General features: G+C 47.0%; 1 protein-coding gene across 18 annotated transcripts; it reads right to left on the bottom strand.

Moving 5' to 3' along the window:
- Nucleotides 1-14883: 14883 nt before the first annotated feature.
- On the bottom strand, nt 14884-44341 carry PAX6 (paired box 6). Of its 18 annotated transcripts, none has more exons than XM_047776061.1 (14): nt 44189-44341; nt 37278-37467; nt 33296-33372; nt 32878-32938; nt 29064-29194; nt 28220-28261; nt 27910-28125; nt 26991-27156; nt 20953-21111; nt 20362-20444; nt 19986-20136; nt 19773-19888; nt 16677-16827; nt 14884-15712 (listed from the first exon to the last, which is right to left on the bottom strand). In XM_047776061.1, exons 4-14 carry the CDS (start codon nt 32885-32887, stop codon nt 15627-15629), a joined length of 1311 nt encoding a protein of 436 aa, XP_047632017.1. In that variant the 5' UTR covers nt 32888-32938; nt 33296-33372; nt 37278-37467; nt 44189-44341; the 3' UTR covers nt 14884-15626. The 18 variants fall into 18 exon arrangements, with proteins under 18 accessions (XP_047632017.1, XP_047632028.1, XP_047632018.1 ...); XM_047776072.1 differs by having other exon boundaries at nt 28111-28125; XM_047776062.1 differs by lacking the exon at nt 44189-44341 and adding an exon at nt 43038-43055.
- Between the last annotated feature and the right edge of the window lie 26776 nt (nt 44342-71117).

Genomic DNA, 71117 nt, shown 5'->3' with positions numbered 1-71117 from the left:
TGGTGTAGGTCGCAGACATGGCTCGGATCCCCCATGGCTGTGGCTGTGGCGTAGGCTGGCAGCTGCAGCTCCAGTTCAACCCCTAGCCTGGGAACCTCCATATGCCACAGGTGTGGCCCTGAAGAGACAAAAAGACGAAAAATAAAAAATAAAAAAATAAATTTAGTGTCAGGGTTCCACTCCAGAACATGGGGACATAGGAAGAACTGGCCTATCGCCCATCTCCTTTCTCTCCCCAGCCCTGCCTCCTTGCCACACATAGTGAGTGATGTGATCATGCCTGGGGACACCCCACCTGCACATCCAAACTGTCCACACCCACAAACAGCCAGCCTTTGGCTCCTCCTGGGGCTCCAAGGTATGCACACAGACAATACAGCTCACCCATGGGGTACAAACCTAAGGAAGAGACCTTTGCAGCCTTTGTGTCCATTTGCACAGCGAGTGCTGAGGTTCTGAGTACCCAGACCATGTCCTATAAAGAAGGGCACAGGCTCGAAATGGGCACATCCCCTTCACCCTATTAATTCCTCAGGCCATGAGGCAAGGGCCCTCTTGCTGGAGTCAAAGAGCGATGCCAAGGGAAAAGGGAAGTAAATGGCGCCGCCCCCTCCTCTAAGGATCTGACCTTGAACTTAGCTTCATCTGTTCAAGATGAAGTAAACAGAACTTAATCACTCAGCCTCATCTATTGGCAAGAGAAGCTGGGAAACGTGGCCTTTATTCTCGGAGGCCACATGTCCCACTAATGTTCAGAGGTTCTTTTACTCGCCACAGAGGAAGAGAACAGACATTGGGAGTAAGCTAGCAATCTCTGCCACAGACACATGGCTTTTCACAAATCACACTTTTGTTTAGACAAGTGAGTTCTTCACAATCTGCTTTCAGAGAGGTGAGTTTGGAGGCAAGACAATCCTGTCAGTTATAATTGACGGTCAAAATAATTGCACACCTGAGCATTTTTCCATGGGCAGCCGGTGTGCAATGTTCCAACTCTGAAATTTTGTCTAATTTTCAGCTCAGTCGGGAAGAACCAAAAGAATTTTTTCAATTCAAAGGATATGGTAGGATTATGACATTCAGTAAAACAATTTTAATCTGAAACCCTGAAAATGAATTGGGTTTTAAACAAACAAACAACACTGAAACCTAAAACCTGACCATGTTTTGGCAGAATCTTTTCCAGAAATACTCCACCACTATCAAATGCACACTTACCAATGCAAAAAGAGCAAAAATATGGTTCTGGCAAGATTTCCACTGCTTTATTCATATGTATGATTAACACAAAAGTTACCAAAATTAGGCAAATGCATATTCCATATTGTAAAATGTGAGCCAGATGTAGAATAATTACGATATAACATTGCAGTGGAATGCAATGTTGTGGCGCAGCAGAAACAAATCTGACTAGGAACCTTGAGGACATGGGTTTGATCCCTGGCCTTGTTCAGTGGGTTAAGGATCCAGCATTGCCGTGAGCTGTGGCGTGGGTTGCAGACGTGGCGTGGCTGTGGCATAGGCCCGCACCTACAGCTCCAATTGGACCCTTAGCCTGGGAACCTCCATATGCCCCAGGTGCGACCCTTAAAAAGACAAAAAACCAAAAACAAAACAATATAACATTGCAGTATAATTCTAGAATGGTTATGGGAGTTCCTGTTATGGCTCAGCAGGTTATAAACCCTACTAGTATCCGTGAGGATGTGGGTCCGATCCCTGGCCTTGCTCAGTGGGCTAAGGATCCAGCATTGCTGTGAGCTGTGGCATAGGTCTCAGACACAGCTCAGACCCCACATTGCTGTGGCTGTGGTTTGGCAGCTGCAGCTCTGATTCAACCCCCAGCCCGGGAATTTCCATTTGCCACAGGTGCAGCCCTTAAAAAAAAGAAAAAAAAAAAGAATGATTATGGAATAATAGGAATAATGTAAAAGTATAATAATTGCGTAATGGCATATAGCATTGATTTTTTTGGCAAGTTGAAATAACACTCTGAAATCTTGTGAAGAAATAATAGTGATGAGAAATACATCAAAGCCTGCTTTATCTATTTCATTCCTTCTCTCCTCCTCCTAGTGCCCCCAGAAGGAAATCAGTCTTTCCGCAAAGGAAATGCACATCTTTTCATGACATGAAAGAGACACTGAGCACTACTTTAACCCCTGACTTCTGGGCTGGTGCAGGCATCAGGTGTGCATTTTCCTGGTCAGGAACTAAGAAGGGAGCCCATGACACCAGCAGGAGCTCACACACTGAGGGAATGCTTCTAGAGTGTTATCCTTTTGCTGTGACCCTCCGCAAATGTTTAGCTGACCACTGATTGTCTCCCAGAATCCATTTGCTCTTTCTTCCATAGTAATAGGCTTACTGAACATTTTAACACATTCTGAAGCATTTCCCATCCTCCCTCGCCTCCAGGACGGCCATGTCTGTTCAGGACGTGAGTGGAAGTGATGTGTCCAACTTCCAAGTCTTGTCTTCTTGGCCCCTTCTTCCCACCAGCTGAGAAGAGCAAAAACTCAGCCTTGGAGCCGGAAGTAGAAGCCACTTGTTGAGGATGGCAGACCTGTCCTTCCAGCTCAGAACTGCCTACTTCTGGACTATAAAGTGGGGGAGATATGAACATCTGTCTTTCTTAAGCCATTTTTTTTGGAACGAGTCAGGATGTCTCTGTATTAGAGTTATTTAGCCTATACTCTCATTCATTCCCTACCGTTCAGAGCAGTGCCTCATAACATGGAATATGGCTGCAGAAACCAGCAAATCACGCTTTAGGTGAGGGCACCACAGAGCTCTTAAAAGAATCTGGAATGGAGTTCCTGTCGTGGAACGAATCTGACTAGTATCCATGAGAACGCAGGTTCGATCCCTGGCCTCGCTGAGTGGGTTAAGGATCCTGCATTGCCATGAGCTGTGCTATAGGTCAGACGCAGCTCAGACTCTAAGTTGCAGTGGCTGTGGTGTAGGCCAGCAGCTGTAGCTCTGATTGGACCCCTAGCCTGGGAACCTCCATATGCTGCAGGTTCAGCCCTAAAATAAAAAATAAAAAAATAAACTAAATGCTGAGACTTAGCAATGAGACCTGGCTAAATCCAATATCCTGGTACTGGTGCTTATAATAATATATTTTTCATTAAATTTGTAGAGCCATTTCCTAGCCTTAATAAGCTCACTTTTTTTTTTTTTATCTTGTCCCATGTGTATTGTTATGAGTCACCTCAAATGCCTCTTGGAGCAAGAAGTATAAATAAATTAATACCTCTAATAATTCAGAAAATGCTTCATATCTCATTTGATTCTGATATCAGTCCTGTGAGGGAAGGATTATTCACCTATAATGGCTAAGGACACTGAAACTAAGCGAGCGAAGTGACTTACTTGAGGTCACACTAAAAGCGAGTGGCAGAGAGAGGTATCAAACTGTTGCTGGCTGCCTCTCTGAAGGGACTAATGTAGAACCTACATGTCCAAGGGGTTTACAAGTTTTAATTTAAATTGACTATGGGAGTTCCTGTTGTGGCTCAGTGGAAATGAATCCGACTAGGAACCATGAGGTTGTGGGTTCCATCCCTGGCCTCTCTCAGTGGGTTAAGGATCCAGCGTTGCTGTGAGCTGTGGTGTAGGTTGCAGACGTGGCTCAAATCTGGCATTGCCATGGCTCTGGTGTAGGCTGGCAGCTGTAGCTCTGATTCGACCCCTAGCCTGGGAACCTCCATATGCTGCAGATGCAGCCCTAAAAACACAAAAGACAAAAAATAAATGAGATTAAAAAAATAATAAATTGGCTATGTTTTGGAGTTCTCTTGTGGCACAGTGGGTTAAGGATCCGACATTGTCATTGCAGCAGCTCGGGTCTCTGCTGTGGTGGGGGTTTGATCCCTGGCCTGGGAATCTCTGAATACTGGAGGCACAGGCAAGAAAGAGAGAGAGAGAGGGAGGGGCGGGAGGGAGGAAGGAAGCAAGGAAGGAAGGAAAAGAGAGAGAAAGAAAGGAAGGAGAAAAAGAATTGGCTATGTTCAGCTATGTTTTAAAGAAATAAGAAAAAATCTATTAGGAAGTACTTTGAAAGGTTAACCCCTCTTTCTGTGATTGTAATGGAAAGTGCGACTTTTCAGGAAATATCATGAGTTTTAAAAGGATTAAAACAAATACTCCTTCGCTAAGGGTTAAAATGTCCTCTAGCAATTGTTTTTGTTGAAAAACAGCCAGGACCTGGTGGTTTCGTCTTGGCAAAATGTGAAAACTATCAATTTTTTGGTGGTGGTATTTGTTGTTTGTTTTTTATTCCTCAATGAATTTATCACATCTGTAGGAAACCTATAAATTGATTAAACTTATACTAATGGGTATTTACCTGCAGTTTGTCTCAAATCCAGATGGAATTTAGATACATTTTCTGGCCCCTTCTGTCTGGGAACTGTGCATGCCGGTCACAGGTCTGGCGGGCTAGGAAAAGAGGAATTGGGAAGAGAACTGTGGAGCCAGAAAACCCAATCCTGTGTGTCTGTAGGATGAGTGTAGCCGCTGACTCAAGAAGGAACAAAATATAGATGGTGGCTCAGCCCAACCTAGAAACAGAGAGAGAGAGGCAGAAGGGGGAATAATCTCTGTCGGGCTCACCTTGGCACCCTTGGAGCCTCAGAGCAAAGCACTTCTGCTGTTGCTTTTTTATCATGACCCAGGGCTTCCCATGGGCCTAAGGGTGCCTTGGGGAGGAGCTCCCCTAATCTGCCAGTGCACTTTGCCAGCTTTGCTATTCCCCCCACCCCTTGTAGCAGTGAAGAAAAAGGACCCATTAGTCCAGTGGGATGGATCACTGCAAAGCACCCCAACCTCTGCAGAACCCTGGGAGTTGTCACACCCTTCCCAGATCCCTTTGCCTACAGAGAAATCATCATTTTAGACAAGGCATTCATGGAAAAAATAGGCAGGCAGCCAGCCAGATAAGCATCTCCTGCCTCAGCAGCACCATCCTTTCTTCCCAGAATCTAGGCAAAGAAAATCAGGCGGAAAAAATTTTAGCTCAGATATGTAAGGTATGTTGTTGGCCCTGGCCTCAGAAGCCCAGGTATAGAATGAGAAAGAAGAATACCTTGATTTGGTTTACAAGATTGGATATATACAAGATTTTTTGTATAGTTTGATTTTTATTGAAATCATTACTCAAGGTCTAAAAATGTATATATACCCCCACAGCCGTGCAGCTTTAGTCTAAAGGAGGTCACCCATGCTAGGCAGAGTATCTCACAGCAGATTTTTTCAGAAGACAGATCTGGGGTACAGCAGCATCTGAGCATTTACATGTCAAGTGTGTAAATGCTTTGGAAGCCTCAAAGGGAAAGTGCCTGACACACCTGGCAAGCCTGGAACCTGATCTCTCCTTCTTCCTCCCTGCTTCACATCGCACTGACATGGTGCACAGGAGGAGGCTTAGAAAGGGAGAAAACAAAACCCACTGCTTGAGAACGTAGGCTGCATGGTAAGCTCACTTCAGTAATAATCAGCCAAAGCTTGCAAAATCACACACGGATTCACATGTTTCCAAGAGCCATCCTTGGGCTTTTTTCAAAGGACGTGGGTACGCAACCAGCTTTCACACTGTAACATTTGCTTAGAAGCATTGAATCACATCACCCCAAATTTTTGTGCTCAGAAGGTACACACGAACAGTATTTGACTTTTCTTCAAAGCCACTCAAGCTGAAAGATTTCCAAGCATGTCACACGTCACATTTAGCTACTTCTGCTATGAAGGGCTTCCAGCCAACTGGCTCACACTCATTGCCTAGAGAAGCAGAGGAAGAGAAATTTTTAGCAAATAGGTAAGCTCCTGAAATAGATTGTATGTCTCTGGTTCGGAATAAACTAGACTAGTTCCCTCCTTAAGGTTGTCGGAGCAGTGCGACCCTTCCACCAAATGCATCTTAAAGATATATTGAGGGCATTCCCATCGTGGCTCAGCAGTTAACAAATCTGACTCGCATCCATAAGGATGCAGGTTCAGTCCCTGGCCTCAGTGGGTTAAGGATCTGGCGTTGGCATGAGCTGTGATGTAGGTCACAGACACAGCTTGGATCCTGCATTGCTGTGACTGTGGTGTAGGCCAGCAGCTGTAGCTCCAATTCGACCCCTAGCCTGGGAAACTCCATATGCTGCACGTGCAGCCCTAAAAAGCAAAAAAAAAAAAAAAAAAAAAAGATGTATCTTACCGATAAGCAAATCACGTCAGAATCCAGTTCATTATTTAACACCTTCCTAACTCCACAAAGCTTTTTCCTGCCCTCCCCACCCCCCACCATGGTTCTGCTTTGTCTCTGCCTTTCTTGCAGACTTAACTTGGACTGCTTACTCTGAGGGCTACCTGGGTGCTTGTCTCATGCCTTTTACTGGAGCTGTAAGGCAACCCAGAGTGTGGAGGGCGCTCTGTTCACGTCTCTTTTTAGAAAGCCTTGTTTCCAGTAGATTCTAAATATTTGTTGACTCCAGTTGAGTTCCTACCCAGCCTAATCACCATTTGACCTCATCTTTGTGAGGTCCCAACCAAAAGTATTCACATACAGGCACACATGCACACTTCTTTTAACGGTAACTTCTACTTCTTTTGTTTTGGTTTTTTTTTTTTGGTTTTTTTTTTTTTTTGTCTTTTTAGGGCTGCAGGTGAAGCATATGCAAGTTCCCAGGCTAGGGGTCGAATCAGAGCTGTAACTGCTGACCTACACCACAGCCACAGCAATGCCAGATCCAAGCTGCACTGGCAACCTACACCACAGCTCACGGTAACACCGGATCCTTAACCCACTGAGCAAGGCCACAGGTAGGACCTGTGTCCTCATGGATACTAGTCAGATTCATTTCCGCTGAGCCATGGCAGGAACTCCAACTCCATCGGTGACTTCTTTAAGTTTCAGAGGGTCTTCAGATCATGCGTGTACCCTAGTCATTATTCCTTTGCTCATTAGCAATAACTACAAGATCTTAAATGTTAACTCAGGTGTATCATTGTCTCTTTCCCTCCTGCTCCCTCACATGGACATTGATAGAGGTAACACAGAAAAGACATTCGTAACCTCAGACTTTAGAGTCCTGCTTATCTTTTAGATTCCTGAGCCTTTCACACTTTGATTTCTACTTGAAAGCCTTTCTGAAGCTAGGGTATGAAGAAATAAAGAATTGTTTAAAACCAAGGAACAAATAGGTCTTTGAGTTCTTCTTTATTATGCAGTAAATAGACATTTAATGACTTAAATGACGAGCTGGGTGCTAAGGATACAAATAATACTGCATTTATATTACTGAGTGGATAGTATAGCTTTTCTGGACCTTTCTGACATCTTTGTTGATCACGTATCTGTATAATACTGTCTTTCATCCTAGATGTATTTGTACCAGCAAACTGAAATCAAGGAAGAATATTTTCATAAGTTATTTTAAATTTTTTAAAATATTCTGATCCTCTGCACACAGCTTGTGTTTACATGACAATAAACAAGCCTTTTAGCAGGAAAGAAACTAGCCAGAACATATGCTGGCAGATCACAATATTTTGACAAAAAAATTAAAAAATGGTTTTTCCATTTTTCACTTGGGATTTTTTTTTTTTTTCATAGTGAAGGGAGTTTCCAAATAAAGGGCTCTAGATCGTTGTCACCAGGTCAGTTCACCTCCTCAAAGGCTTTGCTTAGTCATCGGGGGCTGACCCTATCCTGCCCTCCTTACCTCTTGCTGCCCACATCCACTCTGCCTCACATGACAAACATGTTCCTTTGAGATCTTTTTTGTTGTCATTGTTGTTGTCCTTTTAGGGCCGCACCCGCTACATATGGATGTTCCCAGGCTAGGGGTCGAATTGGAGCTACAGCTGCCGGCCTACACCACAGCCACAGCAATGCCAGATCCAAGCCATGTCTGTAGCCTACACCACAGCTTATGGCAGCACAGGATCCTGAACCCACTGAGCGAGGCCAGGGATCGAACCTGCAGCCTCATGGATACTAGTCGGGTTTTTAACCCGCTGAAACACAACAGGAGTTCAGATTTTTGTGAAACAAATCATGTGGTCTGGGAGCCCTGATATTACAGGAACTCGATAGAGGTCCTTTTGAAAACCAAAAAAAGTTCTTTTGAAAACCAAAAAAAGTTCTTTTGAAATATGAATATTTCTCCCTCTAATTATAGCAGTTGTTTTGTAACCATGGCCAGTTACTAATTCTCTTTAAATCAACCCATATCTTCAGAAAAAAGTTAAGATAGGGAAATGTTCGAAACTACAACATACTTTTGGAAACATGACCCAATATCATGCATAAAAGCAAACTTACCAAGACTTGTAGCTGATGTTATGACTGAGTTAACGGAGCATGTGAAAAAAAAAATGACCCTTTGTATCATTTTTTTTCATTTTGTCAACATGACATGTGTCTATGAAAATTGTAAGTTCCTTAAAGAAGGTATAACCTTGAAATTAAAATCATCAGGTCAACATAATAGATGAAGGGAAACAAGTCTTTGTGGGAATCCATAATTGCTGAAAAGCTACATTCAGTTGAATGACACCATCTTGGAGCTCTAGCAAAAAAGTGAAAAAAACCGGAATAACAACCCTTCCATTATTATGTGATATTTTTCAATTATGCTTTTATTGTGCATTTACATGTTTTCATTTCTACCTAAATAAGAAAAATCTGAGTACATTTAGGCTTCGACGCTGGAAATATGCCACTAAGATTTCTGGTCCAGTTTCTGTAATGACTACAATTTGTAAAATCTGGTAGGAATAGGAAGTGATTATATTGGGCTTCAGTCTGAAGAATTGTTTTAGCAGGAATTTTATATGCAAGACTAAATGCTGATCAACAGAGCATAATATTGTATTCTGAAGTGTGCTAGCAAAAGCAAAATTAATTATTTTTTTTTCTTCTTTCTTTCCTTCCTCTGAAATCTTCTGCCATAGCGACTGCATTTGCCTCCAGACTTGTCAGACACAGTGAGCCGCTCAGGCAAACAGGATCTGGCAGAATCCGCCAAGCTGCTGGGCCCAGGCTGTGGCATGATGGCCGGAGGCGAGAAGCACCTGGACTTCTAGTGATTCCTCCTTAGTCGTTGCAGGCAGAATTATGTGACACTCTAATTATGATTGCTAATAGCTTATGTAAATATTTTTCTTAATGATTTGACCCTCCAATCCTTGAAAAACACAGTTAGGATTGCAAAAGGAAGCCACCGTTCTTCATTATTTTAACCAACTTTTGATACAGAAATAGTACAGCAGAAATACTTTCATTTTAAAATTGTTTTAGGCTGTATCTAGAGAAAATAGATAATTTTATTTTTAAATAAAAGCAAATAAAATGTCCAAAACTCAAGATGCCTTACAGTGGTCATTGGTGTATGTGTATTTAAGGCACTCACGGTAAAGTGCATGTTAACAGTGGATAGCATATAAAACATTATGAAATTCAAAATTGTAAATGAAAAACATAGGTTCTCTTCATTTCTGAAAAAGATACCTCCCACCCAAAATGCTAAGGTTTCTTTTTTTAAGAAATGAAAAAATGTGTTTGCTAATATATGAAGACGCTAATAAAATGAATTTGTATTTATGCATCCTGTTATAAAATTGATGAGGACAAAATAATATTTGGGGATTAAGACCCCATTAAAGACAATTAGTCTGCTATAGTAGTTAATAAAGAACCTGAGTGATAGAGAGCTTAAAGAAGTTGATAATCTCTAGTATGCCTAAACAAAGTCAGCACTATGAAATTATGTCAATAAACATGATTCAGGATTGAAATTCAAACCGACAGCTACATTAATGCGAGGATACTGGGAAAGAACATGTATTGAAGCCTGGTGAGAAATTTTTACCAAACATTAGTCTGAGACAAAGCAGAACACTGAAGCTAACTGAGATTTCCATTGCATCGGGTAAACCCTTAGTTAAGTAGGAACGTTGGTGGGTGTGTACACTTATAAGCATATAAGCATGACTTTGGAGATATATAGCATTTAACCACTTTTCATATGAAACACTCGTTTTTTGAATCATATTGCCATATTCTCAAAGCTTTTGGCAAATAGTAGACAAAAAGCAAGAGTAAAAAAGTAACTTGCATATTTAAGTAGAGAGTCTCAATTTTTAAAAAGCTGCTTAACATCTGTTAGGAGAAACTGAATTTCCAAAATATATTTTCAAATATGTTAGACTATTTTGAAGCAGTTATAGCTAGCATTTTTAAGCAGTTTGCTTTTAATATACCACAAATTATACTTTATTTGTTCTTGACAACATTGCAGAAAACAAAGGCTGGGTTTTTAAAACTGTCTAACCAATATGATGAATGTCAGTCACTTAAAAAAAAAAACCCACTGTAGCATAAACACATACTGTATACAGCTTTTATTCAGAATTAGAATAATTGAATCAATGACAGTGATTTGCCAGGATGTCAAATCTCTCCATCATATCCTGTCACTACCAGTTTATTTTTTGTGATCGAAATCAAAAAGACAACTATTTTGTCACCTGCTATTTCATTAGTACTAAAAATCAGGTTTCTTCTATTTTTTTAGAACGTCTGGTTTATTTTTTTCACTTCTTTTAATTCGAAAGACAAATTCTTCCCCATTTTCTTTTCAAAATAAAGTTTAGAATTGATCTGTCAGTTAAAATTAAAGGGCTTTTATATTAAGCAAAGGTGCTTTTAAAATTTAAAGCAACTTCAAAAATCAATTTAGTCCATAGATAATAAATAATACGCAGATACTTCACAAAAGCTTTGCTATGTCCTTTGAAAGCATTATGAACAATCTGAATAAACTCAAGTGAATATTTTAGTCGGGTTATTATTTTAATAAGTCTAACCTTTTTCTTACCGTGTTGTGATTCATTTTATACAAACACGCAGCGGAACAATTACATATCATTTGACTCTGAAAAGGAAACGTGAGGTCATCAGATATGAAAACTGCTTGTCAAAAATACTTAATAGGTCATTGATTTACTACCCTTACTACCATGTTTATAAAATTAACAGCCAATTACTAGTTAATATATGCTTTGCAAATAGATAAATACTATAAAAATTGAATATGCATATTGGAACTCTTAAATATAAAAGAAACTTTTCAAACTGAGTAAAAGTACGTTTTGAACAATAATAGTACCTGGGCTTTCCAAAAATCAGATCCAAGTGCTTTGTTGTTCTGATTCACTAGGCAGGCTTTGTAAAAATAAGCTGCTGGAGAGGGATGCATATTTTTGTTTTTCTGATTAAAAACCCACCCTAAAAATGTATTTTCTTTCCTTCTGGAAATATCAATTATCCATATGCTAATAACTTACTAGATAAAAAATATCAATCCTCAATAATGCTACTGCAGGTATACAAGCCATCTTGATATATTATGAAACATACACTCTATTAACAGTTCTTTTTTTCGATTATCAACTTGTCTCAAAGATATTTAAGTAACAATGCCAAATAGTATTTGAGAGTCCTCATATCTTTTAAATGTTTCTAAAAACTTCTAAACCCTCTATGGTATTCATTTCTTACGCTAGATTTGCCTTCCTTTAACATGAGGTAAATATTTTGACTGCTAGAGTCTGCTCAGGTGCTGGAGTTCTAAGACCTTCTGAATTTCTTTTCAGTAGCCACCAATTTCCACTTTTCTCTTCCATTTATTCTTTATCTCCACCTCCGGGATCTGCAAATACTAACACTAGACAAAATAAACCTACTTCAAAAGGAAGCAACAGTCTGCAATCAATTCCCTGTCTATCTTTTTAAGAATCAGACACACAAATGCGCATACAAAGCGAAAGTGTTGGGGGGGAACCCTATTCATTTGTTTAAGCCCATTAGGAATGTCATTTCTAAAGCATCATGTTAATGCTTTCCAAAGATAGTCACCATCAACACCACCAAATTTAAGCAAGACTAACCCTAAGTACTTAGGGGGTTCGAACTTTAAAACTGAACAGTGCAATCATTTAGAACTGAGGAGGGGAGGAATTTAATACAAAATAGATGAGGTTTATTCTTGAGGTACAGAAAAGGAAAAAATTTGTGTTCGACCTTGGTGAGCCAAACATGCAGAAAAGAAAACCCTTTCTTTAAAAAAGAAAAAAAAGTCTTGTTAACATTCAGGCCCAGAGCAAAAAGACATAAGCAGAAGATGGACACCCTCCTAAGATGATAAAAACTCACAAAACAAAGCCAAATCTTAGAATACTACTGTATGAACGACCCTTGGGAAACCTAGTTATGAATTTAAAAAAAAAAAAGAAGAAGAAGAAGAAATGATTATATTATGTCAAGAAGCCAGTTGCTTTCCACTTAAGAGGAGGCACAGCTTGGGGTGGGGGTGGGGAGGAGGAGGTACAGAAATTCTGGGAATTCATTATAGTCACAACCATTTGTTTACTTGGAGTAATTAGAATGTCTCCTACTCCGATATTCAGCTCGACTTCTGTTCACCTGGTCTCCCTAAGTCAGGCAAGTTTGGAGAAAAATCATAAGCTGTTAAGTCTTGCAGTTCTGCAGAAGACACCACAAAGAGATGGCCAGCATCCCGGAAGATAGCATCAAAGCATCCCTGAAGAGTTCCCACTCATAAATATATAAATAGTCCTATCAATAAATAAATAAACGAAACATGATTTCAAGAATGAGGAAAAGGCCACCTCTGGGCACTGCTTCCACACAGTGCCTGCCATGCTGTCCCCGGGGGTGTGCCTGGAGCTCCATTCAAAAGGACAGCTCATCTTCCTAGGGCGAGGACAGAAGACAAGGCCGCCATCCCATCCTGCTGGACCACAGGCTTCTGCAGCTAAGCGGCTGTTTCTGCAGACCAAACCAGGCTGCTGAGCCACTGCGCCCTGGCAAGCCTGACCCTCAGAGGACACGCGTACGTGCCCAAGCGCACACTCTTCTCCACAGTCACCGCACTCCCCTGCTCCCATCCCCAGCTCCTGCACCCACATGCCACACCCCATTCGCCAAAGTCTCTGCTCTCTGCACAACAGAGCCGAGGGCCAGGACTGGCTGCCTGACCCTGTCCCAAATCATAGCCAGTTGGAAACCGTCCCTTCTTGCAGGGAAGAAGTGAGCCAGCCAGCAGCTGCCGCGTGCGCGCACGCGCACGCGCACACACACACACACACACACACACACACACAGAGCCCTCCTCTTGCGGTTCCCTGGGCACATGTCCCTCAGGGAATGTAGGCTGCAAAATGTCAGGAGGTAGAAATATCTGCACGGGCAACTGTCCCAACCGTGCATACATGGGCACACTTCACCCCAGAAGCGTGCACACAGGCAGGGCAGGCTGCCGGTGAAACACACAACTCGCGCGTACACAAAAACTGTAGTCAACGTGTCCCTAAATGCACAGCAACTCCGGTGGAGTAAAATTATTAATATACAGCATGCCGGAAAGATGAGCACAATTATCTGTTCACAAGTAACTCTTTAACTAGAACATAGTAGATGTTAAACTAGAAAGTTACTTTTTAAAGCCTCCAACGGATTTCTCTATTTCTGATCATTTGCCTTTGGGGAGTAAAAACAAAACAAAAAAAAGAGCAGAGTACGATTCAGTGGAGGTGTGTCTTTGTCCCCCAGAAGTTTTTGCCTGTGCGAGCATTTAATTTAGACCGCCAGACCCCTAGCCTTTGACTGAGGTTTGCAGAAGAAAACTTATCCATATTGACTTATATGTTCCACAGAACAGACAGAAATAAAAGTCTCAGACAGGCCTTTTTCATCCAACAAAGACTTATTTTTTTCAATCCTTTGCTTGGGCTCAAGCACTCCTGCCCTGCGTGCTGCCACTTTAAACATGATCAGATCTGTGCTTCATTGCAAATAACAACTGACCAACAATGGGCCCTGCTTCATAGATTTGGGAATGTTTGGCTTAAGCTGCCAATGACTGAAGGCCTTTAACTCCCACCGGCCAGTCACAGTCTGCTTTGTTGTTGTCTGTTGATGTGTCTGTGCTCATTATTCCTTGACATGCAACATCCCCCCTCCACCCTCCAACCATCCACAACCGCACAGAAAGCGAGATTCAAATGGGAACAGCTGTAGTGGTTCAATGGGAAATGATGCCTCTTGTGCAAAGGGGAGGGAGACAGAAGAGGGAGAGGGCCTATTTGAGAAAGGCAACAGCTTTCAGGGAATCTTGTATAAGAAATCTACTTTTGAATATACTTCAGTGAAATCGCTGCTGAAACAGGCTGACGATGGAAATCGGCCCAGATTGAAAACGCCAGCCCTAATTCAAAATACAATTCCTAGTTAGTAGCTTGTTGCATTTTTTAATTGTATCTAGACTTTAAGCTTTTGATTAAATGGCAAACTGGGAAACGTTACCATTTTGTATGTGTACTGTGGGTATAGATGGGCACAGACCTACACACGGCTTTAAGTGGAATTTTTTTCTAACACATTTGCGATTTGTGATCTCTCTAAGACCTATTTCTTTAAGGATAATCAGAATTTAAAGTATGTATGAAAGTAACCATTGGTTAGAATGTTCATCTAACATGGAAACAAAATTTGTAACACCACACTATAAGGTTAAAAAGAAAATAGTATAATAAAGGAAATACAAAGGCTTTGGCATGGTTTTTTTTTTTTTTTACAATCAACAATGGTTAATTTTGATATGTAGTTGTGAACAACTTCAAAACACTTAAGTTTAAAACTCTTGCAAGCACTTTTAATTGATTAGGAATGAATTCTAGATGCACAAAATGATTGGACTGTGAACAGTAATACAACTATATCTAAGAACAATTAACTTTTGCTGGCCAAAAAAGAAACTTATGATTGCATGAAAATGTGTATAAAACATCTATAGCGTATTCTTGTCAAATATAAATGAAATTAATTTTATTATAGAAATCATTCTGAGGATTTCTAGGGAAGACGAATACTTACATTTTGACATAAAACAAATTGGATTATATCGAAGACACACTCTACCTTTTAGCTATCAACTTTTTTCGTCCTTGAATTTATAGCTTACCCTTTTTTCGCACATAAACTTCATCTGTTAACAACCTTTGGAAAACCAACAGATATTTCTTACATAAATCTAGTGCATGTTGTTCCAGGTTTAATTATATGCAAAGGAATGATACAAACTTGGAACATCAGTCCATAAACTATGAACAGATGGGTAGAAGTATTCGATATATCTTGATAAAACTCTTAAATTCATGGCAAAGCTTGTTGATCATGATTTCCTTTGTTTTTTGTTGTTTTTAACACCTTCATGACCAACAGGGATCAAACATCCATCCAGTCTACGTTGTTCTTTTTTCATTATAACATACAAATGCCCATTTACAAATAATACACTAAAATGAATAAAAGTTTGGATACCAAAATGAAGATTTGTTCCAACTGATATAGCGCCTTCTGTATACAAAGGTCCTTGTTTCAAGTCCATTCCCCAGTGGTACAACACAGGACACAATTGCAGAACTGAAGTGCTTCTAACAGCCATTTTTCTTTCCTTCCTGAACGCCCAACTGTTGTATCCACAGAGTCACTGACTGAGTTAACACAATATATCCTTTCTTTTTGTTTTTTTGATTGTTTTTGTTTTTTACTGTAATCTTGGCCAATATTGAGACATATCAGGTTCACTTCCAGGAACTTGAACTGGAACTGACACACCAGGGGAAATGAGTCCTAGAAGTGGATGAAAGAAATAGCCATGTAGATATTCCCTTTGAGAGACAGGCATGGAGTATGAATTTATAAGATTAAAAAAAAAAATCTCTGGTACCTTCTAACATTTCAGCTGTATTTTTTTAATTTTCTGAAGTCTTACAAAGAAAAGCAGCACCTTCAGAAACCAGATGACATGTTTACACACACCTATTGAATCCCAAGCCTCCCGATGTCCCCCCACTCCCAGAAAAAGCAACTCCATGTGTTTGTTGTGTGGAATTTTAGCAACAAAACTATCCTGGAAAACCAAAGCAGTAGTTCTTCAGTTGCAGTGAAAGGCACAGAGGAGCTAGGAGGGAACGGAGAAGTCTTCCAATAAGCTTCAGGGGGCCTTGGAGTTCCCGTCGTGGCGCAGTGGTTAACGAATCCAATTAGGAACCATGAGGTTGCAGGTTCAATCCCTGGCCTTGCTCAGTGGGTTAAGGATCCAGCATTGCCATGAGTTCTGGTGCAGGTTGCAGACGTGGCTCGGAGCCCTCGTTGCTGTGGCACTGGCGTAGGCTGGTGGCTACAGCTCCAATTGGACCCCTAGCCTGGAAACCTCCATATGCTGCGGGAGTGGCCCCAGAAAAGGCAAACAGCCAAAAAAATAAAATAAAATAAAGCTCAGGGGCCCTCACCATTGAGCTTTGGCTAATATACTAATCTCTCCTGGGAAAAGTTACATTTTCGGGCCTTGTCTTCATATACAACGTCTGTGGCCACATTCAGGACCAACAACTTTGGTCAAGTCACTACTTAGCTTGGCTGAATTTCCCTTTTCGATCAGTTTTCCCCAGGAAAGCGAACAACAGAGCGTTAAACACACCATCACACAAGGCCAGGAGGTTCTTTATAGGTAAACTTGGAGAGAAGGGCGATCACCTGGCAAAGGAAGCTGCAAAGGCCACCTCTACGCAGCCCGCAGAGAGCAGCGGCTCACCTGTGGAAGTGGTGCCCGAGGTGCCCATCGGCTGACTGTTCATGTGTGTCTGCATGTGGGGGGGGGTGTACGTATCATAACTCCGCCCGTTCACTGAAGGGCTGGTGGGCAGCATGCAGGAGTACGAGGAGGTCTGGCTGGGGACTGGGGGCTGGGAGGAGAAAGGCAAACCCGTGGTTACTGAGAGACACATCCGCAGCCACATCCCCAGGCTCCCTCCTCCCCCAGGAACTCCGCCAGCAAGGCTGAGCATTAAACATGCCCTCAAGCAGAACACTGGAATTCCACGGGGGAAGTCGAAGACCGGCCTCCAACCAGGCCTTCCATCGGCCACTGCTCGAGTAAAGCTGTCTATGCACCGAACTCTTTAATGTACCAGCAATTCAGATATTGTCCACCTAGATGGTTGACATTATCCATAAATAAATAAGGTTTTTGTCCGTTTTCATCTCGGACCTCTGCTGGCATCTTTAGAGAAGCTATAGCATGAGGACTTCCATAAACACATATCCCCACCCCTGCAAATCCAATCTATTTAGAAATCCAGTGGCATGCTCCTCAAACCCCCAATCTCAAGCTTTGAGGCAGAGAACAGTAGGAGGAGCTCTGTCAAGTTTAGTTTGGGGACCTTGAGAGCTTTCCTTTTCATGGTTGGACTTCTGGATGTGAAGATTCTTAAAGAGGCAGATCATTAATGATCTCAGGTTAAAGAAGTCAGAAGTGTCAATAAATACTGAGCCCCATCCTGAGAATTAGCTGTGACTTTCTTACGGACCCCAAAATCAAGATTGGGTTTTATCCACAAAATTGTGTTGCTACCCTCTAAGTGCTTGGAGTCATGGTACTGAAAAGATAAACCTATATCCTAACTAAAATAAGAAATACGTAGAGCTAGGACACAACCCCTCATGAGCTCTCGTGGAGCTATGCTGGGGCAGCAAGCTTGGGATGAATTAATAGAAGCATAATGTTAGGAACAAGGGAGGTGAGAGTACTGTTCTGCCCTGCAAACTGAGAAATGTTCATCATTCCAAGATCCACTTGCTCAGAGAGCGTGACACGTAAGAGAAGGTTCAGAGTAGGACACACCCTTTGTAAAACAGTTGAAATTTTTCATCAACAGGGTAAACTGATGCCCAGAGAGAAGAGCCCTCACCCCACTCCAAAGTTCATAGAGTAACTTTCTCTGAACAGTAGAATCACTATTTTGATTTTCTTTATGCTTAATGAATGTATATATGATTTGAATGATATAGTTGTCTAATTTTTAAGTCAGTGTTTGAAATAAATTGACCCATACCAGTCTACGTGTGGAAACAACCCCAAGAGAATAGCAGCATCTATTTAATAGTTTCTAATTTTTTCTCATATACACATTTTTTTATCTTTGTAGAAACCTAGACATTGCTACAACCTACAAACTGAAGAGATACTCGGTGGCCTTATTAAATTCCGAGGATGACTGCTAACATCGGGTTCAGAGACAAGAAGGCCTTCAGGGCCCTGAGAGAATTTCAACTTGCATTTGTTTCTAATTCCAGAAATCACTTCCTTGAGGCAACCTCAACTTCTGGAAAATTCCAAGGCAGTTGTAGCAACACCAACTAATGGGCTGTTAATCCCATAATTTACATAAATTGCTCTATGGCCAATAATACCCAGATGCAATAAAAATAGACATGTGAATAATTCTTCTGAAGTTGCTTATCTAGCTACTCCTCCATTAGTCTAAAGACTGTGAAGCATTTATTTTGGTGCGATTTGGATTAGAAATCCAGCAAAAGATGTTGAGCGGAGAAGAAACCATCTGGGTTAACTGCAGATCTGTTTCCATCAGGGGCTCTCGGTGGCCCATCTCACACTATCTGGCATGTCTAATTGCTGCACAAACAGAACAGGAGTCCTGGGGAAGGCTCTGCAGAAGGCTCACCATAAGACCAAGGCTTTTTCCTTATCAAGAAGCCCCTCTCCAGCTCCCAAGTTCTTTCATCACAAAGTGTTAACCTACTGCAGGCCTAGTATATGTAGGGGCTGATAAATATTTCAGATGGAACTGAGAGTAGGGGCACACTGATATACCCAGCGACTAGCATGAACCCTTCCAGGCAGCTAGAAATGCCCCAAACTCATCACACGATTCATGGCAAAGGTGCACTAAACTTCTAGCAAATACTTAAGTGAAATTAGACAATGAAACACCATCATCATATGCTATCACTCACATGTGGAATCTAAAAAAAGGACACAATGAACTTCTTTGCAGCACGGATACTGGCTCACAGACTTTGAAAAACTTATGGTTTCCAAATGAGACAGGATGGGGGGGGGGATGCACTGGGGTTTGGGATGGAAATGCTGTAAAACTGGGTTGTGATGATTGTGGTACAATTATAAATGTAATAACATTTATTGAGTAATTTTAAAAAATAAAACTATACAGAAAACAAAAAAAAAACAAAATATAACAAAACAAAACAATTTCTAGCAAATTCTATTTCTATTCCTTTTTTTAAAAACTCTATTCTTTTTTTTTTTTTTTTGGTGTAAGATATAAAAGAAAACTTGCCTTTCCTCTGTGAAGTGTATCACACTAGGCAAATGTAAATCCCATTTCTGATCCTTTTTTTCTTCCTCACTAGATTCTCACAAACATCCTAAATAATGTCCGAAATGCACAGAAAGAGTATATACTTACAAACACATTAATATAATGTGTATTGGGTATTCTAATCCCTTACTATCTAATCATTTGACCACATCATTTTCAATTTCTGATTCAAGTTCCACTGGTTTCCAAAACCTGTCCCATTCTCACCCAACATTATCAAGCTTCCATGCTCAATGAGCAAAAGGCAGATCAACTTGACTGAACATCAGGCTTTTTAATTCGTTAAAGGCATGAGTCCATCAATTAATCAGTCGACTAAACAGCTGGATGGACCATTTGCATCTCTGACTTGACTGGTCAAGCCCATCACAGTATCAAGAGAGGCTCCCAAGGATACATACAGAGCCAATGAGGTCTGCAGGCCCCAGCCCCTTCCTCACCTCCTCTCCCAGGGGCCCGTTAGATGGGCAGCCATGGGCCTCACTTACTTGCATAGGCAGGTTATTTGCCATGGTGAAGCTGGGCATGGGTGGCAGAGCACTGTAGGTGTTGGTGAGGGCTGTGTCTGTTCGGCCCAACATGGAACCAGAGGTGAAGGAGGAAACTGCAGGGAGAAGGACACACAGACGGTCATGATGAGGCAGAGCCAAGGGCAGACAAGTTGAAACACAGGTATTGGTAGTATTCATATTTCAAATTACCAGGTGTAGTGGGTTGTGGGATTGGTTGGTAGACACTGGTACTGAAACTACTGCTGATGGGGATATGACTAGGTGTGTTGCTGGCCTGTCTTCTCTGATTCCTCAGCTTCTCTTCTCTTCTCCATTTGGCCCTTCGATTAGAAAACCATACCTGGGAATCAGAGGGAAAATGTTAGCCCTGTGCCTGCTCCCAGCTCCACCCCACCCCTCACAGGACCACTATCCTCCACCCTCAGCCCCCAGTGTGGTAAAATATTTAGCAAAAGAATCTATTGCTACTATTTATATAAACAAATGGTGTCCTTAGCAGCACCTGTGTCTCTAGAAAAGGCAAATGGCATGAATTACAAAGCATCAACGCACAGCCCCTGCGTACCTGTATTCTCGCTTCAGGTAGATCTATTTTGGCTGCTAGTCTTTCTCGGGCAAACACATCTGGATAATGGGTTCTCTCAAACTCTGAAAGAGTAAGTTGCATTTTTCTGTGTTGTGCCAGAACTATACAAAATGTGTCAACCAAACCCTCGATGGAGTTGGTTCCCGCCTCCCCACTTCTGTCACTTCCAAACAATTCCCTTTAAAATGATACTACTATTAGCATTAGGAAGAACTATCCCACCAGAACCAAGTTCTATTTTCTTTGGAATGCCATTCATTCAAGGTCTCTTCTGTGGCATGAATTAGCCAAATCATCATTTTTTTTCTTTATGAGAAGTCGGACTTTTCATCTTTGAATCACTGATACATGAAAAGAAGAAAGAACACACAGAAACACACACACACACACACACACACACACACACACACTGAAAAGATGCCCAGGAAAAAAAAAAAAAAAAAAGACAGAAAGAAAAAAGAAACCTTTTCAGGCCTCTGTGCAAAGGCCCCAGCTAAATTTAGCTCTTTGTACTGAAGATGTGGCATTTACTTTGATTTACTGCTTCTCTACTTTGAAAAACTCCATCACCTTTCTCCAGGGCCTCAATTTGCTCTTGGGTAAAGGATGTTCTATTTCTTTGCAGCTTCCGCTTCAGCTGAAGTCGCATTTGGGCCTCATCTGAGTCTTCTCCATTGGAACTGATGGAGTTGGTATTCTCTCCCCCTCCTTCCTGTTGCTGGCAGCCATCTGGAACAAAAAGAACAGGACAGGAAGAGAAATTTGGAATAACTTGGAGCCTCCGAAAGGGGCCTCATATAGCCGTAAACTCTAAGAGCAGTTTATTCTGAGTCTCACCAAAACATTCCCAAGGCAACTTGCTGGCCTTCTTTTAATAAAAGCTGTTAGCGCCATTTGTTACCTGACCACCGGGTTCTTTGTTTCTATTTTTATCGAGATGAGGCTGTATAACTGAGATACCTATAGAGTGGTGTGTCTTTAAATAACAAAACAAGTGCTAAAGTTTGCAATGAAAATGATCTTTCATAAGTAACCTCCACTCTCCAAATGCCTCCCCCAGTTCCTTCTCCTCAGAGAATTTATTTACCTGTGGCTGTGTTGGGAAAATAGAAGAGTGACGTTCAAGATTTTGGCTGATCTATAATCAGTAATTCCTAGCTAATCAATTAGATGTTGATAGGTTTGTAGAAAATGCTATTAAGAAACCAAACCAAGCTTGTAATCTTTAAAAAAAATATTTATCTAGTTTTTATTTGAATTCCGCACAGTCAATTTCATTTTAAAGGTTGTGAATTTAGAAGTGCTCGCATTGTTCTGCAGTTTTATTCAACTATTGTATGAGTGCGCTCTGCCTTGACACCTATTACGAGCACAGCTGTAATTATATCATCACCAAGAACAGGCTATAATTGCTGAAAATGGAATTTTATATTTAGATAAAAGGACTGTCCATTCTTTGTAATGTGTTGCACCAGAGAAAAGTAAGATTTCTTTTAAATTTTTAACGTGTAATTTTAAAAAAGAAATAGGAGAGAGTTCACTAACTAGCTCAATATGCTATGCTGCAGCTGAATCCTTGGCATATCATTTAAGTGGTACATTTTTAATTAGGGCATTTCCACCACTTTTAATGTAATTTCTATCATTAAACAGGGGAAAGTTTGATTGTTTTCTCTTGCTACTTGGAGGGCAAGCTAGCTGTCTCCTCTTGCACCTTGCTAGCGAGGCCACAGCCTCCCGGAAGGGAAGGACCCAGCTCTGCCTGGGCCTCCTGGGCCATTGCCTGCTGGGTCCTGAGTCTTGGGTCCTGAGACCCCCAGGGGATACCAACAGGGGCAGCCCCCTCCCTTCCTGGAAACCTGGGGGGGAGGGCTCTCTAGGGGCGCCTTGGTGGGAATCGACTTGGCCCAGGAATATCATTTATAACCTGGAGACAATAGGCAGCGCCATCAAAGAGTTCAGGGAATTGTGACAGGATCTAGTGGGATCTTTTCAGGAACTTTGAAATGTTTTAAAACCCCAACTTTCTCCCCCATTTAAACAGGCGGATTCATCGGCACTGGCCACCATATGGGCCCTTGGAGATCTATTGAGATGACCACCAACACTTGAATAGCGAGGGGCTGCTTTTCAGCGCCGCACAATGCCCCGCGAGTAAGGGAAACTATTAAACTCCTGGGGCAGGAGCGTTGGCAAACTTTCGTGGGCAGAATTTTGAGGCCACAATGAGCGCGGACAACAAAAGGATTCTCTTGAGGCGTGCAGCGGGCCACATTGTGTTACAAGAAGCCCAGTCAACAGACTTTTCAGTGAAGTGTGTTAACCCCTCTGCTCTGCTATCATTAATCACTGTCCGGAGAGCGGTCGCCTCAATGCTATTTAGGGCGCTTGGCTGGGGGGGATGGAGGGTGGATGGGGGGCCCGGGGCAGGGGGTGGGGGGACGCAGGGGCGGTGGAAGAGGACCCGAGTGTGGGGGGAAGTGAGGGGGGCAGGCGGGGAGGGTGGAGACCAGGGTCAGGGGTTGGGGGAGGGAGTGGGGGGACCAGGGGAGGAGACATGTCTAGAAGGATGCAGGAAGAAAGAGGGTTCCAACGAGACAGGCCAGAAAGGTATAAGAGGGAGAGAAAAGAATGCTGAGAGGAAAAAGAGATAAGGGGGTGGAAGGAGAGGGGGCGAGAAAGAGAAAAAGGGAGATAAGGGAGAGAGAGAGACTATTAGCAAATGGGCCCTGGCCCTCCTTTGGGTGTCTTGCTCTTCATCAGAAAAGTGGGGGTGGGGGGGGGAGGCTACTTAGCTGAGGGAGAGCAGCTCATTCACGTGTGCAGGCACCAGTGTCGGTGCTAATTTACTGCCCCGAGTTTCCGGGTGACTTTTCAAAGTGTTTTTCAGGGAATGAAATGAAGAGCCCCTTTTATTTTCAGATTCCACCAACGAGGAAGACTTTAGAAATAGACCTTTTGGGCCAACTAGAAAGGCCCATCAGTTATTGCTTTTGGAAAGCGCAAACAAAAACCTGCCATCATGCGGCGTTTTAGGGAGGGGAGTGCTGTGCAGAACACAATCCCATCTCACCGGGGTGGTCACTCACGCCTTCCAGGAGGCCCCACCCCAGTCCTTTTTTCTGGCACATTCGACCTGGACAATTAAACAAAGCTATCCCGGTCTGCCTCAGAGGACCCTGCAGAGAGCATTCGCTGTTCCAGTTTGCTTCACTGATATTTTCCTAATTTTAAAACATGGATATTTGAGCACACTCTCCCTCTCCCTTCCTCCCTCCCTCCACCACCGTCTCTGTCTCTGTCTCTGTCTCTGTCTCTGTCTCTGTCTCTGTCTCTCTCTCTCTCTCTCTCTCTCTCACGAACGCAGGGCAGGCATAGCGATGGTCTTGAGAACTAATGTTTAAGGGGAGGAAGTCAACAAGGATGAGGAGAGCTCATTTTTGAACCTCTTTGGAGAAAACAAACACGCGGCAGTGGCTTTAGAGGCCGCTCGGCAGAAACCGGAGGCTGCAGGATCCTTCCACGACCCCGGTGGAGCGAGCGTGCACCACTCAAAGTTGGCTTGCTACTTTCAAAGTGGCAACTGTTCGCAGCCAGGCGGTACTGCCGCCGCCGGAGAGGTCACTCTTAGACTGGCCGCGCAACCCTCATCCGCCCCTGCGCTTTTTTGTTTTTTTTTTTTTTTCTTTAGTGGATTTACCTTCTTCTCTTAAAGCTTTTAGCAAAATAAAACTAGAAGTCGGATCTCGAATTCCCCACATGATAAACCTAAGTGGCAGACAATTAAGATATCTTCTTTAAAAGGCGACCCCTCGGAGCGCAAAGAAGGGGCCTTCAATGGGCGCCGTCCACCTTCCAGCCTAATCCGTGAGAAGGCGAGTGAAAGCGCCTCCCATTATCCCAGCCCCAGGACCATCTGACGCTAGGGATAGGATTTGTTTCCTGGAAGAAGGAGAAGAGAGAGAGAGAAAAAAAAAAGACGCTGGGAAATAAAATCATTCCTTAGTTTCTTAGTGTCTGAATCAGTGAGGCGGAAAACAAGCAAGAAAAGATAGCAACCCGGTTGCGGCACCTTTTCAGCTCTGGAGCGCGGATCAAAACATTGTAGCATCTGTTGAAAAAGAGACTGACTAAATCCTATAGAGGGCCTGGGTATTACTGGGGGCGGGGGGGAGGGGACGAGGGAGGAGATAAGAAAAAAAGTGTCTCCGTGATCCCTAAAACCACCAAATCGCTGGAGAATTGGGGCTGGATAGAGTTGTCTGTTGTTGTCAACCCACGTCGTCACAATTTTATTCACCGCAGCATGGCATTGATCAGATGGAAACCATATTTGTCTCCCTCTGAGACCTAACCTCGCCTTATGCTTTCGGAGCAATGGACTCTTTAAAACCCCAAACCGGCTTCCCAAGCCGGGAAAGAGGGCGAGGGACGGAGGGACGTCTGAGGATTCGCGGGACATGTCAGCCGTGGCCACCCGCGCCCCGCGGACCCCCACGCCCGGGACTCGGAGCTCAGCTGGCGCAACGCGTCCTCCCCACGCAGCGGGGGTGGCGGGCGGCGCCCGGGGACTGAGCACGCGAATGGGGCTTCTGTGGGGCGGGCGGAAGGGGACTTCACGGTTGGTGAGCCGGCGTGCTCTAGCACCTCGGCGCCTGATAGTTCAAAGCTCCTAAGCTAGCGCCACCTCCCGCCCCAACCATCACCACCAGGTCCTCGCAGTTAGGATCTCCCTTCTCACGCTCACGCGCCCCGGACGAAAACCCGCCCCCATCGGGCGCCACCTCTGGTGGCAGCGGAGGGGCTGGCAAGGCTCTAAGCACCAAGCAAACCGGAGACCTCGCACGCAGAGCTCAGCCCTCCCAGGCCGGGCCTCTGGGCCCCGCGCCCTCCCCCAAGACCTCTCGGACCTGCCAGCCAGCCTCCGCTCCGGAGCAGTCACTGGGCCCTCAGATTGGGAGGGGAGACACTGGGTCCTAAATGGTTCGGGTGTCACTAGGATGTGTTTTGTGTGCGCACGTGGGAAGCCCACAGTTTCAAAGGTCAGGTGAGGGTAAGGTAGTCACTCCCCCGACCTCAGAGGCCAGAGTGGGCCGCAGCCTGCCGCCTGGGCAGAGGTAGCACCTCCTCGGGTGCAGCCCGCCGCGCACCCTGCACCCCGGGAGGCGGTGGTTCGGCGGATCCCGCGAGCAGGCGGGCGAATCGCCCAGGGGAGCCTGGCCCCGCGCGTAGGGAGGCCTCGGCCGGCCAAGCGGCTGAGCTGGGAAACACGGAGCCAGCGCTTTGCTCCCTATCTTCCCAGTGTCCGTCCTATATTGTTTTCTGCTCTTAAAACTGACATGTCTAATTGGCAATTGGTGCCGAATCGTGTCCAGAGGTCTCTTGTGGAACATTTCTACAGCTGTCTCCTTCAACTAGACGCTTATTCATGTCGCCTTAATGAGAAACAAAACGTTCTCTAATGAGCAATTACAGAGCGACAGGATTGTTCCCATAACAAATTCTTGCGAGTGACAGAAGCATCCTTTGTACCAGATATTTCGCATACTGTTACCGATTTTCCCTTCTCTAGCCCGGCTCCGTGGAGGCGCAGGGCACCCAGAGCGGGTCCGAGAGTGCCTGGACGCCGGGTCAGCGTCCCCGCACGGCAGCCCCTGGCCGGGAGCCCCCAGGCTTCGTTGGGCTCCGGGGAGTGAGACGCCACGTCCCATTATCCCGTATATTATCTCCTTGTCACGAGGACAACAAATACCGATTAATCTTCAGAGTAAACTGTTTCCTATTCTTGACCAAACTACCTCATGCGTGTAGGGGAGGGAAGAGCCCACTGACCCGACCCTTCCCCCATCTGCTCCTCTTCCTCCATCACTTCTCACAGATCCCGCCAGATCCTATCTTTCCTCCCAGCCCCAGAGTCCCTCCTGCACCCTGAGGTCCCGGCTCACAGTATCCTCACCCTACCCTTCTAGGCACTCACCACCCACAGAGATAAGGACTGACTCTCCCCACCCCCGAGGGCCCAGAGGAGCAGAGGGGGGGTAGGAGAGGAGAGGGTAGGGTCGTTTTAGGTGGGAGACCACCATGGAGAGGCAATGCCCCATCTTCACTTCTGCCCTGCATATCACTGCTCACCCTTTCATATGCACAGTACTCACAGTCACATAATTTGTCAATTACAGCAAAAAACAAAATGATACAATTATGTTTACCTTGCAGTCTGACAGTGTGTTAACTTGTCACACTTGTACAGCAAGGGGGCTCTCGGTGCATTTTAATGGCAAATTTGAATAGGACAACATGCAGCTAGCTTGTACATGCATGCACATACTCCTGCTCATAACACACACTTGAGTGTACACACACACACACACACACCAGCCACTTCATACTACTTCTAGCATATACAACCTTGAATTCCCTTGCCAACCAGATAATTTAACAAACACCACCTAGATACAGTGCTGGTCACTGTGTCCCAAGCCTTCGAAGAGTCTCTCCATTTACATTCTCCAAGCACAAAAGCCCAGAGAGGGAAAAGGTTAGGGAGAAGAGGATGGGCAAGAGACTGCATAAGTGAAGAGTTTGAGGATGGGTGTTTGAGTTTTTACCTTGAGTAGGTTGCCCTGGTACCGACGTCCCCGGATACCAACCGGGGCGGGTGCCCCAGCTTCCGGTCTGCCCGTTCAACATCCTTAGTTTATCATACATGCCGTCTGCGCCCATCTGTTGCTTTTCGCTAGCCAGGTTGCGAAGAACTCTGTTTATTGATGACACCTGCAAATCAAACCAAAATCAAACCAAATGGTAGCGTCTCCTGAAGACACATTTGTCCTATCTTTAGTTCCCATCTCAGCACACCCATGCCTTCAAGAATGACCCTTAATACATTTTAAAGCAACAAGGAACAACTACCAGCCATCCTGGGACAGTGGGTGAATTTGCAGAGACATCATGGGAAGAAAGCCAGCCATCACTTTAGGCGTGGACACCGAGTTGGGTAGAGAGTTGGAGGGCTGAAGGGGGGGGTCCTTCACTGCTGCTCATGTCTCTGGTGACCTAACTCACATGGTTGCTTTGTTGAGTTAAAGATTTCCCCACAAAATATTGAGACTTGGCTTAGAGCTTTCTTTCGTTTTGCTTTATAATGGACAGACCTGGATGTCTGATGCCTGAAGGAAGGTTCAAGCAGGTAGATTTGGAGGAAGCTAGAATCTGTTTTTTCATTTTCATTTTCCTTCTAGGTTCAAATGCCTTTCCTTGGGCGCCTCTGCCCTCTACTTGGCTGCATGCAAATGAGATGAAGAACCCCCTACACTTGACTCCCGTTTTTTTTGAGAAGGTCAAAAAAGGTCAGGGTGCTGCTCTCAAGACCCCCAGGTACAGAAGAGACAGACAGACAAGGCACAGGGAGGAGACAGAGAAAGACACAGGCAGGGAGGAGAGCAGAGGGAGGTGATGAAAGAGATGGTAAAGAGGAAAAGGAGTGGAGCTTAGGGCAGGGAGGGGGAATGGTCTCAGTGAACTTACACTTGGTATGTTATCGTTGGTACAGACCCCCTCGGACAGTAATCTGTCTCGGATTTCCCAAGCAAAGATGGACGGGCACTCCCGCTTATACTGGGCTATTTTGCTTACAACTTCTGGAGTCGCTACTCTCGGTTTACTACCACCGATTGCCCTGGGTCTGATGGAGCCAGTCTCGTAATACCTGCCCAGAATTTTACTCACACATCCGTTGGACACCTGCATAGGGGAAGTGGACAGAAAACCACATTATTAATAATTTCAAGACAAAAATAAAATTGTTTAAGTATGCGTTAAACAATGACAAGCTTACGTTTTGATTGTCCAGCACTTGGACTTTTGCATCTGCATGGGTCTATAACACAAAAATATACCTTCAATGGTACGAGAACTTACTATAGAGAGCTTTTTTTCTTAAAATTACATTTGTAGCCCTAAAAACTACAAATATGATGATACTTTCAAACAGTTTGAGCTAAAAAAAAATACTGTAAAAGTTTTAAAAAACTGTTTTTGTAAATCAACACTGCCTGAAGATGCATCAAAACGAAGTCGGATGAATTGTTTTGTGCTGACCTTGCTTAAAGGGGTGTTATGTTTTAATGAGCGAAGTGAAAAATTAAACTGAATTTTTAGGTATTGGTCCTTTAAAAATATGCCCAATTGAGGAAATATGAGTTTAAGGAGGAAGGTAACTAGCATTTGTTTGTTAAAATCAATATACCTTCTTCATGAATATGAAGAAATCACACAAATCTCTTGAACTCTGAGGTAAGCATGGGGTGAGGGAGCGGGGGATGAAATTATGCAGGTTGATACAACTCATTTTATTATAGTCCATAACCTGTTAGCACAATGAATGTTTTTACTAAATGAAAAGAGAAAGTTGTTGTTTTAATTCACACACAGAATTGTTTTTTTTTCTTTTTTTTTTTTTCCTTAAGCGGATGAATTATGTGACTGACCCAGGTTGAAAGAGATTGGGAAGGATGGTGGAAGGCAAGGGGAAAGCGCAGGGCAGGGGAGTGGGGTGGGGACTGGAGTGGGGTGAGGGTGGGGGATCCATAATTAGCAGCATTTACAGTAAGAAATGAAGAGAGGGCGTTGGGAGTGGAGGGCCGCGGGGGCGGCAAGTGGGGCGGCGCCGGGAGGATCACCTGCAGAATTCGGGAAATGTCGCACGGCCGGGCCCCGCTGTGAGCTAGCTCTACGATCTTCTGCCGGGTGGAGTCCGGCAGTGGCCGCCCGTTGACAAAGACACCACCGAGCTGATTCACTCCGCTGTGACCTGAGGAAAGGGAGAGCAGAGCAGAGCAGAGAGGAGAGAAAGAAGAGTGAAGAGGAGGAGGGAGGAGAAAGAAAAGGAAGAAGAGGATGACGGATGAGAAAAGGGAAGAAGGAAGGGGGAAAAGAGAAAGAAGAGGAGGAGGATGAAGAAAAGGAAGAGGAGGAAGAAGAAGAAAGAAGAGGAAGAAGAAAAGACAACCACAATGCATCCTCAGCTCCCTGCCAACCCGGGCCAACCTCAGTGATCAGGTCCTTGCTATCGATCAAAAATGACAACAGGACCTCACAGCCATGTGGGGCATCGGGCAGCCCAACCCAAACACAGCCGAGCTCCTGCCCAGCAGACCGCAGAAGCACCGAGCAGACACATGCCAATGAGCGAGAACACACGCACCTCGCTACCGCCTTCACTCCAGCAGAGCTCCCAGCCCACCACTGCCCTCCAGAAACACCCTAGCCAGCCTCTGAACCCATCATGTGCAAATAATTGGCTCAAAAATATTCTTCCAAAGATCTCTTCGACTGTCAAGGCAAACGGGGGGGGGGGGGGTCCTACAGAACCCACACTGAATCTCCAAGGTCTCTGCATTGTTAAAACTGTGATAGGAAACTCTACAGCTCTTCAGCTCTCCCTCAGACACTAGAGTCCAGAAACGTTTGCTGGACTCAAAACTCTGGCGAAGACACCACACAAGCACCAGGGTTTAAAAAAAAAAATGCTAGAAAAAGAAAGTAAAGTAGAGAAGAATCGGAACAGCAAGTATGTGGCTAGTGAACCCCAACCTGGGTTTCATTGCCTCCACTGCAGGCTCAGAAGTCAGAGCCCCAGATCGGCTCCAACCACAGAGGAGTCTGGTTGCTGCAGTGGGGCAGAGATCTGGGAGTCTGTTCGCACCAGCCACAGCTCACTTCCCCTGCTAGACTTGGCCCTCCCCACAGCCAAGGACAGATATTAGCAAAAATCAAAAAGCGAGAAGAAAAGGAAAAGACCACACCACAGTGTCCCCATCCCTCCTTCATCCTGTTATCTCACAACCTCACCCATTGTCTAATCTTAGAGAACAGGGAGAGGGAGTTAGCACCCCTCTGTAGCCCCCTCCCCAGAAACCACAGGCTCACAAAGCCAATTGCCAATTTCCACCTCCTTAAAAATCTCCAACCTGCAGCCCCGACTCTAGAGAGCAGCCCTTCCAGGAGAAGACGTGGCTCCCCGCTCAGCTCTCCTTTCCTCTCCTCTCCTCTCCTCTCTTCTCCTTGGAGCCTCTGATAAATTGACTCCAGGAGCCTGAGCTTCTTAGCAATAAATAAGCTCCAAATATAGAAGAGGGGGGAAAATATGATGAGCCTCTCTGACATTTGTCTTTAAAATAAAACTAGCTGCACGTCAAGTTTGAGCTTAATTTCTGGAAATAGGCGGAAGTCGCTCCGGATCATGCATGGAAGGCTAATTGAAAAGATCAGTCGGGGCGCTTGTGGCAGCCTTGTCACTTTGTGACAGTGCTCCGCTCCGGGAAATTGCATCGTCACGACAAACGGGACCGTGATAAAACGACCCTTTCCGTCCCTATTTGTAGATCACTCAGACGAGATTGAACTGCACTCGTTTCCCCTTGGAGGGGAGCCGCGTTTTCAGGGTAGCCAAAGGCCTGGAGGGGAGGGGGGGCCGTGACTGAGGGGGGGGTGCTGGAGCCTCAACTCGATGAGAAGTGACAAGCGTTTGGGGGATCTAGGCTCCGGCCGGGCCCAGCGCGAGCAGGGACATCGCGGGGACACCGCTTCTCCCACAGAGCAAGGCCTAGTTCACGCTTCCGGTTTCTCCTAAATTCCCTTTATTACTTCCCTTGCCTCGAAACGCGCTTCTACGACTGCAGCTATGAAGCCTCCCCTTTGAGCAAAGGGAGCCTTCCAAGAAAAAGAAAGGCTGTCCCAGAGAAAAAGCGAGAAAGACTTTCCAGACTTCACGCGCAGCCTGGGCAGGTCCCAATCTAGGAATGCCAAGGGCGTGTGCGGCCGCCCAGCCCTAGACCTCCCTCCTTCTCCCCAGTGGCAAAAAATAACGTGCCCGCCACCTCCGCAACGACCGGCCCGGCGGCGGCGGGTGCTTGCCCAGGGCCAGGTCTCCTCTGCCAGCATCGAAATGGCAGCGAGGAAGCGCAGCCCGAAGTTCCCTTTCAGAGGTTAAGCCTCAATCATTGTGTCCCTTCCCTAGGGACGGCTGGCGCTCTCGCCCAGTGGCGATGATTATGCGCCTAGAATTCGACCGCGAAGCATCTAATAGGAAAACATATGGTGTCAATTTGGATGCTCTGCGCCTCGCGCACACCCGGGAGCGAGCGGCACAAAGCCCTGCAGGCCGGCCCGCGACCCCGCGCCCCTCGGGGCCCGCCAGCCAGGCCGCAGCGGCAAACGCTCAGCGCCGCGCTCGCGCCCGGGCCCGCCCGCCCGCAAAGCCTGCTGCTGGGGACCCTGAGCTGCAGGGGGAGAACCCAGCAGCCGGGAAGGGTGGACAGAAGCCTGAGCCCCGCTGAGGAGAGTTCCTACCGGGCCAAGTCTCGGGGTCCGGCAGGTTCTGCACAACTAATCCGCCTTAAGGTACACCATTCTTGCGCTCTCTCCGGCGTTTGGCGCCCACCAGCCGCGGAAGCACCAGGGGGAGGCAAGCGGCTCGGGAGAGAGGGATTGGACGCTAGGGACCCTCTTCAGTCTGCAGTTCCGCAAGGGAAGGTTGCTAGAGGCCTCAGGCCTCTCTGCACTCCTTACAGCTGAGCCTTAAACCGTGTCCAGACTCCGCACCTCAACACGGACGCCTAGGTTCGCTGGGTCTCCAGGATTCTGGGCCTGGGCTCCAGATTCGCCAAGCCACATACCAGCACCCGGGAAGCGAGCAGGACAGTGGGCTGGGGCCCCAGGGACCTGGGCGGAGGCAGGATGGGAGTCACAAGAGCCGGGGAATCAAAGGTACTGTGGGCCTGGACCGACCTGGACCCACACAGTTGCAGATATATGAGGACAGGGCTTCTCCCAACTCCTTGGCGCGACACCCACTCTCTTCCCAGACCCAGTAAACCTGCCCTTACCAGCACCCTGTAACAGTCCCATGGTTGGAATGCACCACCTCCACCCCAGCAGAGGCCTGGGTACCCCGATCCCTTGCCTTCCAGGCCCCCAGCTGGGGTCTGCCTGCTGGGCAGGGGAGGGGAGGAGCTGCCCAGAGAGCGACTGGGGGAGGGGAGGGGAGCCCCCACCCCAGCCGGCTTGTGGAGAAGTTCAGTCTTGGCTAAGCCCATAGGGGCCTCCTTCTCTCTCAAGGAGCAGAAGCCTCCGCCCCGCCCTGTTGGGCCCAGCCCCTCTCTCTGGGGTCAGAGCCCGGGCAGGGGCAGGGAGGGGGGGTGTGAGTTACAGGATTTGGGGGGGATGGGGTTTCTCTACTGCAGCTTTGCAAACCCTTGCGGGTTGTTCTGAAGGGCCCAGCCCCTATTCTTCCAGGAGGGAGAACAGCAGAGCAAACGCCCTCTCCCTCCCAGGTTGTGGGGCTTGGAGCCCGGCACAAATGCTTCTGGTTCCCCTCGCCTCTTCCCCGCACTGAGCAGCCTGGCCAGCTAGGACCTCGAGAACCTCTGCGACCTCCTCTGACCTGAGAGTCCTCACCTCCCCAGCCCGAAGTCCAAGACCAGAGGCACTTACTGTTCTGCATACTGGTGCTGGCTGGGGGCCGCGGGATCCCACGAGGCTCGAATATAGGGCTCTGTTAGCAAGAATATAGACATTAATCCTAGGCCCATATCAGGTAGGTCTAAACTTCCCACAGAGGATGACCTTAAGCCAGAACAGGAGAGAGCCCCGTCTTTTAAGGAAATGAGCCACTCAATCATTTGGGGTGATCTGAGGGTCATCCAGCTGCCCTTCAGTACATGCAAAATCTACCCTTCGGACTACAAATGCTCCAATATCCCCAGTCTGTTCTCCCCAAATCTCTTAGTAGTTAACCCTTGAATCAGGAAAACTGATTATCTGATTTTGAATTTTCTCCCATCTGAACAATAAAGAAGCATTCTGACTCTTTCAGATTTTGGAACCCAAAGCAGCCAAAAGGAGAACTTGCCTGAAATCTGGGATGTCTGTCCACTCTCACAATAAAAGGTCTCACACATCTGCGCGCCCCTAGTTAAAGTCTTCCCCCTAAGATAAAACAGAAGGAGAAAAAGGTATGTCAAACTGTGGCTCAAAAGCATAGGCCCATGGACTCTCTGATCCACATTCTCAGGAAGAAAAAAAAAGAAAAATGCATCTAGGGCTCAAATTGCCATGAAACCCTAAAAGCCAGAGTTACACCCACCTTTCTGCAGTCTATCCTGCAGAAGTCCCACCTTTTGGGACTGGCTTGGGAGTTGTGGAGAACCTCACACGTTGATGCCCCATTTTGCAAAAATATATCAATAATAATAATTTTTAAAAAACAGGAAAAGGAAAGAGGAGAACAAGAGAAACCGTAGGGTAATGAGTAGAGGTGATGAATAGAGCTGTGGGGGGTGGGGGGGAGGCTTCGTGCCTCAAGTTTAGAAGGAAGGGGGAATCTCAGAACTTCAGGGTGCCTGAGAGTGCAGGCTAGGGCCAACTGGGAGGGCTTCACAGTTTTTACTCGCTCCTTCCTCAAAGAATTTCACCACCCCAGTTGCCCCCCAACCCTCTCAGAACCCAATTCTCTGGTTACCCCTCTATCCTTCACTTTCCCCCTCCAGGCTTCCCCATCAGGTCAGACCCCCTCTCTACCCACTTCCCAGCCTTTCTGGAACTTTGAAAGTGGTGAGTGCAACTCCCCCCCCCCCAAACCTCACTTATTGTGATTAACTTCTCCTTTGGTGTTTAGATCGTCCCCCCTTTTACAGTACTGTGACACATGCTGTCTATCTCGCCTCACTGCTTTAAAAAGTACGAACAGGAGGGGGTGAGCGTGGTCGACAAAGCCTACAGACAGCACAAACAATGGCTTCTATTCTCCAGCTCTCCCCAAACCCAAAGAGCAAAACCGAGTCTCGCTAACCAGCAACACAGCTTCCAACCAAAGGTACCAACAACCCAACGCACCAACTCACAAAGGGAACAGAGGGACACTTCTCTCGCTTTGTAAGTCCTGACCCAGTGCTGGTCCCACCAGGGTACTACGTCCTCCACCAACCCCTCCCTGCCTTCCCCTAAGAAGAAGGTTCTGGGGTGGGGGGGAAAATAGAAAAGTAATTTCTTGTTATAAATATCTGGAGGTAATTGTGTTACTGGTGTGAGTTGTTAGGGGCTGTAAAAAGATACAACGGCACTGTGGGGTGCTCAATTGGGAAGAGAGAGTTACAATAAAGAACCCATTCAAAAGGTTTGTGAAAAAAGAGAGAGAGAGAGAGAAAGACAGAGGTAAAATAATTAAATAGTCACAGCATCATTTCTCCTCATTTAAATAAAACTAAAATAGTCATTCTTTTTTTTTCCTCTTTGCCTATTATGATTATTAATTTTGCCCACCTACAAGCAAAGAATTCCAAGAAACACATTTTTCCTCTTCAAAACTATTCCTGGTCTAATTTATTAACTAGCTGGGAGGCAGGTTAAATCCATAAAAATAAACTTAAGAGGAGGACTTTTTCCCAGCTTCCCAAGGCAGCTTGGTAAATATTGGCGACGACAGAGGGCTACCTAGTCACCCCAGCAGGGTTGGCTCCCAAGGCCCCCCTCCAGTTTCTCAGGCACCGAGACCACAGTCACATCCAGGACAGACAGAAAACCCAACTTTGCAGGGAAAGCTCCCCTCCTCCCCCCGCAGTGAGATTCTGAAACTGCACAGTAGCAGGTAGGGAGAGAGGGGAAGTCGAACTCCTCTAGAAGGGTAAAACTTCCTAAACCCATGCTGTAACCCACACAGTACTGCAACCTAATGCTCCCGTCCTGGCGCGAACATTCTTGGAGCCATTTTTAAAAATTCACTGGCTGATTCCAGAGAGGCCTTTCCGATTAATTTTCGAAGCAGCTGGGAAGGTGGAAGCATTTCAAATTCTGGTTCTGCTCCTTTCCCACCCCCCCTCAACTAAGAAGCTATCTAATTACTTAAGTAATCGTTAACCCTTCGTGCAAAAGCAACCTGGGAAGCCAGGCACCCGACACCCGGAAGCAGTCGTGAGCCGGAGGCTGGACCCCCTCCCCTCACTTGCAGCCAAGGACACCCCCACACACCCCAGCTCAGCTCCGGGCTTCCTACGGCCCCAGCCAGCTCAGAGATCCACTCCAGAAAAGGAGTCTCCAGATACCTCAGAGTATCCCAGCCCTTGGTCCACGAGGCCACTGGACCACTGCCTCCCTATCCCTGCCTCAGCTTGTAATGCTGTTGTTTTAATTACTTAATTTTCAAAATCCATCTCTAAACTTCTTAGCTGGGGTGTAGGGGAGAGCTGGCTTTTGGTCCTCCCAGCCCCAGTCAAAGAGTAATTACCAATTAAGATGACGAAGTTTTACCCTCTAGGGCCAAATAAGATAACAACTAATCAAATTGCCTTCAAATGTTTGCAAAGGTCATCAGCTATAAAAAACTGTAATGTCAACGGTAACAACTATTATTTCTCCTCCGTAAACTCGCCAGGCTTTCAAGCTCTTTGCCTTTTATTTCATTCTCTGCTCCCTTCCCCTCCTCAAATCTTCCCAAGTTCGAGTTAAACATCCAATACGGCTTAGGGAGCTTTGGATCATATGAGGAAAAAAAGAATCCACCGTTCACTTTGTTTTTAAACTTTCTAGAAATCACTCATGGCTGGAGGGCCAGGTTTTAGCACTCAAAAAAGGAAGCATTTCCACTTGAAATTCAACTCCATTTTCCCCAATTACATTTGCTAAAATTCAGGGCTATTATGGTGCAGGGAGATTGAGAAAATCTACACAAGGAAAGAGGCAACAACTTTATGAACTTTGAAAAGACACTTTTCCTCCTGGGGTCTTAGAATCGAACAGCTCTCAAATTACTCAGACTAATTAGCTGGGAAAGGATGTGATCAGGCGAAGGGGAAAGCCAATGCTTTCATATTGATTTTTCTAAAGGCCTCACAAAGGGGGAAAAAAAAAAAGAGCTTTGCGTTAAAAAAAAAAAAAAATCCACCTTTCCACCACCTCGAAACTTGTGGGAATGGCAACACCGGGTGCAGCTTTGTCAGAGGAAGACAAGGAAAAATACCCACCAAGCTCTGGGGGCCGGAGGAGAGGGAGGACCCCAGCTTTCGCAGGGCGAGGGCGAAGGTTGGGGGAAGCCTGGGGAGCAGAGAGTTTTCAAGTTCCGAGCTCTGCGCTCAAGTTGGGGGCCCGAGCCTGGGGGCTTGGTGGAAGCGGACAATCCTCCGGCTCGGCCCGGAGCTCCCTCGGAGCGAGCGTTCGACCGCCTCGGCCTGGAGGCTTCCTTCCCGGCTCACGCTCTCTCGCTCTTTCTCTCCGCCTCCGGCGTGGGGCTGCGGTGCCAAGTGACTGCTCAGGCTGGCGGCGGGCGCGGTGGCCCTCGGCGCTCCAGCGCTAGCGGAGTCCTCGGTGCCCGGGCGAGCGCCGCACAAAGCCGGAGGGCGGGCGGCGGCGCGGCAAGCCGGCTCCCTCGGCGCTCCCTCGGCGCGCCGCTCTCTGCACGCTCGCAGGGCCCGCGGCTGGACAAAGCGGCCGGCGGCGGCCGGTCTCTGCAGCCGTTCCCCGGCCTGCGGCACCGCAGAGCCTCTTCGTCCTCTCCCGCCGCTCAGGAGCATTTGGCGACGCTGTGGCGGGGAGCCGCGGCGGCTGCGGAGCACGGAGCCTCGGTTCTTCCTGCGAGTTCAACCCGCGCTGGCGTTGGAGCTGAGCCGGCCGCCGGCCCCAAGCCCCACGCCGCTCCCGCTCGCCGGCCGTCGCCCTCCGACGCGGGCTTTCGCTGGAAGTAGAAAGTTTGGGCTCCTGCGTGGAAACTTCTCTGGCCCAACTCTCCCGGCGTAGCAGTGGGGGAGGGGACCGGCGAGAGGGAGGAAGGAAGGGGGGGAGGAAGGGGAGACCTGCCTGAATATTGCAATAAAAATGAAGCGAGAAGAAAGAAGCAGACTCACCTTTATGAGGCATCCTCCCTTGTCAAAGGTCCTGTCAAGAGTTTTGTTTGGTTGGGTTTGGGTTTTTTTTGCTGTTGTTGTTGCTTAAAGACCACAAAGGTTTGAAATGACGGTGTTTTAAAGGAGTTGCTGGCGAGAGTTTTCTCCACGGACGCTGCTGGTTTGGTGTGTGAGAGCAATTCTCAGATCCCTGGGAAGGAGACAGAGATTGACAATAAAATGGGCTGTCAGCGGCTGGAGAGTGAGAGATAAAGAGTGTGGGTGAGGGAAGTGGCTGTAGCCAGCACACCTATGCTGATTGGTGATGGCTCAAGTGTGTTAATGTGTGTGTGCCGGCGCCCGGCCTCGCCTCCACCGCTCCTCACTGGCCCATTAGCGAAGCCTGACCTCTGTCATCATCCTCCAGCAAAACACTTCCTCCTGCGCCTGAACCAGAGCGGGAAATGAGGCCGAGCCACGGTTCGCTTTTCAAACCCACTAATCACTCCGCAACATGCAAATGCACGGATCGCTCCCACACAAAATATTGCTTTATGCAAAGCAGCGCCGGGGCCTCGAGCCAGCCGATTGGATGCTCCCTCTCCCCGCCTGGTGCAATTGGTCCGTTTGTTTGAATATGAATACACTTGTTTTCGGCCCCGCCGGTGGGTCCCGGCCGCTCTCCCCGGCGCAGGGCCCCCGTGACTGGGCTCTGGGGCTGGCGCTCAAGACGTCTCTATGCTCGGAGCGCTCCGGGAATCAGAGCAGCCCGCACTGTGGCCTCGAACTTGAGGGGTTGAGTGAAAGCCGCTGTGCTGGGGGTCGCGCCCCCCACCTCCCTTAAGCTGGGCCCTGGACTCCCAGCTGATGGAGGGAGCAAGTTTTCTCAGCTCTGCGAGGCCCTTTCTTGGCAACTCCAACGCAGCAAGGCCTGCCGCCCCGCCTCCGCCCGCCCTCCCCTCCCGCCCCTACCCCATCTCTGTCTGGGAGCCGGGACGCGAAGCACAGCAGCGGCCGCGCCCTAGCCCACCTGGCTGCCGGGATGGAGAAGAAAAAAAGGAGCGTGAGAGTCACTGAGTCCGGGCAGCCACACTCACGCGGAGGCCGAGATGAAGCTTAGGCCGAGAGGAGACAGCCAAGCTGGGAAACTCGGCGAGGCTGGACGGCCTTCCCAGTACAGGCCTCTCGGGCCTGCCCATTTCCCCCACCCTTGCTCCTCAGGCCCTTTCTTCTGTCCTTTCTCCTTTGGGAAGGCGCGGTGCGCAGTGGAGCGGAGGCACAGCCGGGGCTGGAGAGGCCCGAGCAAACACGCCACTTACTTTGTGTACAGAGGGTTCTTGTGAAAAGCCCTGAAGAGTCCTCACCAAACACTCACCAACTTCTCCCACGTGCCATTTGTTGACTAAGTGCGGCTGCTTTTCCAGGCGCCCGAGAGGAGGGGACGCGAGGGGGAGATGGGGGGGGGGTGGAGGCCTGGAGTGGAATGAGACGACCAATGCTGGGAAAGAGAGAGAGAGAGACAGAATGTGCGCGCGCGCTTGAGCGCTTGCCAGCGATGTCGGTGTGTCAGCGTGTATCGCTGTGTGTCACCCGTTATCTTGTGTGGTGCGTGAGTCTCCTATCACGATTCCCTCTCCTGGGTCTGCTCATTCCACGGAGGCAGCTCCCCCTCAGCTGTTGCCAGAAAACCGGGGAGGAAAGTAAGTAAATGGCTTTTCTCTTCTGACCACACACCAGAAGTCCATTTGTTGAATGCCGGACAATTAGGACACACCTCAGTACACTCCAAAGGCTCCCCTCGGTGCCCGCAGTTAAGGTGACGGGAGGGAGCGGCTGCCTTAGTCCTGCGAAGTGCTGAGCTCTCTGGAGCTTGCAGGCCATGATGCAAGGAAAAGGAAAAGTTTGGCATGGGGCACACACCCCAGGACCCGGTAAAGGAGAATGGGATTGGAAGAGCTGAGGCAGGGTGGCTGAAAGGAAGCCACCACCGGTATGCTTGACTCCTCTGGACTTGTGGAAAGTGCTGAAAGTCAGAGCTCATCAGTAAAGTCTGAACTTAGCGCTGATGCGCTGCGGCCCCTGGGAGCTGGGACAGTGAGAATGATCGCTGCAGACTGCCTTGAGCCGCGGGCCTACTGTGGGTATCACCCTCTCTTCCTCAACCCAGACCCACTAATGCCGCGGCCAAGGAGTCTGGGAAGAGTTCAGGAGTGAGCGATGGCCTCTCCTGCCCGGGCCAGGTTGGGAATAGCACGACCCCTTCACCATCTCGGCCTGGGGACGGTCCTCCGGCGGCCCAGTACCTCCCAACCAGCGCCCGGAGAAGACCCAAGCCAAAGAGGCTAAGGGGGTGGCGCCAGGAGCCCCGGTCGGCTGCCTCCAGTGCGAGGCTTCGTAGGACCGCGACTTTCGGAGGATCCCAGGAAGTGGGGCGGCGGGCCCAGGTCCCAGACCAGCGAGAGCCTGCATTCTCTTTCTCTCCCTTTTACTTCTCAAACAATCGTTAAAGAAGCTCGAACTCAAGTCCACTAAGCCTAAGCGCGGAGGGTGGGGGAAGCCCAGAGACTGTCCGAACTCGAGGCGAATATCATTTTTACAACCTTTCAATTAGCGACCGAGTGGATTAGCACCTTCTTAAGCTTTGCCTCGGAAAGAAGCAGCCGTAATCTTATTGCTATTTCCCCTCAGGGCACTGGCTCTTTGAATCAACTCCTTCTCCCACTCCCCCAACCCCCACCTCACCTCGCAGAAAAGTTTTAACAACAAAAATCATAAGAGGCGAAAGCCGGGAGTGAATGCCACTGACGTCATTGGGTGGGGGTGGGGGTTGCGAGAAGGGTTCTTGGAAACCCCTCTGCACAAACAAGAAACAAAAAAAGACTTGGCAGCTTCCAATATGTCAATATTTGCGGGGGTGGCGGGGAGCTCAGCCCGGAGGGAGGCAGAGTTTTCAAAGTTTAAGGAGAGCGGAGTGCGGAACGAGAGTTGCAGTTCTCTCCGGGCTAGTCCCAAGGAGGGTAGGGGTGCTGTTCTACATCGCAGGTCACCTCGCGCCCTCTGCCAAGCACCTGTTCTGGGGACGACACGGCCCGTTGGGGGCCTGGAACGGAGGTGCAGCGGGCCAGGGCCAGAGGTGTGCGCAAAATTGAGACAATTCGCAGGTCGCCATTTTAATTGCGGCTTCCTACACCACCGAGGCCCACTTGCTGCCCTCCGGGGGGCGGGGGGAGGGGATCGCGCCTTCCGTTTCTGTCTCGCCTTTTCCCGCCTCTCCCCAGGTCTCTCCCACCCCCACCCGCCCCCCTCCCCTTGGCGCCCGAGAAGGCCTCCTCTTCGGCCCCTTCCCGCAGGGGCTGCCGGGTCATCCCACCCGGTAGGAGGAGGCTGTCTTTGCCGATGGAGTCACGCTGGGGGATCTCCTCTTGCCCAAGAGTGCCCAGAGCCTCTGGCCAGTATTGGTGCTTAAGTGTGAGATCAGGCAGCATCTCACCCCCAGCGGTCCTTGGCATTAGCCCGTGCCCACTCTCCAGGTTTCCAGTCTGGAGGCGGCCTCTAGCGAGGCAAAGATCTGCCCAGCTCTCGGGAGAATGTACGTACGTTCGGGTCCCAGTTTCGGAACTAAGAATCTCCCTCTCGGTGTTGTGACACCTCTGAACTGCAGCTTTTCACTGCCAAGCAGAGGCACGGTTCTGGCATGTTGGGAAAGGTGGGGATGAGCTTTTCATTGAAGGAAAGTCTCTGCAGACACCTGAGCCACTTTGCAGAGCCTCAAATGGCTCTCTCCCTTCAGGTCCTGGGAAGGTGGGTTCCTTGGATATCGGAGCTGACAAAACGGGTCAAACGAGCACCAAAGGCAAAGAAGCCCACCTCTGCTGCCCACTTCGGTGTACCTCCTCCCGGAGGACTTTCTCCCTCTTTTCACCAGCTACTTGCCGGTTTCCAGCTCACTGGCAGCCTCGCTGAGCCTAGAGCGCAGGGAAGCCAACGAGAGCTGGGAGCCGGCCGGTGGCGCCTCCAGGCTGCAGCATGCTAGGCTGGAGAAAGCCGCGGTGCCCTCGCTCTTCCTCGCCTCCTGCCAAATGGCAAATATGTCAGGGCACTCTCTGAGTTCGAGTCTCTTCCATTAGGCAGCAATAATCTCTTTTTCTCCCTCTCTCACCCAAATACGTTTAAAAAAAAAAGTCCAACTGTGTTTCTCAGCAAAGAGCTCCCTGCAGCCCAGTAGGTCCGACTGCCAAGCCTATGCTTTCTGAGACCCTACATTCTGTAGTCCAAATAGGAACCAGGCTTTTAAAACTCTTGATGTGTAGGACACTTGAAATCAGTGGCACTCCCTGATTTTTGCAAATGTGGCTCTCAGGAAAGTTTGCTTTCCATTTCATCACCCGGGACAGTTCTCCATCTCTTTTCTCTGTAACCCTTGCCGACAAGATATGAGTCCAGCTTCAAACGAAAAGCAAGCCAAGGCCACCTCAGTCTCTTCTCCCTGGAGATCCCCTCTCTAAATAGCAGCCACTTTTAAAGGCCAGGGACTGAGTCCTGCTGTTCGTCCTAGAGTGGAGCAGAGAACACTCGGGCTGGCAACTGGGGGCTTTTCTGGGGGATTTGAGGTAGGGGAAGGAGGAAGGAGCAAATGTCATGGCTGGCTCGCTGGAGTAGCCAGGAAACCGGAGCTAAGCATATCCTGACGGGCTTTTAAAATGACATTGATTGGGACAAGCTGTTCTCCACCCCAGTAAGAGTTAATCTGCCTGTTAATCAAGGCACTAAGGGGCTCAATGTGAGTTTTATTAGCGATTGGAGAACAGAGGCGGCAGCGAGGGATCAAAAGCCGGGATCCCAGATATTTGTCAGTGCATTCTCCCCTCCCCCCAAAGTAGTTTCAATTAGAAAACAATTCGGCGCTTTTCATCACTTCCTAACTCAGAGTCATAGACTTACAAACCTGGTTAGCAAGGAAAACCGATGCCCAGGGCCAGCCACCCGCGATAGCGGGGGAGGTGCTGCGGTTGGTTGGCTCCGCGGAGTTCGGCCGGCAAGAGTTTAAGAATCCTCAGCCTGGGGCCCCGAAGCCTCAAATTCATTCCCCCAGGAGGAAAGGGAATGATGAATAAAACAATAAATATCACCACAAATATCGACATGCATCCCTCCGGGCCAACACCCCACTGCCCTGGCCAGGCTCCGGCGCAGGGTGGCGTTTGGCCCCGCGCTCGGCAGCGGGGCGGGCCGGAAAGTTTGCGCAGCGAGAGGGACTCTCCTTCCGTGTCTCTCCCGCGCTGCCCCCTTCTGCCCCGGAGAGGCGTTAGAGTCCCCTAGGGTTTTCCTTTCAAATTCTAAAATAAAAAAATAATATATGCCCAGGCCCTGGGGAAATTGGAATAGTAATTCATTCAATAAATGAAATTATATGAGAGGGTTTGGGAAAACCCCAAGCCAACCGCATGTGCCCTCCGATCAAGTAGGGCAAGAGAGTGAGAAGGCGACAGAAGAGGTCCCCGGCTCGCCCTGGGCACAGGGCGAGGACTCTGGTCAGAGGTAATGATGTCACTGCGTTTTCTCGCTGTGACAGCCGAATAAACACAATCTCCAATAAACATCTCTAATGAGGGAGGAGGCCCGAGGATGGCTGGGTTTGATTTATGACTGGAGGAGAAGGTCCACTTCCCACTGAGAAGCGGGCAACCTGCTCACCGCCCAGACCCGGAGAAAGGAATCCGCGGAGGAGAGGACCCAGGCCCAGGTAAGGCGCGCGGCCCGGTGGTCACTTCTCTTGTTTACCTGCTTTCCGGACGAGGTGGGCAGGTGGCGACCACCTCTCGGAGTTGGGCGGTGGTCCCAGCACCTGTCACAGATGCCTTAGATATAAATGTCCCTTGAAGGAGCCCTCAAGAGGTCTAAAGACGGGGCGCCAGGAGCACGAGTGGGAGTCTGGGGCAAGCCAGGCCTGACCTAGAGGCCTCCCTAACCTCTCAGGCGGGTGCTTCCATGCCCTGCCTAAGCCCATACTGGTGTCGCCGGCTGCCTGGAGCTGGACTCCCAAAACTTAACTGCCCCGCGGAACCACAAGTTAGTCTGTTTGGGGTCGTTTCTTCCCTGACCCATTTTGAAGAAAGTTCTGGCTCCCGGCCTGGGTCGTCCGGGGGCAGGAGAGTGGCTGGGCGCTGCTTTCCCCCGCACGCAGAGGCCCGGCTCCCCTGGCGCCCACAAGCTTCCCACCGAGGCAGCGAACCCAGCGCCCGCGGTAACCCGAGCCCGCGTTCTAGCTCAGTGAGAATCGCTAATTATTAGGTCTTCCCAAGTGAAGCTCAAATCACATGCTGGGGGCTTTACGCGCTGCCCAGCTCTGCGGGCTGCATTCTTTCGTCCTCCTCTCCTTTATGAGAAACGAACTCCCATCTCTTAGACTTTGTTTCGGTCCAACCATCTATGCTTTGCAACCGCCGCAAACTTTTGCTGCACTTCGCCCGACCCGCGGCGGGGTTTCCACGCGCTCCAGGCGCAGGTGGGGACTTCTGCACGCGAGAATGTCCTGAACTGCTATTCGGGGGAGTTCCGGGTGCAAACTGCATCCCACCCCCAGCCCCTGCACTTCTCACGGTCGCCAGAGGCTTTTGCAGACTGTAGCAGCAGTTCCCTGTGTCTCTCTCTCTACCCCCCTCTCCTCCCACCTCAGCACTCAACTGGAAGTCCATTCAGAAGACTGGAATATTTTGCCACTTTTGCAGACAAACACGCTCAGCAAAGACAAGACATCCCCTCCTCGATCTTATCCCGCCCTCGGTAACTCCCCTCCATCTTTGTCTCCTTTTCAAAGAAAAATCAAGCCCCTGGGCTACTTGGGGCGGGCTTGGTTTGGGGACTCCCATCGCGGGGAGCGGAGAGGGAGCGTGGGTCCCGAGCCGGGCCCGGGGCAGAGCCCGGGCGGTTACCTGGGAGCGGAGGGCGGGTAGGCAGGTGAGCCTGGCGGCGCCGGTTCCCACACTTCTCACCGCCGCTCGGCAGGGGAAGTGGCAGATCTGACAGCCGCGTTCTACGCGAGGACCTGCCCCAGAGTTTAAATGTCAATGATAAGAAAAGAGGGTGCTCAGGCAGGCGCTAACTTTCCTTAATATCCTTGCCAGCGCTGTCCTCATTGGTTGCCCGACCCGCGTGACGTCATGGCGGCCAGAGTTGGGTTCCGCTCCGCGCAGTCTAGCGCTCGTGCGCGGCGGGAGCCTCCCCTCCCCATCCCGAGTCCGGCCCGCTCCCCGTACCGCCACCGCGGTCCTGGGCCAGGCCCTTGGTTGCCCACGCCCAATCCATCTTGGGCTGCCCCGCCCTCCTTTAGGTTGTAATGTCAACCCCAAGGAAACTAGTCCTCTTGAGTACGCTCTTCCTCCTCTCCTGGCACGCGAGACCCTGCCCCTAGGCTGACCAGCTGTCTTTCCGGGTGCCCACCAGATCCCCTCCTCAGATCCTCCGAGGAAATCACTTCATCAGAGGGACCGGAGGCGGCACTGGGTTAAGAGGAATCTTTGGCAGGAGTCGTTTTCAGGAGGAGGTGGAGGAAACGATGGTACCCCAACCTGGCCATCGTGCCTATAAGTCACAGCTGGACATAGATGGGGGCTGGGGAGAGGACGGGCTATCTCTTCCCACAGGCTAAGCCAAAGTCCTGGCCAGGCCTGCTGGACTCCCCAAACGGCGCCCGCCCAGGCTTTCCTCCGCCTCTACGGCTAAAAGGCTCTAGTCACAAAGAAAATGTAGATGATTTTATTAATCTTTGACTTGGGAATTAACTGTTGTCTTTGTGGTCTAGAGAGGGAAAATAGGAAAGTCCCAGATTCTGAAGTCAAGATTCCCCTTGAGCTGAGGAAGCAACAGAAATTGGGGCAGGGTTGGTAGGATACTGACCTGGTGGTCTGTGCTTCTTTTCCCCTCACCCCCTGTGGACAAGGAGACTGCTTAGTGGAGCCTGACCTGGCTATCTTGTGACGGGGACTTAGACCCACGTTGTCATTCTCCTGTCTCCCTCCCTCCCTCCAAACAGGGGAGGGGGCTTCTCTGTGTCCAACCCCTTGCTTTTCTGCCTCCCTCTGGGTCTCGAACTTGGAAGTGACAGAGGTCCGGCCCTCAGGGGCAGGGGACGCCTTACAAAGTGGAGGCAGGGGAAGCGGTGGGGCGTGGAATCTCTCCTTTCCGCAACTCGTGGGGGGCCTAGCTCTGGTAGATCCCCTGTTTGTGTGTGTGTGTGTGTCTGTGTGTATGTGCGTGCGCGCGCGTGTGTGCTGAGGCTAGGAGGGGCACGCCTAGGCCGGAGAAGGGCCCCAGGGCCAGTTCCTGCGCACACCACTTGGGTGGGGGCGGCGAAGGGAGAGTGGAGCACAGATGGCGCCCAGGCGCCCGGGGGCCGAGCGGTTCCCGCTGCCGCCCCCGGCACACCTGGATAGGTGACTTCGCAACCAGCCGGGAGGCGGCTCCAGGCAGCCTGCCTGCCGCGTCCTCTGAGTCAGGCCAGCACCTTGTGGGACTTGATTTCTCTCTCTTTTTTGGTTCACCTCGTCGAGGGTAGGGTAGAGACGAGAATGGAAGCCTGTTGGTAGAGGTCTTAATCGTGGTGGTTTTTTTATTTACAAACATTCTCTACATCCTCTTTATCCCAATCCCCTGGTCTTCCCGTATCAGGGGCAAGGGGCATCCATCCTCCCCACCGGCCACTCTAATCTGGGCTAGGACCCTACGTGGTCCTGTCTCCTCGACCCGTTTTGGCTGGAGAGTGCTGCTCAGGGAAGAGTTTCCTTGGGTTTCTCCGCTGCCATCGGCCACCTCGCGTGACCTAGTTTCTTGGTATGCCCCTAGCTCACCTCCGGGACTTGGTGCAGCCCCCAGCCACAGACGTCTCTTGAGGTCTCCCCCGCTCCATGGTCTGCCTTGGAGTGTGGACTTAAGGTAGGCCCCAGGCCTGAGTAGGCCTTCGGAGCTCCCTAGTTTCTGTCCACAGCTCGCTCCCCACCCGCCCCCTCAATCCGGACCAGAGGCCGCCGGGAAGGCTGCTCAGAGCTTGTTAGGAGTCCTGGCCATTAAATGTGAGCGGATCCCTGCAACCCAGCAGGGTGCTCAAGCGCGACGCTGGAAACGCCACGGCCGCCGCCTTCTTATCTGCTTGTCAATAAAGGGCGCGCTCGGGCCGCGCGGGAGCACCGGGCGGTGGAGGCGAGGCCGGACTAGGCCCTTCCGAGCTCCCGGCCAACGCACAAGCCGCTCTCCATTTGCCCCGGGCACTGAAGGCAGGGCGGGAGGAAGCAGGGCGGGTGGCCACTGAGGAGAACGCAAGTTGAGCCGCTGCCACAGCGCGGTACCCCAGCTAGCTCGTGACCGGGGGTACTCTGGAGACCCTCCCAGAACCCGAGAGCCACGGGTCCCCTTCAAGCCACCGCTGGCCTTGCGGGCACTTCAGCCCGGCACAGCCCCTAGGAGTGCCCCGTCTGCGAGGCCCGGCCCTTGACCTGCGCAGAGGCAGACTCCGCAGGCCGCACCGGCCAGCAGCGCCCAGAGAAGGACCCCATGGGCGGCCGGGGCGTCATCGAAGACTCTCAGTCGGGGGCGGGGGTGTAGAGTGCAACCTGAGGCGGCCCACAGGTGGGGTGCAAGGGGCCAGAAATGGGAAAGGAAGCTCTTTCCTTCCAGGCTCCCCCCAACCTCAGGCTAGCCCAGACTGAAATTCTCCCACACCCAGGGCGGTCCCAAGCTCTGATTCTCCAGGGCTGCAGTGAGCGAGCTCAGTAGCCAAGGGGTCTTCAGAGATTCCCAGATCACCACCGGCCCCAACACAGAGCTTCCCTTCCAGCCGAGGTGGGAGGAGGATGGGATTGAGGGGCCTGAGGTAGCCTGTAGAGGTGGAGGAAGGAAGCTAGAGGAAAGGTTATTATAGAACTGGCTTACTTGGAAGGAGACTGGGAGAGAAAGGTTTGAACTGTAGCTGAGATTTGCTGTTCTGGTCCAAGGTATGTTTCTCTCGCTCCCTCTCCCTCTCCCTCTCTCCTCTCTCCCTCTCCGTTTTTCTCCCTCCCTCCTTTAACTACTTTATGCAAATAAAGCGGTGTCCAGATTGGTGGAGCCCCTCCTGCTGGATCTGTGCTGCAGGGTGGGTGGGAAGTATTTCTTTTTCCTGAGAATGGGTGCTGAAAAGTAGAAATGGATTTTTCCACTTCAGTATTTTAATTTCATTTTACTAAGTCTGGACGATAATGCATGCTGTTAACTTCTGTTTTTAATTATTATTCCTGGGTGGGTGCTAATTTATAAAAGGATTTAATAAAGCTTTTCCCTATAAAAATCAATAGAGGGAGAGGGAAGTTGGACTACTAATTGAGGAAAAAAATACTCTGTATATTGTGTGTCGTGTTAAATAGCTGTACAAGCCAGAATTCCATATATTATCTCAGGAATTAAATTTACTGGGCAGTGCTAGTGGCTCTGGTTCTTCCTTTCCTCCCTTCCACTGCCTCCTTTTTAAATGGAAAACTTTTAAAACACGATTTTCATCTTAAATAAAAACTGGAGGAATGTTTGGGAATCCGAGTGTCAAAGAGGGAAATAGTTAGCATAGATAATATTTGCCATTGCTTTACCCAGGTCTAAAAAACTGCACAATGACGTGATTATGTGCTATACTGTGATTTCTCTGCTATTCAATTATTTTCCTGCTCCCATTCAAAGAAATACTTAGTTTCTTCTCTCTTCTGTTTCTCAGCTACTCAATTATTTTTCCTGCTCTCATTCAAAGAAATACTTAGTTTCTTCTCTTTTTAGTCTATTCTATGCCACTATAAAGTTTTCTTGGATGTTTGAAAGAAGTCTCCCAATCCTTCCAGCTTGCTTTCCCACTAAGAAAATCTCTATTACAATCAATTTGAGAAAACTCCGCTTTTCTTTGCCTTTTTAAAACATTTTCGTGTTAAGTCAGTCTGTGGCCCATGTTTGATTTCTTTTTCTCCCTCGTCCGGGTGGAGACTGAGACATTAGCTGAATTCCCTGGGGGTGATTGGATGCAATTCGCTGAAAGTAGACAGGCACGTCCTGGATGTTAGAAATTCACTTTTTCTCAACCTGACAAGGCCGCCTTCGATCTACAATTGTATTTGAATGGGCAATGAGCGGAAAGATCTCTCATCATTAAGCCTGCTTCTACTTTAGCAAAATAACGAGAGCCTTCATTTGCACACAAATGCTCATAAAACTCAGATTCCCTGCAACTCTTTAATAAAAAGGGATGGCTGTGTAATTTAAACTGGAGGTGAGAAGGCAGAGAGGAGAGGGGGGAGAGAGAGGAGAAAGATGGGGGTTTTAAAGGCATCTCCTCCCTTCCCCCAAAAGGTCCATGTGATCAAGTTGACTTTTTTTTTACTTTAAATCTTAAATAAGATGTGAGTTGTAACAAGAGGATTGCCACTTACTCTGTGACCCTTATAATTGGATTAAATATAGACTGAGACGTACAAAAACACACCAAGATTGACACCTGCCAACTGGACTTCCTTATGATTGATTGTGATGCTTCGTGCTGGCAACAATAATGAAATAAATTGTACGGATAAAACAGCACATTTGTCATTTCCGTGCCATGAGTGAGGAAGTCAACGAGTTAGGCAAGCTGTTAGCTGACAGGCGCGAGCGGGAGGCAAGCTAAAGAGATAAATAAGGATTCCAGGCATTGACAGGACAAATTATAACTTGTCACAACCTTTTTAAATTCAGAAGTTTTCAATTAACATATATATTGCTGTTACATATAAGATAAGGGGGCGCTGATGTAAACACTTGGGATGCTCAGGGACCCCCCCCCCCAGCGCCAAGGGCTTGGGCACCCGAGCCACTTGGGCTGCAATCATGAGTGAGCCCTAGAGACACCCAAGGGCCCTGGGTGCCTGGCCAGCCTGCAGGCGCTGTGGCTGGGCTGGGTAAGTTGGCTAAGGGTGTGTTAGGCTGAGGGGTGACCCTGTCTTCGCTCAGACCCACAAATCATGGTTCCAATACCCTTTTTTCACTGAAGCAGAACACCCAGCCCAAGGGAGAGTCCAGGCAAGGCCTGTGCCCAAGTCTGGCAGGATGAGCCCTGATTGTAGGGAGTAAGAGGGAGAGGGCAGTGACACCCCCCTTTCACACGGCGAAGAAGTCCTGCCCTTAGGAAGGAATCTGAGCTCCTGGTCTTGGGATATCAGCAATAGCCACATTCTCTGGCCAGGCCAAGGTCCTTGGACCTTGGTGTGGCCTGAGGGTGTTCCCTTGCTCTGGACTCTTGCTTTAAATGCTCAGTCCCTAACCACCCTCGGGTACCAGCCACAAAACTAGCTCTTTTAGTCCTACCCAGGATGAGGGGCTGCTTTTCCCTATTCACCCCTCAACTTTTGTACACAATTTTAGGGGCTCCTTGTTTGGCCTAGGGATGGGGTGGGGTTGGGGTGGGGAAGGCCCCTGGGGAGCCTGAGGCCATTCAAGTAGGGTTAGTGAGGTTTAGGAGGAGCAAAGCTCAGGAATTACCAGGTGGGGCACCTATTTTGGGGGAAGCCATGGGATTTCTGATGGAGTCTAGGGTCTGTGGTTGGAGAACAAGGTGGGTAAATTTTGATGTGACTTTAAATGTGTGTGTGTGTGTGTGTGTGTGTGTGTGTGTGTGTGGAGGGGTGCAAACTCCTTAACAGTCTCCAGCCCAAAGGAGGCTGACCTCTTAGTTTTAAAGATGGGTCCCATCCAAGCTGGAATCTGGACTCTATGGGTGTTTCCTGGCGTCCCCAGTCCCTCTCTGTACCTATGTCCCAGCCTCTCACCAAACTCCAGTTGGAACTTTGGAAAGTTAGATGCTGGAAGCCAGCATTCCCCAGGAGCAGAACCTTGGTCTGGGCGAGACATTAAGTTATAGAACAAGGCCTCATCCTCCCCCAGCCTCGGAACTCAAGGCCAGTGGCAGCAGATCAGGTCAAGTTCTGGGAGGATGGGGAGGCCCAGCCTGGGAGGGCACTGAGCTTCTTCCCCAGGCCATAGCCCACCTCCACTGCCCCCACACTCCAATTCAGCCAGAGTCTTGCTTCGTAGTGGGGGTGCCTGGTGCTCCAAGCCCTCACCCTCATCCTGCGGAAGAGCCCAGCCTTGCTGTGGAGGACACTACCTGTCATCACAGATGCTCTGAAAAATAGCATCAACCCCAAGCTCCAGCATCCTAACCTCCTGGCGTCTGCCACCAAATGAAAGCCCTGAATCTTTCCTAAGAAGGAGATGGAGAAGAAGGGGAGGGAAGAAAAGGGAGGCAAAAAACAAGTTACAGGGAATTAGTTGGAAGCGGCTGCATTCCCCAGCGACCACAGCCATTAACATTATAATCTCAAACGCCATTTTTTATGTAACACTATTGTTGGTAAATCAACTCCTCAGGTCCTCTGAGACGCTGACCCCTAGCAATTCAGTGAAAGTGTAATTATCTCTCGAATCTTGGACAGATTTAAGAGATTACATTTCAACTAAATCTATATCAATGCTAATTCCCTCTCCCCCCCCCCCCAGCCTGCAGGTGCTAGGCCCGGGAAATGGCGTCAGGCCCCAGCAGAACGCTTCACAAAGAGGAGAGGGCTTGCTGTGTACAGGGCCAAAAGAAATGAAGCCCCACATAAAATTACACCTATTTTTTTTTTCCTACAAAACCTGGTTCTTATATAGCAAAGTTAAACAAAGCAGCTATGCTAAATTAGCGTTACATAAAGGCGAGTTTAATGCTCGGTTACAGTCAACTGGTGTATCTCTGATGGCTAATTGTCTATCAAAATTAAAGAGAAAAGAACAAATGATTCGTTATAAGAAGGTGTTAAAAGCTTCAACAAAAGGACATTTCACAAATATAATATCGGCAGCTCAGGGATTGCCCGCGGGGTGGTTCAGGCCCCAGCCCTGCGCAGCTATGAAAAGTGGGGTGCAGGGTGCTATTTGCCTGGCAAGAGCTCATTTCCTCCCAAATGAGTATAATAAAAACCCGAGAGGCGATATTAGTGTAAAGATCGGGATTAGTCCTAATCGACGCGATGGACGTGGGCTTCAAAGGCGACCCCTACTTTCTCTGCCCGGGGCCAGGGGCGGAGGGCGCTTTGCCATCATCCGAGGACACCACACCCAACTCGTCAGTGCCTCACGTTTAGGAACAAGAGAAAGCAAGGACTGACTCGGGGTAGTTTCAACAAAGGAGAGCAGGTTCCGCGGGTCCTGGCTTTTCTCTGCCTTCTCCGGGTTGCAAGAAGATGGTACTGGGCTCTCTCCCGGATCTCGGAGGCGCGGGCACGTGCCTTTCTGACGCACGGTGCCAGCCTCCGGGGGCGCAGGTTGCTGCAGCCAGCCCACCCTCCTGGGCTGGGGAGGACACAGCATACAATAGGGTGGCCCCCTTCCCCAAGGCGACACCAGATCTAGAGCTCCAGGCATATTTGTTGTTCAAAGTTAATTAAACTTGAAAGCAACCAAAATGCGCGCCAGGCGCACAGAGGCCAATTCCGGACTTCGCGCCGTAGCCGGCCCGCAGCGCCAGAAAAGCGGCGAGGGCCGCCCGGGCTCGCTCACTCTTCCGAAGTCTCTGTAAGAGAATCTGAGGCTGGGGAATAAAAGCCGAAGCCAAATCAGGCAGCAAGAGCAACAAACCGTCTGGAAAATGGACCCACAGAGCCGCAAGAATCTTTTTTTTTTTTTTTTTTAAATCGTTGACAACTTGTGTCCTAAAGAAAGTGTATTGAAGATAATTGAAATGATTACAATTCATTGCTGCCTGACTTTGAATATGAAGAGTCACATAACGACATCCCCGCCGTACAACAACAGTTTAATTTCCATTATCCGACTTCGGGATCCTAGCGCCAGCCGCCCAGGCAACGAGGCTTTAAATGCAGAAATCTTGGCTCCTGCCTGCATTATTCATTTCGGGGACGTGGGGGTGGGATAGGGGTGGAGAATGGGTTTGTCCCCTCCCCCCGGCGAAACTTGTTCTGAAAATCCCAGGACTAGTGGACAACGAGGAGCCGACAGCGAGACAATCGCCGTCAAGGGGCCACCGTGCCCGAAGGGCTGCGGACGGTGGCAGGGGTTGTTGTCCCCTGGGGTTCTAGGACCCGCAAAGGACAAGTTCCCCAGCTCCGACACTAGTACCGCTGGATCTCTTTAGGTTGCCCTCTCTGGGGCAGCCGCCTTTCCTCTTCCTTTCCCCTTCCTTCCAGCCCTCACGTCCTTTCCTTGTTTCAGCTTCTGAGTTCCCAGGCTCGCGTGCGGGGCCAAGCGGGACAGTCTCCAGGGTCCGCCTCGCGGGTTTGAAGTTCCTTCGACCTTGACCTTGCCCCAGCTTTTCCCGCAGCCACCCACACCCCACGACTGCAGGAAAACAGCGGAGGAAGGCAGGGTTTCTTTGCACCGCAAGGACGCCCGCGCTCACCTTGGGGCGCGGCCTTGGCGGAGCCTCTGGGCTAGAGTAGGGGAGAAGGGGTGGGCTGCGGCCGAAGGCCTACGCAGTGCGCAAGCGCTGATCCGGCCCGCCGCCCCCTCCCCAGGCGCAGGGTCCCGGGGACAGACCTTACGCCCCTCTCCGCGAAACAACCGCCTCTAAAAAAAGACCATCTGGTAATTGTCTTTCTTTAGATCTTCCCTTAATTATGCTTTTAATTAAAGATGGTTCAAGGCACCGGACCACATGAAGGGCAGTAATTACAAATTACATTACAAACCCGACAGATGTAGCGGGATCTGCTGGGAAAAAGGTACTGGAATAAAAATTTGACTAAACTTTGGGATAAATTAATCGGCGGTTTGGAGAACAGAAGCACGGTTCTGATTATGTAGGCTCCAGCCAGGATTTAAGTTTTGTGTCATGATTGTTTTCATATTTCTTTGACGTCTATTGATTTGGAGGCAGCTGCAAGCCTTTGTCACAGGAGAGAAGAGCAGTCACAATATATTAGCTTGATGGCATAACTCGAACCGGAGAGGCGAGGGGAGCCGGAGTGACGGGGGCGCACGTGACCCCGCCCGGGGCCTCGTGGCCCAACCCTTACATTAACTTGTTCTAACAGGAATAATGGAGTATTACTACTAATGCTTGGTCAGAAGGTGCTTTTCCGTCCAGAACGTGGAACCGCAGGAGTGGCGCGGCCGAGGCGGGGCAGGCCTGGGTGTCTCCGCGCACCATTCTCGCCGGCCAGGCGCAGCCCCGCGGCGGGTGAGCCTAGGCCGGGTTCCGCGGCGGCTTCAGGTTCCGCTTCTGGGCTCCCAGCTCCTCACCCACGTCGAGGGGCGCCGGTTAGGAGAAGTTCTGCGGCTCCCGGGCTTGGCCCGGAGGCACCAGGCCAGGTCCCCATCTCTGCCTCTCTTGGGGGCCTCCTGCAGGCGGCGTCGGGGCAGAAGGACCCGGGGCCGGGAAGGCGACCGTCAGGCGGGTGCTCAGCCTGACCTGGCTTGCGCGGCCTCCCGCTCGCCAGCCGCGGGCTCGGAGCGTAAGGAAGCGTGACGCAGATTGTGGGAACAGAAGGGAGGGAGTTGGGTCATTTCCTTCCCTAATCATCGCCCCCGCCTGCTCTTTTCTTCACGCGCACCGCATCCTCGCCACTGCCCAGCCTCGAACGCGCTTCCAGGCCAGAGTGTGACTCACTTTGAGCCAGTGGCTGCACTTTATGGAAAAAATATACGTGCCCATTACTCACCCATTCACAGCGCCGGTGCAGTGCCCGGGGGAGCACGCACGGACAATTAAACACGCGCACTTTCGGCTGATACTCTCTTTCGGAAATTGATAAACCTTAATTTTGACGCAAAATTCCACTAATGCACCTTGCCAGAGACTAAAGTGCACGGGAAAGGTGTGTTATCCACGCCTGATTTAAGCGAAGAGAACAAGACTGGCGTTGGAGAAGACCCAGCGGCCTGACACCTTTTCTCGCTGCGGGGGAAGGAAAGTTTTTCTTTTGATTCGTCCTCTCACTATGTTTCTCTTTCCCTTGGCGTTACAGTTTCTGAGAGGAATGTAAATATTTTGACTAGACCTCTGCAGGGGCCTTTTAAACACCAGGCACAATCATCTGTGGAATACTGTAGTTCATAGTTTCAAACTTGGGTGTTAAGAGTCTTCCGCGGAGGAAACCCACAGAACTAGTGTCGACCTTTTAACTCCCTATTTGTATAATGAAATGAAGAATGCCTAGTGTTTGTCCAAATTTTAAGGACTTTTCCTGTCACTGCTACTTTCCAGTTATTTGCAAGGAAGCCAAGTCAACATATCAGGACTTTGGTGGGGTTGTGGCAAGATCAAATTTCACCTTGCTTCCTTCTTTTTTCTTACTTCTATGTTTCCTGCTGAGGGGCGTGTGCATGAAGTGGGCAAAATAGAAGTAATTTTTGAAAATATTAAAACCCTGCTTAGTTCTGTGTATTTGAAATGGGGATTTCTTCTTCCTGGTTTAGTTCTTGATACAAAGCGGATATGTTGAAACAGAATGCAAAGTCCATTCTTTAGAAGAACAAAAATAAGGAGGGAAATCGTGCTGAGGAATTTCTCTAGCTTCTGTATGTAATACAAATAATGTAACAAATGTGTTTTCATTCAGAATGAAGCAAAAATTGCCAGGAGGCATAACACATCATGCGTTTCTCGCATGATGTGTTTTTCAAAAAATGTACAGCAAACATTCCTCAATATTGATGTACCTATGATTGTATAGTCTGAAAATATTTCTAAACGTAGATATGATATAAAAATGTTGATGTCCATTCTGTTTTTGTTGTCGTTAAAGTTGTTATCTTAGTCTTGATTTTTAAATACCCTGACTGTTAATGTCAGTTGTGGTCACATTAGGGCCTGGATACTCTAGGAAGTCAACCTGTAATGTGCTTATTTCTCTTATTCTCCTATAGTTAATGAATATTTTACACAAAACATTTTGGGCATCCTTAAGTCCTTTTTAAAAGCAAGTACTCTGTGTGTGTGTGTGACCAAGACATCTGAAAATTTAATCTCGTTTATAGGAAATTCATTCTAATGAAATAAAGCATAATACTGAGAGTTACATAGTCTCACATAATGCCGACAAAAATACTTGAAAGCAGAAAAAAGATAATGTGGTTAGAACTGTCTGTCAAATTGCTTGTGGTCCTAAGTGTGTGTGTGTGTGTGTGTGTGTAAGAAATCTGAGTTTTTCAGCCAATAGTATTGTCATATCATTCTATGTTGCCATAAGAATGCTTGCCTATACTCTCTTTGCCTCACTACCTTCTCATAACTTATGTGTGCACTGTGAATTTCAATAAATATAAATGACTGCTTAAAAGGGTAAAGAATGGCTATTTTATGTTTCATTGTTCTTTCTTTACAATCTGCTCCAAAATCTTTCTTTTAATACAGATTGTAGCTGTTTCTCCTCAATTCCATGATCAAAGTAAATGGCAGATGTCATTCAGTTTAGTGGAACTCAAGCACAGGGAATATAAAGATTTTGTTCAAAGCCTCTCTCAAAATCTATTTTTGGACTTGGAAACAGAACTGGGCTGGAGGCAACATCAGTACACATCCCTGACTCTGTATGAGGCTACTTAAAGCAGGTGGCTTTGGGGTTCATTTTGGAAACAGAAGACATACATGGAAGCATGTATTCCTTAGAGACTGACAAGCTATGTTGGACTCCAGGAGGAATTAAAAAAAAAAAAAAAGAAGAAAAAAGAAAAAAGAAACATGCTCTCACCTGCCTCTGAGTTGCAGGCAAAGAAGAGTTTCTTTTCATTTTCTCGCCTGCATTACTTTTTCTGTGTTTGGCAGCTGAACCAGAGAGCAGCCTGCAACATCTTGCCTTTGGGGACTTCCTGTGGCTTTGCCACATTCCCTGGAGAAGCTCAGAATCCTGGAATCGATGGAGGGATTAAAGAGAACCACAACCATCATTCTCCCTCTAATCCATCTGGGGCTGATGTAGTATTGATAACAACCTTTCTGTTGCTTGACAGTTTCAGTCCATTCAAATGAGAACAAATAATAGGAATTTGGTAGTGGAGGTGGGGATAAAGTAGGAGCAATTGGGTTGAAAGGGTTGGTTTCTATTCCAAATTCATGGAACCAAGTACAAAATTAAACACTTCCCGCTCATTTCTTTCAGAGTGATTTCTTCTCTTTTGAATATTGTAGAGCATTTGGATTGGGGCATTGATGCATTCATTTACCAAGAAATCTTACATTGTTGCTAGGACAAGACAGTGCTCAGTTGTCTGAATTCTGTAGCTTCAGTTTGCTTGGCTCTCCCTGCTTGAAGCTACTACATTAGGTAATAAGGAAGCCCATTTGCATTAGATAATAAGAATCAGGGACAAGACTGCTGATTAAACAAGGATTCATATCCTATTTTGAAAGCCCCTTGCTAACCAAAGCCACAATCACATCAGGAGGTCAAGCAAAAATCTAGAGATAAAATCAATGTCAGTTTTCTGTCTTGGTGACAGACAGGGACCCACCAGAATCATATCTGATAAGCCCTGTCTTCAAGGTCCTCACTGTTGTCGATGAATTCAGTTATGCTTAGATCAAATCATGTCCCCGCTTCCATGATGATATTTATAACATCCCTGACATTGATACAGACTTGCTCAGAACAATTATAGCTGTCAGACAACCGAATGGTCTGCTTTGTAAGGTGAGGTCTGTGGAGACTTTGGGAATGTGTATGTAGGATCTGGGATGCAGTGAAGGTTAAATCTGCATGAACAATGTTTGGGGAAATTGACCTATTCCCCAAACTCCTGAGTCAAGATCCTTCAAGGAACATTTATTTATTTACTGGTTAATACATTAAATACTTTCAATATGATTATTTTTCACATACAATTATGCATTCATGTGGTTCTGAATTCTAAAAGTTCAAAAATATTTTGCAAAAATTCTCCTTCTTAACCTGCCACCCAGCCAATCAGTTCATAACCACTGGAAGCAACTAATATTGCAAGTTTCTTATGTATGGAGGAGCTTCAAAAACACAGAATCCTGAAGCCTACTCTGTGCGACTCTTTTGGCAAGAAGGGTTTTAAAACCTTTCAAGGTAATTCTGTTGGGTTGGGCACCATAGGGTTAATTGATTTCTAGGCTACCTTCAAACACTGAGATTTTTATGGAAACCTATACTGTGATAGTATTCATTTCACACATTTTCATAATGTGGGCAGAGTATTTCCAAGATGAATGTACTTTTTGATTCTCCTTGCAACCCTGTGAAATAGTATCCTCCTGCCCTCTTCCTATTTTACTGGATGTGGAAACCAAGTCTCACCGTTTAAGTGAATTGATTATCATAACTCAGCTAATAAATATCAGTCAGATAGCATTGCCTAAGTCCACATTAGGGACTATAAACACTTCTACTTTGAGGCCGTACTCCCCATCACATCAAAAAATAAACTGTACTTGACCATGATGATTTTCTATAAACTTGTCTGGAAGAATCTTGAATTTTGTTAGGAATGCATTACTCATGTTGTTTTCATGATCATATAGAACACATTATTTGAGTTGCCGTTGGCCTGTTGACAGGTTAACTCTTTTAGTCATGTGAACCTTTACTAATGCTGACTTTATAGGTTTTTTTTTTTTAATATTTTGGAGTTACTAATTTTTTGGAGGGCGAGAGCTACATTCAAACATCTTTTCAAACCCTTGCAAAGCTTGTATGTTTCAAGTTCCATAACTGAGGTTCCTGTATTAATTAAGATAAATCTAAGCTTCTTCAATTCAGTGCATTAAAGAACATAAAAGTTCATTCCTCTCTGGACGAACAGCTGGAGGTGTATGTTTCTGAACAGCAGGCAGCTCTGCTTTTTATGATTATTTAGACATCTCAGATCCTCTCTCCTCTTTCCATTGCCTTTGTTTACAGGTTCCTGTGGGTTGTGGCTCATGGGACGTGAAAAGAGGATGCAGGAAGTAGCCTATGGTCTGTAGGTCTATCTTGGAAGTGGCACACATCCCTTCTTCTGGCATTCCATTGTCCAGAACTTAGTCACATGTCCACAGTAAACTACAGGTAGAACTAGGAAATGTTATCAACCCACATGCAAAAAAGGAAAGGTTAATGGATTGTGACAAACAACTGGCAATATCCACAACAATGCACGAGGCAGTCAGGAAAGAGGGACAATGATCCAGGTAAGAGCTAATGGGGGTATCAGCAGAAGTTGTGAGAAGTGATTAGATTTGGGATGTAGTTAATTACTTTTTTTCCTAATGGATTGGATTAGGTTGTGAGAGAAAGAGGAATCACTGTTTTTGCCTGAGAAGCTGAAAGAATGGATGAGCGATTTATAGAGAAGAGGAAGCCTGGGGCAGTGGAGGTGGGTGTGGGTGCTATGGAGAAAAATTAATAATTTGGGTTTAGGTATACTGAATGTGAAGTATCTAGCAGACACGCAAGTGGACAGGTGAAATAAGAGTTGCATGCATCAGTCTGGTGTTCAGAGTATCTGTCCCGGCTGGTAAATTTGGGAATTCTTAACAAATAGATAATTGTTTCAACTATGAGACTGAATGACATCAGTGGAGAGGTCAATGAACTCAGAGAAGAGGCCTAAGTAAGGATCAAGCTCTGGGCCATGTCATTGTTTAGAGTTCTGGGAGTTGAGGAGAAATTAGCAAAGGAAATTGAGCAGAGCAGCCAGGAAGGCAGAAGGAGAACCCAAAAAGTGATCCACAGGAGGCCAAATGGAGAAACCATCTTAAGAAAGAGCGATGAGCTAGTGATCAACTACAGCATCAAATGCTATAAATAGGTCAGGTCAGGTAGGGTTGAAGAATTGACTGTGGGATTTATCAATGTGGAGGTCACCCGGGGAGCTTGTCATGAAGTGTCGGGAAATGTGAAAAGTGTGAATAAAATCTTGCTGGCATGAGATCGAAACAGAGTAAGAGGGGAGAAATTTGAGGCAATACAGATATATGAAATGAATTCATGTGATTCTTGCTGCCAGGAAGGGCAGAAAAATGAGGCAGCAGATGGAGGTAAAGATCTGTCTTTAAAGATGGGAGAAAACAATCAGCATGTTTGCATTCTGGTGGGAACTCTTGCACCAGAGCTGGAAAAATCAATAATGCAGGAGAGAGGAGAGTTTTCCCAGTGACCATGAAAAAGCAAGAAGAAATAGGATACAGTGCATAAATGGAGGAGTTGGTCTTGGTGAGAGCATGGATAGGTCTTTCATAAAAATTGAGGAAAGCAGAGCAGATAGGCTCAAAGATAGTGGGATGCACGTGGTGGAGATGGAACTTGTTCTTATCTGATTTTTTCAATGAAATAGTAAATCAGGTTATCTTAGAGCAAGAATGAAGAAGGAGGTATTGTGGGTTTGAGGTGAGATTGGGAAAGTGTGAAAGCCACCTAGAGAAGGCATGTGTGAAGTGGTTGGAGGCTTGCACAAGGTTTCTGGGCATCTCTGGGGACCCAGTCAATCTCATTGGTGTATATTTTTCTCTAGGCGCAGTCAGCTCAGCTGCAGTGTAGACAGACGTTGGATTTGGCTACAGTTGAACCTTTGGCAAGGACAGTATGAGGAGGGAGGGTGCGAGGGCATTACTTATGTGGGCAAGGAGATGATTCCTTGGGATCTAAGCCAGGTAGGAAAGGAAATGAAGACCCAAGAGAGTGAAGGCCAGTGAAGAGGTGGCAGGACTAAAGAATTTTAGGTTCTAGGGGGTCAATGGATTGTCAAAGGGATGGAGTGAGATGGAAAGATAAGGAGCGGTGGCTGGAGGGTGGGATGAAATTGAAATGATGGAGAGGTGAAATTAATGTCAACATGAAGACCATGAGAATGATTAGCATCAAAGAGGTCAAGGAACTGAAAGGTCAGGGCACCAGAAGGATCATGGCTTTTGAAATTCCCAAGAGTTAGGTTGGGACCAGTGCTGAGGAGAAGGATGGTGAAATAGGAGCGAAAGTCTTCAAGGAAAGAGAAGGAAAGGCCTGGGGGGTCTATAGATCTGGACCACCTGTTCAGGATGGTAGGTGCTATAGTCTGATGGTGGGAGAGACAAAGCTGGAGCATTTCAGGGAGGAGGGAAAGACAAGTGTGAAAGTGTCAGAGAGAACAGGTTCTGAGATGTGAGGGGCAGGGAAAGAAGCAGCTGCCATGTGAGAAAACTGCAGAGTAAAAGCCAAGTGTCAGGGGTAGAAAGCGAAGGGGTCCTTCAGAAAAGAGGATAGAAGCGCTTGTGCTGAGGAAAGACCTGGGCACAGAGATGTGGGCAGATTAGGACATGGACCCAATCCCTGGGGATCCTGAATCCCCATATCCTAGTCCCCCTGGGAAGGCTGAGACTTTATGACTTCTAATTTACTCCCTCCCTCCCGGACCCTCCTGTCTTGTTTCTTTTTTTTCCCATCAAACTTGTTTGAAATTTTATTCATCTATTTTAGGGATATGTGACTTTTTAAAATTATGGTTGATTCATCATGTCGTGCCAATATCTGCAGTACAGCAAAGTGACCCAGTCATACATATACACATACATATACATACATGAACATACATATGCATTCTTTTTCTCATATTATCTTCCATCATGTTCTATCCTAAGAGACTGGATATGGTTCCCTGTGCGGTACAGTAGGGCCTCACTGCTTATCCATTTGAAATGTAATCCTTTGCATCTACTAACCCCAAACTCCCAATCCATCCCCTTCCCTCCCTCCCTTCTTGTTTCTACAGGACTCTTCTTTCCAGCTATTCCAAATTCTTTCTCCGTCCCCCTGGCCTTCTCTTTCATTCATCTTTCAGGTTTTCCACTGACCTTCCCAGTTTTTTCCTCCCTAACTCCTTCCTTTCCTCTTTCTTTCCTTTTCTCCTCTCTTGCTCTTTCCTTTTGATCTCTCTCTCTCTTTTTTTTTTTACTTAGAACATAGGGTATAACATATCAGCAAGAGGAAAAAATAAAAAAAAAAAGAAATGATAAGTGGCCCCATCAGCTCTTAGCCCTTGGCAGACACAGGGATGTTGTCTCTGGGAGGACAAGGCTTTGCTGCCCCTCCCTGGCAGCTGTGTTCCTGGCCATTCATGTTCTACTCAGGTTGACAGAACAGCACTCTCTCAAGAGGAAATATTGACAGCCAGTTTGGTCTAGTATGTTCAGAACTTACCAAATAACCTCCTCTGCACAGGGCCACAGGAGGAAGCTCCAGCAGCTTCTATACAAAAGAAGCCCTGTATAATATTCTTGTTACCCAAGAAGAGGGAGGAGAAGGGCAGCTTTCAGAAACAGCCAGTGGGATGTGCCATGCTGTCCAGCCAGGGCATAATACCTGTTATGGCGCTGTTGTCATCCTCTGACCTTCCGTGCTTCAAGTGCCCTGCTATAGCCTGTCACTGAGGTATCCGTCAGAGGTCGCCCATAATGCCTTACTTGAAGAGAGTTTTTGGCTTATGGGTTTATCAGCCTTTGTTGACCTGGATGGTAATTACTGACTGTTAGCTTTCCAAGAGACTTGGAGAGCCACTTTATAAAATGTATTATTCAAATTGATACAATGCCATCTGGGCATTATTTTTTACTGCTGAGGACAACAAGAGTGAGGGCCCTGAGGAAGTTGCTGTGGTTTTTCTCAAGGCCACCCAGGGAGGAGATAAGAGGACTGGCCTTCTAATGCCGCATTCTGCCCATCTTCCCCCACCACCGGCTGCTTCCCCGAAACAGAGGACACTGTAGGAATCAATTGATTCATTGAGAAATTTGCTCTCGGCCCAGTGGCTAGAAAGGTCTGGAGCTGGGATGGAGACTCAGTTTCCCGAGGCAATGCTCTCTGCCCTCTGGTCCAGGTACTACCTTCCTTGGATCATAGTCAATTTGACCTCCACTGTGGGCTCAGTCCCACCCATGCCTTAGAGAGGGATAAAGCTCAGAAATAGAGGAAGTTGAAGGGGACTGGATTCAGGGTGTACAGCTCAGCAGTGATTCTGCTCTGATTTCATACGTAGGGTCAGTACGAAGGGCTGCTTACTTGGCCATGCTGTGACCAAGCCCTGGCCCCAAAGCTTATCAAAGGACCATCCAACTCTGAGATGCTACCTGGCATGCACATTCTCAGGGCTGGGAGATGTTAAGGGCCACAGAGTTAGTATCACCTTGAACTAGAATGTCAACCTGATCTACTAAGTGAACAGACAGTTTTGGCCCCTTTAAACATGTATCATTTAGGAAATATCAGTAAACGACATAAGGAAAATTTTCAAATTTAAACAATACAGAAATGAATAAAGAAGTGAGTTTCCTCTTCTGTTTCAATTCTAACTACATATTTTTTTTTAAAAAAAGAATCATTATTAGCTGTAATCCTTATTAACCATTGCAAGTTCTTTTTGATGCTAACTAGACATATACATATGTATGTGTGCATGTGTGTGCTTATTTGTGAAAATAAGAGTCACCCTCCCAAAGTGGATCACTTAAGAGAGATAAATTTCTAAGTCACTGCCATAGTATTTCTCTTCTGTTCTTTTCTTTCTTTTTTTTTACAGCCACATTTGCGGCATATGAAAGTTTCCAGGTTAGGTGCCGAATTGGAGCTGCAGCTGCTGGCCTACGCCATAGCCACAGCAACACCAGATCTGAACTGCATCTATGACCTGTGCCGCAACTTGCAGCAATGCTGGAACCTTAACCCACTGAGCAGGGTCAGGAATTGAACCCACATTCTCATGGACACTCCACCAGGTTCTTAATCTGCTGAGCCACAACGGGACCTCCACAGTATTTCATTTTTAATGGCCACACAATATCATACTGTGTGGATAGGACATACTTTAATGGTCCCACAGTGACGGACTTTTCAATTGTTTGGAACTTTTCCCATTATAAGCAATGCTGTAATATGCTTCACTTGTGCCAGAAGTTTGGAAGCTAGACTCCTAGAAACGAAGTTTCTGTGTCACCCGGCACGTGTATTTTAAAATTTGACAGACACTGCCAAATTGTCCTTCTCCCCAAATCATGTACCAGTCTACACTCCCACCAGCTATGTGTGAGTGTGCCTCTTTCCCCACACCCTACCCAGTAATTTGCCTCCTTCTGGAGGTCTGTAAGGAAGCAATCTGTCAGAAAGCGGAAGAGGCAAATGAGAATCTGTGTACAATGAATACACCTGACACCTTGTTGAGTCTCAGAGCTTGTTCTGCTGATCTGGCTGCCTAAGGCGGGGGTTCCCCCCCATCTCTCAGCTCCATGGGGAGCCCAGCTGAGGGATGGTTGATGAGGGGCACTGGGGCACTCTCCTTCACTTTAAAGTCTGCTCCACAGTCCACTGCCATTCAGGGACGACATGCTCTGATGGCTGATAATATGCTCTATTTGTATTCTAGCTGGGTATAGTCTTAGAGCCAAGTGTTTATTCATTTCCATCAGGCAACGTCTGCAGGCACCGGGTGCTCACCTTGATCTTTAATTGTAATCACAAAATCAAAGCCCCACCGTCATCTCAAAGGCTCACTCAGACTCCCAACTTTAGAAGGTCTATTGGCCTTCATTGCAAGTGCGTAGGACGGGTAGATAACTTCTGTTACAGGATGCCCTCCCCATTGCCTGCTCTGCTGATTTAAAATAAAGCGCAGAAGAAGAGAAAGCCAGTGCTCCATGAAACTAAGAATTTTTTAAAGCACCAATAATTTGCGTGAACATTGATGCCCACTTTTGTTTTTAAGACCACTTAATAGACTTCATTTCTTAAACCAAGACCACAGATTAATCTTTCCAGACCGAGTCTTTAGAAGAGAACACCCACAAATTCATTCAAAGGACCTCAAGCAGTAAAAAAATAATGTGCAGTTAATTTTAATGGGTAATAAAAGCCCCAAGAAAAATGAATCTTTCCATATATGTAGTGGATACTTTCCAAAGGAGATTCATTATTCCCTTAGATTTTTACAAAGAAGAGCTTTAGGGGCTTTGTGAAATTGACACATTTATAGTAAACAATCACATAATGCAAAAAATACATGAACAAAATCTTAAAAATAACACGTGAAATCCTACAACTCAAAGAGAACATTTTAGTAAAACACTTTCTAGAAACAATCTGCTTTTATATGAGCCATATTCTTGTAGACTGCTTTTTTCCACTTGAAAGTATTAATTGCCCTGTCTTGCATGTATTACTTTGGACATTGATAAACACTTTATTCTATGGATGCCTCACGATTTCCTCATTCAGTTCTCCAATGATTCCGTAAAAAATTATGAGTGTTTCTTTTCCCATCCAGTAGCAGATATTGAATAGTAACAGTAATGTTTATCTTTGCTAACATGACAGGTGAAATAACAGAATTTAACTTGTGTTGCTTTTTAAAAATTGAGGTAAAAATCGGTGACAACATTTTATAAGTTTCAGGTATACAACATTGTAATTTGATATTTGTATGCACTTCAAAGTGTTCCAAAAAAGGGACCACCGAAAGCCTAATTATCATCTATCAACATACAGTCCACCCACTTGACCCATTTCAGGGACAACCTCAACCCCTTCCCCTCTGGTAACCACTAGTCTGTTCTCTTTTCCTAGGAGTTTGTTTTTGTTTTATTTGCTTTGTTTTTCAGATGCCACACATAAATAAAGTCATATGGTATTTGTCTTTCTCCAATCGACTTATTTCACTTAGTATAATACCTTCAAGGTCCATTTGTGTTGTCTCAAATGGCAAGATTTTCTTTTTTAAGGCTTTGTAGTATTCCATTGTATGTGTATATACCACATCTTCTCTATCCATTCACCCATCAATGGATATTTAGGTTGTTCCTATATTTTGGCTATTGTAAACAATGCTGCAATGAACATAGGGGTGTGTATATTTTTTTGAATTAGGGTTTTCATATTCTTTAGATAAATACCCAGAGGTGAGATAGCTGGGTCATATGGTATTGCTGTTTCTAATTTTTTGAGGAACCTCCATACTGTTTTCTATAGTGGCTGCATCAATTTACATTATCTCCAACAGTGTACAAGGGTTCCATTTTCTCCACATCCTCTCTAACACTTGTTGTTTCTTGTTTGGGTGTGAGGTAGTATCTTAATGTGGTTTTGATTTGCATTTCCCAGATGACTGGTGATACTGAACATCTTTTCAGGTGTCCACTGGCCATGTGAATGTCTTCTTTGGAAAAATGTCTGTTCAGCTCCTTTCAATCAGGTTGCTTATATTTTTGTTGTTGAGTTGAATATGCATTTATTAATGAAATATGACATTTTTCATATATTTAAAGACCAGTTGCATTCTGGGCTAATAAAAAAGTGGAGTATTTACAAGAATAGTAACCATTTTATTTTTTATTTTTATTTATTTATTTGTTTGTTTTTTTGCCTTTTCTTGAGCTGCTCCCGTGGCATATGGAGGTTTCCAGGCTAGGGGTCTAATTGGAGCTGTAGCCTCTGGCCTACACCACAGCCACAGCAACGCAGGATCTGAGCTGTGTCTGTGACCCACACCACAACTCACGGCAACGCTGGATCCTTAACCCACTGAGCAAGGCCAGGGATCGAACCCGCAACCTCATGGTTCCTAGTTGGATTCGTTAACCACTGAGCCACGGTGGGAACTCCAATAGTAACCATTTTAAATGGAAACATATCAGAGCACTATCTTGCTTCTTTACTTAATGCTGTATCTTGGGATCACAGTATTCAATTCACCATATTGATGTGCCAAATGTATTTAATCAGTTAAACATAGTCTTTTGCTATTACAAACCAAAGTAGCAATGAATGTTCTTGAACATACATCATTTTGTTTCAGTGTGGGGTATATTTGTTGGACAAATTATCAAGAAATGGCATTGCTTGGTCACAGAGCGCATGCATTTTTTAACTTTGAAAGATAATCAGTGTGTGTGTGATTAAACAGAACTCTTTAGTAATCGTTTGTTTTGTTTTTTAGGGTTGCGCACGTGGCATATGGAGGTTTCCAGGCTAAGGGTTGAACTGGAGCTACAGATGCCAGCCCAGCTGCGTCTGTAACCTACAGATCCTTAACCCACTAAGAGAGGCCAGGGATCGAATCCGCAACCTCATGGTTCCTAGTCGGATTCGTTTCCTCTGCGCCACAATGGGAACTCCTAGTAATTCTTATTTAATAAGATCACCCGGCTATATATAAATTAGTACGTAGGTCAGAAGGGATCTCAGAGGTCCTTTCTAGAAATATCTCAATTAGGTGCCAACTACAGATCTCTGGTATATACGAAAAATGCATGAGTTAGGGAGGTGGGGCCTACCTGTCCAAAGCAATGCTAAGGTAGACCCACAGAGCCCTGTTGATCCTGATGGGCAAGAGTAAGGGATCTTGGGGGCCTTGAAATGTGACTTGCAGGGGCTGCTAATGTTGTACACTGTAGGCTGAGCCAGGTGAAATGGTAGATGTTAAGCCATTTTTGATCTACAGACATTGCAATTGACATTTTTGTTTCATAAACAGTTCAACTAATATTAAGTTTATATTTTGGTATGTTAGGGAACATTCCCCAGGGAACTAGGAAAGGTTTCACAGGGAAATTGGATTTTGGAGGCTGGGAAGCAGAGAGGTAGGCACGAGGGTCAGGAAAGCAGACAAAAACATCACAAACTGAGGATATAGCTGACTCCTGAGAATAAGCCTGTGCGGAAGGTAAAAGTGTGAATCAAAGGACTGATGTCTCATTTCTGCAAATTCTCATGAACTGACTTCCCAGTTCCCTGCGTGAAGTGGAAAACTGGAGTGCAGCAAGAATGAGGGGGTTAGGGCAGCAGTGGCCCCCATCCCCAAATATGTACATCTGGATCAGGGTTTGAACCTCACAACAGAAGCTGATGAGAATTGAAATTTTGGTCCCTTTAGGAATTTGGTACTGAAAACTTCAGTTCAACCTTGCCATCAATATCTGCCCTGCCAGCACAGACTTAAAAGTGGCCCTGAAGTTCCTTATCTTAAATGGTTGCTAAGGGGAGGATTATAGGGATTTCCCCACACTTGGAGAGGAGTCAGCCTGGAGCACTGGGATAAATAGATAGTGAGGGAAAGTGTATTTCCTTTTAAAATTATAGATAGAGTGGAACTTTAGAGCGAGTGTAGCAACAGGGGGAAAACCCCACCTATAATCAGCACCCTAACAAAACAGCTCGGAATGCTTACATAACTCTTCCAACTCCTTGACCATTTGCTTTCCTATTTTCCCACCTTCACAATCATAAGGTTTTATCATTTCACATCTCCGTTTTGCTAATTAGTATTTTAATTGGTTGCATACTAGTCCCCTTGAGTGGTTATACTGTAATCTGCCTATTTAGTCCCCCATTGTCAAACATTTCAGGTTGCTTCCAATTTCTTGCTGTTAGAGAAAAACACCTTTTTAATCTCTTGGCCTGAAAAAAGTTTTCTGTCTATACGTCTCTCTCTTTTTTCTTTTTTAGGGCCGCACCTGTGGCATATGGAGGTTCCCAGGCTAGGGGTCAAATTGGAGCTACAGCTGCCGGCCTATGCCACAGCCACAGCCACAGCAACGCCAGATCCAAGCCGAGTCTGCAACCTACACCAGAGCTCACGGCAACACCGGATCCTTAACTCACTGAGCAAGGCCAGGGTTCAAACCTGCAACCTCATGGTTCCTAGTTGGAGTCGTTGCTGCTGCGCCACGATGGGAACTCCTCTCTTTTTCTTTTTAATAAAATAAATGATTCTGCCACAAGGCTTCCCTCTCTCAGCAGAGAAATCTATTTCTCTATTTCACTAGTATTAAAGGAGATAATAGGTATAGGGAAGCACTTAGAACCGTGCTTGGCAAATAATGAGTGCTATATAAAAGTAAACTCTGATTATTACTTATCAATGCAATTGTCAATGTCTTTAGTCATCAATGTCAGAAAAAGACCTGCAAATAAAGCAATCATTGGGAAGATAATGGAGGGAATTAGGATCCACAAATGGGGAGGAGTCAAGAGGAGGCTGGCAGCAGAACCAGAGCCCATGTCATACCACAGGATCTGCCTGGCTTCTGGACCTCTCTGCTGGTATTGCCACCACCAATGCCCCCAGACCTGATTGCCAGTACTTCATCCCCAGGAAGTATTCTAGATTGCCCTTGTGTTTTTGCACCATCTATTCAAGATTCAGAGATGTGGATGGGGAGACAAGTTAGCTGAGCTTAAGTCATGGGCATCTTTAGGGGGAGGTAGGGCCATGCCTTCTACAAAGTCTCTGACAATGAAGAGAATACCCCAAATGGAAGGTTGTTTGAGTGCTGAGGAACCCACGACAAATATCTTTGCTTACTCACAACATGGCTCAATCATTGAAGGAGATTTCAACTCCTCATTGCCAGAAGGTAGAGATAGGGGTCAGGGTGAAAAATAAATGATACCTTTCTTATCAATAATACTCAATAATTAGGAAGTTTAAGCCATTCTCAAACATGAACAATACTGACTTAAGGAGCGAGGAAATACACGAATTAAAAAGAAGCGGATTGCAATATCATCACATCATTTACTTAAAACACTCCAGTGGTTACCCATTACTTTTGGTTGAAGTCCCAAACCCTTTCCCTGACCTATACGACCTTGAATGATCTACCCCCTGCCTTTGTATCTAGATCCCTCTCTTTACCCTTGAACTCAAATTCCTGGCTTTCTTTTTGATCCCCTATTCCCTGCTAGTCATGCCTCTTCTTCTGCCTGAAAGGGTCCCCTTTCTGTCCAAACAGCTCCCACCGCATCTAATATTAAGCTTCTTGTCTCAGCTGAAACATCCTCTGCTTTAGGGAAGCTTTCCTTTCCCTTCAGAACAGGTGAGGACCCAATTATATGCACCCAGAGCAGCCTGTCCTTTGTATCGTTCATCATACCTGTTATACCTGTTAGGCTAGAATTTCCACGAGTGTGAGAGCCTCATTCATTTTAGCACTGTTTCTCCAGTGCCTAGAGCAGTGCCTGGCACAAAGCAGACACTCAATAAATATATGCAGAATGAACTGAAGGAAAGAATGAATGTAAGCTTTGTCTACGCTTACTTTAAATTTATCAATAAACATGCAGATTGTTTAAAATTGTTTTATATTTTGAAGCAATTTTAGATATACAAAGATAGAGTTCTTATAAACCCCTCCACCAGCTTCCTCTATGTTAACACCTTATATAGCCATAGGACATTTATCAAAACTAGAAATTAACATTGATACAATAGTAGTACATAGACTACAGTCTTTATTCAGATTTCACCAGCATTTCCATTATTTTATTTTATTTGCTTTTTAGGGCCGTATCTGTGGCATAAGGAAGTTCACAGGCTAGGGGCCAAATTGGAGCTGCAGCTGCTGGTCTACACCATAGCCACAGCAACTCGGGATCTGAGCCACTTCTGCAACCTACACGACAGCTCACGACAACACTGGATCCTTAACTCACCTAGGGAGGCCAGGGGTCAAACCCTTGTCCTCATGGATACTAGTTGGGTTCGTTACTGCTGAGCCACAACAAGAACGCCCTCCATTAATGTTCTTTTTTTTGTTTCAGGATCCGATCCAGAATACCATATTACATTAGATTATCTTGTCTTCTTGGTCTCCCTCTGTGTTTTTTCCATCTTTCTTTTTTTCTGGTCTTTTATGACTTTGAGGCTTTTGAGCAGTAGCAATCAGCTATTTTGTAGGATGTCCCTCAGTGTGGATTTATCTGATGTTTTTCATGATTTCTGGAGTTATGGATTTGGGGGAAGTATATCACAGAGACGATGTGCCCTTTTCATCCCATCATACTGGGGGATACAAAAGGTTGATGTGTCTTATTACAGTAATGTTAACCTCGATCACTTAGCTGGGGTGGTGTCTATGTCAAGTTACAGTTTTTTCCTTTCCATTCAGTAGAGGCAAGTCATTAGGTTGAGCTCACATTCAAGGGAAGGGGAGTAAAGTCCCACCTCCTGGAGAAAGAAGAATCAGATTATTGATGGACACATGTTAAAACCACCACAGCAGTTTATTTGAGTGGAGATACTCCGAGTCTATGCTACTATTCAGTTTCTTTAAAAAATGTCATGCACTAATTTTAGCATTCATCAGAGCTTTTGTCTGCCCTTTTCAATTAGTATTGTGGTGTTCCTGGATTCTTTTTTGTACAAAGAATGCAAATCCTTGCTCCTAAACCCATTTGAAATTTGAAGTTTAGTTTTATAATTAGCAGAAGGCATGGCAAAGAATATTCCTCCTGGATGAATAAGAATGAGGGGGTTTTGTTTTTTCCTTTTTTTCTAGTCTTAACTTTGAAGTCAAACCACAGTTCTTAATTTCTAAGAACAGGTCTCAATTTTTAGCTCAGATATTTCTTATGAAAATCAAGAAAAGGAGTCAAAAGAACCAGAAGAGGTACTATCAACAAAATGGGGTGATTAAATACTTAGGCAGAAATTAAGACACAGAAATGTTTTTGCATTTTCAGTTTCATCAGCAAATCTTATAACTTCTGGCATCTTCGATGTTGCTTAAGAGACAAAGTCCTTATCCTTCACCTATTTTTCTTCTTGGCAGCATGAAGCACATTCACAGTCAATTCTCCTGAGAGAGACCAGGATGGTGAGAGAATGGAGGGGCAGAAAATGTAAAAATGATAAAGTTCCTTCAAAGAGGGGAGATTAATACTATTATTATTATTCAAACTGCTCAATATAAAAAAGCAAAAACTTGACAACACAATATTGCCTTGTTTCTTGGAACAAAAGTGGGGAATAACTTTGTCTCCATCTGCTAGGGACACCGAAAACAGGCCGGCTCTTTACTGAGTGTGTAATCTCCATGGGAAGTGGGATAGAATGAGGTGGAAGCCATACCAGAAAGAAGCC

The sequence above is a fragment of the Phacochoerus africanus genome, chromosome 4 (genome assembly GCF_016906955.1).
Source record: "Phacochoerus africanus isolate WHEZ1 chromosome 4, ROS_Pafr_v1, whole genome shotgun sequence".
NCBI lineage: Eukaryota > Metazoa > Chordata > Mammalia > Artiodactyla > Suidae > Phacochoerus > Phacochoerus africanus.
This window is presented reverse-complemented; position numbering and strand designations above follow the sequence as displayed.

What these genes read in the sequence shown, in the direction of transcription:
- PAX6 (XM_047776057.1), bottom strand. Translation starts at nt 30,549, where the DNA reads ATGTCAGAGAGGCTCATCATATTTTCCCCCCTCTTCTATATTTGGAGC. An exon ending in CCAACGATAACATACCAAGT is followed by an intron (nt 27,157 to 27,909) that starts GTAAGTTCACTG and finishes TTTGATTTGCAG; the next exon opens with GTGTCATCAATAAACAGAGT. An exon ending in AATTGAGGCCCTGGAGAAAG is followed by an intron (nt 20,445 to 20,952) that starts GTGATGGAGTTT and finishes TTACTCTTTCAG; the next exon opens with AGTTTGAGAGAACCCATTAT.